This window comes from Nicotiana tabacum, chromosome 17 (genome assembly GCF_000715075.1).
Source record: "Nicotiana tabacum cultivar K326 chromosome 17, ASM71507v2, whole genome shotgun sequence".
In the NCBI taxonomy this organism is placed as follows: Eukaryota; Viridiplantae; Streptophyta; class Magnoliopsida; order Solanales; family Solanaceae; genus Nicotiana; species Nicotiana tabacum.
The window spans coordinates 80936880-81008968 of NC_134096.1; the positions used below are offsets into that span (position 1 = coordinate 80936880).

Here is a 72089-nt window from a genome sequence, read left to right on the forward strand (position 1 = left end):
CCTGGCTTCGATTGCGATTTCTTGCAGTTATGTCCTTGCTTCGTTTGCCTCACCAAAAAATCGGAGTACTCATTAGCCTCGATTTTACCTGTACAGACATGTGAATCCAACATACAGAGGAGCTGGAGTTATCGCAGGATCAGAACCCAAACCATGTCACCTAGGTAAAGTTCCATGCCCCATCACTGGTCTAAATGTCAAAATCAAATAAAAAGTTACATTATTAAGAGTTAGTTTTAAAATTATTAAATGTTTGCAGGTCTTACATTAACTTACTCAAAATGAAGTGTCTGATTTCCATCAAGATAGCTAACCACCTCTATTATTACAGTCTCCACGTCTAGAATTAGTTGGTGGGAATATAAATGAGAGAGATTCTCAAAAGGACATTTGAGAATTGAAATGTTGTATCTTTCTCTTTTCTTCACAACTACGATTGTACCCATGTAAAAAGTATTTCACCGAATTACTACTATTCAAAGGGCCACCTGTAGCCAACTTCTTAGTTAACTATTCTCATTTTCCAACTTTGTTGGCATAATCCATCTAACTTGTAACGTTATGAAATTATTTTTTGATCATTTTTCGGTGTCAGTAATTATAATAGTAGGTGATATATAGTATTTGTAAAAGGTGTAAGAAATTGTATGATTGGTGGTGTTTTTGAGCAACAAAGATTAATAACAACGTTTATTGATTGAAACAAAAACGAAATTGAATAAAAGTTGTTACTCAAAGTAAACAATTGACTCTTCCAATAGTGATACTATCATACAAGCAAAGCAGAGCCGGATTTAGAACTTTTATAATACACTAAAGAAAGGAGAAAAAAAATATTTTCTGTTCTTCTAAGTAAATAACTCAACATTCAACCAAGTGCACTATTTAATTTCTTTAGAGCATGGGTGTCAGCAGATAATATTAAATCAATTTAAAAAAAATTGTACATAAAATATATACCTAGTTTGACTGAATGAGAATAAGTTTACGTACCACATATATTGGGCTATAAAATCCGCCCCAGCATGCAAGCCAGGGGCATACCCACGGAGGTTCAAGAGGGTTCAAATGAACCCGCTTCGTCAAAAAAATTTGATATTTATATATGTTAACTTCCGTAAAATGTGTATATCTATTATAATTGAATCCGCTTGACCAAAGGTTATCTTGTCACGCGGGTTCAAAGTGTTGTGCAGGTCGGGAGTTCGAAATCTATTGCTACAAAGATTTTTTGGGATTTTAGTTTATTCTTTTTTCCTTTTTCTTTTTTCTTTAAAATTATGAAGACCTAGCCTTGCTAGCTAATTAGCTTATTCCTCTTATTTTATATTTAGTCTTTTTTACCAAACCCAACAAGAGTTATTGTACCGTCGATTTTACTTCAAAAGATCAAAAATTGCAACAAAGTGAAATCTTACATTAGTTTTGCTAAAATACAAAGGGCAGTCATTAAAATTAGGGTAAAATTATTTATAATTTGTTAGTTCCTTTTAAATTAGTTATGCTAAATTATTTATTTATGTTACATTAAAATTATTAGTTTACTCTATATGCTCTCTTCTCTATAGTCTGTATTAGTTTGTTTTAAGTTATACTTACTCTTTAATTTTGTTATCTTTTGTTTGTGAATTAACGACTTTGTTCTTTATCAATAAGAAAAAGATTTTTGATTTGTCAAATTTTATTACAGTCTAATGAATAAATTGGGAAAATAAAATTCTTATTATATTTCTTGCCCATCTTTTTGAGAAAAAAATACAAAATGAATGATGATCTCAACTTTTTAAAATTGTTCGGGTAGCATTATGATCCCCCACCAAAGAAAAAAAGAGCGACACAAATCTCGCTTGCCGGAACCACCCTTATAGCCGCATAATATCTTTTTTCACTGAACCCGCTTGCGTGAAATTGTGGGTCCGCTACTGATGCAAGCTAGAACAAGCAAATAACATTAATTTTCATGTTGTTCTTCAAGTTCATTCCTTCCTGGTTGGATAATAAAAAGAAAAACCTAAACAACTCATTAGTCTAGATATTATGGAGTAATAATCTTTGGATTTAACTTCTCTTACACAGACAGTACGAAATTGTTTTGCACTCTCAAGTCTCAAGTCACCTTGAAGGTAATTTAAAGAATAATCTGAGAAATAATACAAGTAACATTATACTACAACAAATTAAATTTGAGCTGAATGTGTAAATTTATTAAAATTGTCAGTGATATTATAAGATAAATGTATTATACTTTTGACTGATAGTAACGTGGAATTGTGCAGAACATTCTGAATTGAGGAGGAAATGAATGAGAGTGTATGAGACAATGAAAGGGTAACGACTTGGGAAAATGAGCAAACATTTGGTTCCCATACTGGGTGAAAAGCAGGCATATCCAAAAGGACCACTTCAATTTCTAGTTTACTGCCATATTCAATGTACCCACCTCCAAATAATTAAAAGCTGTAGAATTCTTCATTCCAACCAGATTCTGTATATTGCCTCCATCCACGGCCAATATATATATGTCAAAATCTTTGGTTTTTTGTGCACAACGCCATTCCTTTTGATCTTCTACCCATGTTTTGCATTTATTCCCTCTTACATAATTCATTTCCATGCATTTCTCACAAACAACTCATACATTTTTTTTTCCTTCAATAATGTTGATGGTACTTATAGAACCGTATGGGGTAAAACTGGTTTATAACAAATAGTCGAATGATAATATGACACGTGAAACCGAAGATAGGCAAAAGTCAAGTCAAGTAACGACCAATACCGGATACAACAAATGCAACCGATATTGGGTAAATCCCGAAGGGAGCATAGTCAACGGGAGAAGATTAAGTATTTGCCATCGGATAGTATTCAATGAAGGAATATTCTCTAACATTAAATGATCGACCGTTACAGAGACTATTTGCATTCATGGCCTGCCGTTACATGCTCATCAATAGCTATTTTATTATCATTTAAGAAGAGATTGATCATAGGATTTTGTTTCACTAGGTAAAGCTATAAATAGTATGTTCAACAACCATTGTAAGAGACGAAATACTTTTTGCATACAAAAGCTTTATCTTGTTACTTTTACTCTCAATTTAACAACTTTGCTTAAATTTTATCGTTATTCTCATTTTTTCTCTCGGAGCCATGCTTGTCATCTTCTTTAATTTCTATTACTAATCTTAATATTTATCTTATCTCATTATTAATTTTTGGATCAAATCAATTTGCTTGTCTATTAACTACGTAATAAATTTAATTGTATCGTTTTGCGGATAAACAGTTTGGCGCCCGCCGTGGGGCATAGACAGCTGCGTAATTGCTTTGATTCATTCGTTTATCACTACCTTGTTTGATTTTTTCCTTAGTAAGAAATCAGATGTAGCAGCTAATGATGTCAACATCACATAAAACGTTGAGGAACGTGAAGATTTGCCTCAACATGATGACTCAATCGGCGACACCCATAATGAAGGGATGAAATAACCCCGGTTTGTGAAGGGCAGTATAAACCCCCCCCCCCCCCCGGCATGTGTGGGAGCACCCTCCCGATGACGCGGAGGAGGAACGTGTTGTGGAAATAGTGAAAATCTTAAGAGAACAACATAAAGCAATCATGAGTCACCTCTCAAGGCAGGATCGGGTAATGACGGAGTTAAAACAAGCATTGTTAGGCGCTTCCAACAATACAAACGGAAAAGGGCCCGGTTCCTCCAGCGTTCCTGCAAATCAAAACATACTAAGGGGTGAAGTTTGTTTCGACGGTGCAGGAGGGACCGGTAGCGGATCTGGGAATAGTAACGGGAATGACCCCTTCAAAACCGTGCTCATGAGGTTTAAAAGGGAAATGAACGAATAAATGGATCAAAATGCGAATGATTTTCATGCCCGAATGGATCAGATTTCAGGCGCACCGCCAGTTCTGAAAGGCCAAAATTCAAAAAAATACACGCAATTGTCGTTTAAGCCGAGCGCAGTGCCAGAGTTAATTCCGAAGAGGTTCAAGATGCCGGATATACCAAAGTATGATGGGACCTCGGATCTGCAGGAACACATCATAACCTACACCATGACTGTGAAAAGGAACGATTTGGCTAAATATGAGATTTAGTCTATCTTGCTAAAGACGTTTGATGAAACCCTTACAAAAGGGGCCCTGACATGGTATTCTCTTTTACCCCAACATTCAATTGACTCTTTTGAGATGCTTGCAGACTCGTTTATTAAGGCCCACGCAGGAGCAAGGAAGGTTTAGGCCAGAAACGCGAACATATTTAGGATTGCACAAGGTAAGTCTGAACTGTTGCGAGAGTTCGTGTTCCGTTTCTAGAAGGAGAGGATGATGCTACCGGCGGTACTAGATGAGTGGGCAGCGGAGGCGTTCACAAAGGGTCTAAATTCGCGGAGCTCCGACGCCTCCTGAAAGCTGAAGGAAAGCCTGCTCGAGTTTCAAACAACCACATGGGAGGATGTCCATACCGCTATGAGTCTAAAATAAGGATAGAAGATAATCAACTTGGGTTCCTGATATCAACCAAGGGAAGGGCAATAAAAAAACTAGGATAAGTTTAAAAGTGACTTTGATGAGGATCGTCGGTCCTCTAAAGGTCGTTTCCTGCTGTATGAAAGAATCGAGGGATGCGGAGCAAAGGGTTTTAGACCTCAAATAGGTTTGCTCCTAATAGAAGAACCGACTGTGGCCGGAGCATCAGATCATTATAAGAAAAGGAGGTGCCAGGGGCTTGGTTCTACACATATCCCAGGTTATCAGATTACAACTTCAACATCAGCTTAGTAGAGTTGGTATCGGCGATGAGGAATATCAAAGAAGCATGTTTCCCAAAGCCAGTCAGATCTGATCTGGGCCAGAGGGATCTCAGCTTGTGGTATGAATACCATGGGACTCACAGCCATAGAACTGTAGACTGCCGACGTCTTCGCGAAGAGGTTGCGATATTACTGAAAAATTTCCATTTCAAGGAATTCTCGAGTGATCGAACCAAGAACAATTACGGCCGAAGCCGGGATAATGCAGAGCCTTTGAAGGCAATAAAAGACTCCCCTCGGTTGACTATTAACATGATTTTTGGTGGAAATGAAGTCAACGGTGTAAGCTTCTCAACGGCTAAGAAAACAAAGATATTAGTGACTCACAACAAGAGACGCCCGGGAGTCACGAAAGATAATATCACCTTCATGGAGGAGGATGCTGATGGACTTCTCCTGCCACACAACGATGCTTTGGTAATCTCTCTTAATGTTTTAGATTTCAAAATTAAATGTATTTTGGTTGACCCAGAAAGCTCAGAAAACATCATCCCATGGAAAGTGCTGGAGCAAGCAAAGCTGACCGGAAGTATCATTTCGAAGACAAAACTCTTAGCTGTATTCAACTTGACAAGTGTGACAACTCAAGGAGAGATTTTGCTTAAACGCCAAAGGATGGATCAAAACCTCTATGTTCGAAGTGGTAGATAGCGATATGGGTTACGATGCAATCCTCAGAAGGTCATGGATACACGAGATGAAGGCTATTCCCTTAACATATCACTAGTTGTTGAAATTCCCAACACTGGAAGAAGTTAAGCAAATAAGGGGAGACTAACTGGCGGCAAGGGAGATGAATGCGGTGACTATATCTAGCAGCAAGGAGAAAGATCCAACAAATAGCAATTACAGGATTCGATGCCTTCTCCCTTTCCAAATGAAGATGATAAAGGCAAGGAGTTGTCGGAATCCCACCAGGTGCCGAGATATTTTCAGGTACCGGAGGAGCCGGATGCAACCAAGTCAACCGCGGAAGAACTCGAGAAAGTGGCCCTATTTGATGAATTTTTGGAAAGGAAGTTTCACTTTAGAACATGACTCAATCCCGAACTCAGGTTAGAAATTATAAATTTTCTTAAAGCTAACACAGATTGCCTATCGTGATCGCACTTAAATATGACATGTATCCTATTAAAGGTGGTTGTGCACAAGCTAATCCTGGATCCAAACTTCCCACCGATAAGGTAGAAGAAACATCTGATTGCCGAGGTCATGAACAAGTTTGTTAAAGAAGAGGTAACCCGACTACTCAATATCGGTTTTATACGGGAGGTAAAATATCCAGAATGGTTAGCTGGTGTAGTGGTAGTTCCGAAGAAGAATAACAAGTTTAGAATGTGTGTGGATTATAAGGATTTAAATAAAGTGTGCCCTAAAGAATCGTTTCCATTGTCATACATTGATCAAATGATTGATGCTATATCCGGGCACGAGTTAATGCATTTCCTTCTTGCTTATTTCGAGTACAATCAAATCAGGATGAACCCGGAGGATCAGGAAAAAAACTTCTTTCATAACAAACTTCGGAACATAGTGCTATAATATGATGCCATTTGGGGTTAAGAACGCAGGAGCCACTTATCAGAGGCTCGTTAACAAAATGTTTGAATATAAAATAGGCAAAATGTTGAGTATTGAGGTTTTGATGATTAACAAAGTATGTCTAGATGCAATGATTCAAAGAACCAGATCCTCAACGTAGCTGCTTAATTGTTCTACGAACTAGCTCTTCAAGATAAAGGACCAGCTCCTCAAGTTGATGATTGTACGTCTGTACAAGACAATAACGTTATCTCAAAGTTACCCAAGTCTGAGTTTGGTGGAAGAAGGATGGTACATGAGATAAGGGTTGTTGCTCAAGAAGATACGAATAATTCAGTCCGAGACAAGAGTCCCAAAGCTTGTGGAATCCTTGAAACAATAGGAGTCCTATCAAAGGAGAATCTAACTATGTATAGGACTCCTAGAATATCTCAAGTTTATGCGTTTAAATACTATCTACTTTGGACTTCTGCTTTTATCCTTTACACATCAACTAAAGAGTCATGTTGTTCATTCTAGTCGAGTACTTGCATTGTATTCTTCTTGAGTCAGTCTAGCAAATGTGTTTTAGGAAATCGAGTTGTAATCAAGTGTAACAAATAATTACTGAGTTGGAGTGAGTTTTGCTTTACAAGTTAGAGTAACTTGTAAATCAACTAGTCGTAGTAGGAGTACTAGAGAGTATTGAATTACAGTCTTGTAATTGATACATTTTTGGCTCATTGTTCTTATGGAGTTGAAGTTTAAAATCCTACGCAGTAGGTCGTAGTTTTTGCACCTTTTGAGTCGGTTAAATTTTTCACGTAAAAATTGGTGTGTTTACTTTCCTTCAAGTTAAGGAATACGGTAAAGAACCAAGTTCTTTAGTGAATCATACGGTCACTCAAATTAACAATTGGTATTAGAGCATGTTCTCTCACACACACGGTTAACACCTAGAGAGATCCTGGAAGCAAGATGAGTGCTCCACCCGGAATTAATAAAGGATAATCAACTACCAGACTACCCATGTTTAATGAAAAATATTATAGTTGGTGGAAAGAAAGAATGGAAGACTTCCTAACAGCTGAAGACTATGAACTATGGACCATAATGATTCAAGGTCCATTAACTCCCACTAATCAAAATGCACAAAATGAAACAATTCCTAAGGACCCCTTTGAATTTGTGGCAGCATATCTCCGAATGATGGAGAAGAATGCAAAGGGTAAGAAAATCCTTATTTGTGGACTTGGTCCTGATGAGTACAATAGAATTTATACGTCCTCTAATACAAAACAGATATTGGATGCCCATGAAGGAACAAACCAAGTGAAAAGATCAAGGATAAATCTACTTATGAAAAACTATGAGCTCTTCTCCATGAAAGAGTGAGCCCATCCAGGATATGATGACTAGGTTTACTATATTAACCAATAAATTGAATTCATTTGGAAAGGTGTTCACCTCATAAGAGTTGGTCAACAAAGTTCTAAGGATTCTTCCAGCTTCATGGGAATCAAAAGTCACAGCAATCCAAGAAGCCAAGGAGTTGGACAAAATCTCACTTGATGAGTTGGTTGGAAACTTAAAACTCATAAAATAAGAAAGATAGAACTGCACAAGGAAGAATCAAAGAGGGATAACGCCTTGGTTCTTAAAGCTTCGAAGGAAGATGAATATGACAATGATGATCCTGATCTAGCTATGTTTGCCAAGTTCAAGAGGTTCATGAAGAACTCCAAAAGTGCATCCAAGAGAGAGACCAACAGTAAGCCTAAGCAGGTCGACAAAGCTAATTATGATGGGTGCTACAAGTGTAGCAAGCTAGATCACATCGTCAAGGACTACCCAATGTAGGAAATTCAGTGGAGGAAAGAACGAGCTAAAAAGGAGAAACGGGAGAAGATGGGAGAAAAAAGTTCCAACAAAGGAAAAATCCTAGGTAAAGGATTCACTGAAGCAATGAAGCAAGCTTTCTTGGCAGCATATGAGGATAGTGGAAGTGATAAAGAGAAAGAAAAGGAGAATGAGACTATAAGTCTCTATGCTGTAATTGATGAACACCGGTCTGTGGAGACAGAGCCACCAGTGCAGCTTGGAATGCATATTGGAAGACCTTCTTTGTTTGATGAACACCACTATTATGAATGAAAGCTACGCATGGAAACATTTTTTCAGGCCACTGACTTTGACCTATGGGTAATTGTCAGTCATGGACCAATTCTCTCGACCAAAATAAATAGTGAAGGTAACAAGTTCAATAAGAGAGAAGAGGAATACGATGAGGAAGACCGTCATCTAGTTCAAAAAAATGTTAAAGCAAAGGACCTGCTCTACAAAAGCTTGTCAATAAACACTCTTTTCAAAGTGTCCTCTTGCATTCTGCTCATGCTAAATGGAAGACCTTGGAAGCTGACTTTGGAGATGAAAACATCAAAGTGGCATTGATGGCGATTAAAGAATCCCAAATAGAGGAAGAAGTGATAGGAATGATGGCCATGAGTGATTCAGAAACTGAAGATGAAATAAACCAGGTAAATATCTCTAACTTGAAAGAAAACATTCATGTTATGTCTAAAAAATAACCGATGGCCATAATTGTGACCTTGATGAATGAAATGGATAAAATGAGTGCTGAAAATGATCAGCTAATAAGTAATCTTTCATGTGTCAAACTTGATCTCAAAGAGCTTGAATTTAACAGAGCTAATCTAGAGGAATAGGTCAAAGATCTTAAGAACCAGGTTCTTGAGCTTACTTCTAAGAATGAGAAGTCTCTTGATATACATGGTAAATGAAAAATGAGTGATCTGCAGAATAAGCTTGAAAAGGAATGAAAAGGGGCTAAATATAATCTTGGTGATGCTGAATGTAGGAATAAAATCCTACGGGATAATCTAGAAAAGGCTAATTATGAACTCTCTAGATTAAGCAAATGACATAGATCTTCTGATATCTTAAATTGGCTGAATGAAAACTATAGCTCTAACAAATCCGGAATTGGCAACAGAAAACCTGTCCCTAAGTTTGACCCAAAGTATGTAGAAATTTCCGATAATAACATGTGCACTCATTGAGGAAAGGTGGGACACTTTAGAGACACTTGTCCTGCCTTAATTCATGCTATGTTTAGAAGCATCTTTGGTATTGCTAAAAATATAAAGAAGGAAGAGGAGCCAAAAGTCAAGCCTCTTGTCCATACTAAGTGGATTAAGGTTAATAAGAAAATAGCTTCTAATCCTCTCCCTTTCTGGGTAAGAAGAGATCTGATTCATCCCTTTTCAAACAAAAAAGAGACCCAAGCTTGTCTGGGTTCCCAAAACTAACTTGTGAATTCTTGTGCAGGCTAAAGTGGGAGGGAACAATCAAGATTGGTATCTAGATAGTGGATGCTCAATATATATGCCTGAAGAAAAGAAGAACTTCCTCTCACTGACAACCTTCTAAGGAGGGGGTTTGTCATTTGGAAATGGGAAAAGGGCCAGATAACAGGTATTGGCAAGATTTGTAAGTCACTCTTTCATGCTATAGAAGATGTGTATTATGTGGTAGGCCTTAAACACAATCTTCTTAGCATCTCTCAAATATGCGACAAAGGAAATGAGGTAAAATTCAATTTCAAAATTTGCACAGTCACTAGATACTGATGAAATTGTGTTAAAGGGTAAGAGACATAACAATGTCTACAAGATATCGATTATTTCAATTTCCCAGAGTGAGCACACATGCTTGAGTGTAGTGGAAGATGATCCACTGCTATGACATAGAAGACTAGGATATGCTAGTCTCTACCAACTCAACAAGTTGGCAGCAAAGGACTTGGTCCTTGGTCTACCAAAAGTTGAGTTCTCCTCTGACAAGGTGTGTGATGCTTGTATTAGAGGGAAACATGTAAGGTCATCCTTTAAATCTAAAAAGATTGTCAGTACTTCTAAACCTCTTGAACTCCTTCACAGGACCTATGTGGACCAATGTGAGTAAGGGGCAGAGGAGAAAAGAGGTATGTTTTATGATTGTTGATGACTTCTCCAGGTATATATGGACTTTATTTTGGGGATCTAAAAATGAAACCTTTGATATTTTCTATGTATTTTGTTAGAATGATTCAACAAAACTGGGGAGCAATGTATTTAGTATAAGAACTGATCATGGAATTGAGTTTGAAAATTCCAAATTCCTTGAGTTCTGTAGCTCACATGGTATTGACCATAATTTCTCTGCACTTAGAACTCCACAATAAAATGGGGTTGTAGAAAGAAAGCATAGATCTCTAGAAGCCATGAGGAGGACCATGTTGATTGCTAGTGGATTACCTGAGAGTTTCTGGGCTGAGACAGTTAATACTGCCTGTTACCTGCTAAACAGATGCATGGCCAAACCCATTCTTTAGAAAACTCCCTATGAGTTACTTCGAGGAGGAAAACCCAACATCACTCTCCTGAGAGCCTTTGGGTGCAAATGTTTTGTGCGTAATAATGGAAAAGAAGCTCTAGGTAAGTTTGATGATAGAAGTGATGAGAAATTTTTTTTAGGTTACTATCCACATAGTAAGGCCTATAAAGTTTTTAATAAAAGAACTATGTGTGTAAAAGAAAAATATTCATGTTATCTTTAATGAATCTAACAATTTGGCTGAGAAAGGTTTGCAGGATGAAGATTATGACATAGGATTCACTGGTGATAGAGTTACAAAGGAATCTGAACCTCAGTATGAAGATAGATTCGAAGAACACATGGAAATTGATAGTGATCACGAGTAACAAGAAGAAGAAACTCTAACTGCTAACCAGACTGATGAAGCCACACCCACTGAACCTGTTCCTTTGGGTCACTCCTTTGGTGAATTTTCTCTAGGTATACAGATTAGACCATGGTAGCATCAAAGTTCACATCCTATTGAGAATATCATCTCTTATCCAAATGTATGAGTGCGAACCAGGTCTTCTCTAAGAAATCTATGTACACTCACAACATTTCTCTCACAAGTTGAACCTAAGACCATCAAAGAAGCCCTAAAGGATCCAGACTGGATTATGGCAATGCAAGAGTAGTTAAATCAGTTTGAGAGAAGCAAGGTCTGGCACTTGGTACAAAGACCCAAGAACAAAACTGTCATAGGTACCAGATGGATGTTTAGAAACAAGCTAGATAAACAAGGAAATATCACAAAGAACAAGGCCAGACTGGTGGTTCAGGGATAGAATCAAGAGGAGGACATTGACTATGATGAGATGTTTGCACATCTAGATAGAATGGAAGCTATAAGAATGTTGATAGCCTTTGCTGCCCACATGGAGTTCACCTTGTATCAGATGAATGTAAAGAGTGCCTTCTTGAATGTTATCTGAAGTAGGAAGTGTTTGTGAAAAAACCTCCTGGATTTGAAAGTGAAGAATTTCCTGACTATGTGTTCAAGTTGGATAAAGCTCTTTATGGACTGAAACAGGCTCCAAGAGCTTGGTATGAAAGACTCTCAAAGTTTCTCTTAGCCAACAACTTTTTAAGAGGAAAGGTGGACAACACTCTATTTCTAAGAAGGAGAGGGAAGAATATTCTGATTGTGCAAGTGTATGTGGATGACATTATCTTTGGGGCTACCAATGAAGCAATAGATAAGGAATTTGCTGAGATGATGGGAATTGAGTTTGAAATGAGCATGATGGGTGAATTGAACTTCTTTATGGGGCTGCAAATCAAGCAAACACCTACTGGAACCAAGATATATCAACATAAATACATCAAGGAATAACTAAAGAAGTTGAACATGTACTCCTCTAAGTCCATTGAGACTTCCATTACAACTGCAACAAAACTGGAACTTGATGAAGAAGGGAAAAATATTGAACAGAAACTTTATAGAGGAATGGTTGGGTCACTGTTGTACCTCACAGCAAGCATTCTGGATAATGTATTTAGTGTGGGATTGTGTGCAAATCCCAAGGAATCTCACCTGAAGGCTATCAAAAGGATACTAAGATATCTCTATGGGACCCCTGACCTCTGCCTATGGTATCCCAGAGGATATAGTTTTGATGTAGTTTGTTATGCTGATGCTAACTATGTAAGCTTTCATGTTGACGGGAAAAACACTTCAGGAACAACTCATTTTCTAGGTTCTTGTTAGGTGTCTTGGGAAATCGAGAAGCAAAACTCAGTGGCCTTATCTACAACTGAGGCTAAATATATGGCAGCATCATCTTGCTGTGCTCAGTTGCTATGGATAAGACAACAACTAAGGAACTATGGTATATTTGTTGATTGTGTTCCCATTTTCTGTGATAACGCCAGTGCCATAAACATTGCTAAAAATCCATATTAGCACAAGAGAACCAATCCTATTGACATTAGACATCACTTTCTCAGAGACAATGTTGAATAGAGAATGATCTCAATTAACTTTTATAAAAATGAAGATCAAATTACTGATATTTTTACTAAAGCTCTGAGTAGGGATCACTTTGAAAGGAATATACTAGAACTAGGTCTAATCAATTCTTCCAACGAAGTTGAACCCGGTGATTGGCTAGAAAAGTATAATTAGATGTAGATAATTAAGTACAATATGTTTGATTCAACTTCGTGCCTGTATTAAGCACACACACTTGCTTGGAAAATATGGCTGATAACTGTGTTGTATGATACTAATGTGAAGTGTTGAAGCTTAATTGTAGAAATAAGTAAGGAGCTACTAAATGCGTTGGTTATTCGACTCAGGTACGTGCCACATTGTCTTAATTCACTGGGACTTAATATCCTAAAATTATTGTTATGCTCAGATTTCTAACTCTGTTGGCATTACTTCTAGTCTTCTTCTAGTCAAAGAGTAAGGGGGAATCCTAGTGCAATTAAAGTTTAATTACTCCTGAAATCCTAACAGTCAAAGTAACAATTATATGAGTCTCGTTAGAACTTAAATTTGGTCACCTTCTCTCTTCCAGTCAAATCAAGAGTAACGTCTTTAAAAGGCCCCTATGATCAGCTTCTCAGACCTCACTGTTTCTCTCAAACTCTAAGCAAGAATAAGAACAAATATAAAGAACCAATTCTCCTATTCTCTTCATCGAGTCTCTTATCTGATTACCATGCCTAAATCCAGTCAAACCCCCTCTAAATCCAAATTATCATCCAAGGCTGAAGCAAAATCCAAAATCATGAAGCCCAAATCAAAGAAAAGTGCCAAGCTATCAAGTGAACCTATACTAACACCTGCTCCTTCTCCTTCAATATCTTCCACTGTACCTGCATCATCATCCTATGTTCCTGCTGCTCTCACCATTCCCACCTCCACTGCATCCCCACTTCCAAAACCAACCACCCATGCACCTGAGCCTACTGCGAAAAATACCTCTAAGTCAACCAAGTTCAAGGCTACTCCAAGAAAATCTGTCAAGAAAGTGCCTGATGCTGTTACTAAGGTAGACACAGTGGTCAAGGAATCTGTGGTTCAGGGGGAATCAGTGCCAGTCATTGCTAATCAGGTACAAAATCCTCATTCAAAATTAGATGTTTTGGTATCTAATATATATGTTGCACCCTTAGACTCTCTCCCATCCACGAGTGAGAAACCAAAAGTAGAAGAATTCACCGTAGAAAATGGTGTATGTGATATGGGGAAAGAGGTAGATACTACTACTGTGGGGCCTGTGGTTGAGGGGGAAAGAAGTAAAGAACCAATGCAAAAGGAGGCATCTGATAGTCTTTCATTTAGCTGGACGGAGAATGAGGATGATGATGGGGGTAAAAAAAAGAAGAAGTCGTGGACAATCATGATGAGCATGATGCTCAAGACATAGTTAATGAAGAAGAAAACTCTGAGAATAAGGGAGCATCTGGAGATGAGAAGGAGAGTGATACGGATGATAAGATAGGTAAACAAGTAAATGATTCTGCAGAAGAAGAAAATCATAGTGAAGTTGAGGACAATTCTGAGAGTGAGGGTGAGGATCAAGAAAAAGTAAGTGAGAGTGAAGGAGTGGATGAAGAGAGTGAGGAAGAGAATAAGAATTTGAGTGAAAAGTCTGAAGGCTTTATGCCCAATGGGAACACTGTCATAGCCCCTTCAGAAGAAACTGGTGAAGAGAAAAGGACTCAGAAACCTAGGTCTCTGCTAACTCCTTTCACTGGAGATGAAGAGGTTAGAAGTGCCAAGAAGCCAAGGAAGAAGGTCTCAATTGTGGAACCTATGGTTGAGCTGGATGGAGAGGATGAGTCTGAGTCTGCCTCGCTAACTAAGTCCTCTACACCAAAGAGAAAGGTTGCCAAAATTACAAAAACTGCTATGCCTTCTGCAAGGACCAGTAGGGGAAATACAAGAAAGAATGTGCCGGCTGCAGTTGATCGACTCACAAAGTTCAGGAACAGATAAGTGCTTAATGGAAAGATTCTTACAAACACTGATGAGAAGGGGATAGCTCAACTAGTAGAAAAACTTGAACTATAGGGGTGGAAGCACATGTTTGTCAAAGTTTTCCCTCTTGTATGTGTTCTTGTTGTGGTGGAGTTCTATGCAAATTTGAATTTTGATGGGTAGGTAGTAAAAATTAATATAGTGGGGTTTGAAATGGAGTTTGATGCTGAGGAGCTGGGGATGCTTCTGAATATCTCTTCTTTGGGATTTGAAAATTACTTGAAGAAAAAGTGGTCAGCCATAGACAATGATGTTGACACTGGCATTATGGTCACAAGAAAGTTTTCTCAAAAGTTTGAACTAGATATTCCCCAGAAGGTGCACAAGACTGATATGACTCCCTTTCACAAGCTGTTGTTTCATTTGTCAATTGCTGCATTCTTTAGAGGTCTGAGAGAAGGCATGAAGCTACCATGCTGGATATGGCTGTAATGGAACATCTTGACACTGGTAGACCTATCAATCTCCCTAGCATGATGACTCAGCATATGGCAAGAGTTGCATACCTTTCCAAGCCTAAGTATGCTATGCCTTATGGTTTCATATGGACTGAGCTGTTTGACAAGATCAACATTGCCTTGCCTGAGCTTAAGTATGGAAACCACAATGATGTTTTGGATGCTGTTACCCTCAAGCAGTGTGGCTATGAGGAGATCAAGGCTAGAGGACCCACATGATCTGCTATTCTACCTGGGAGCAACAAGGCTGCAGAGCTCAGTAAGAGATTTGAGTTAGCTGTTCAAGAGAATGTCAAGCTTCACGAATACAATGATGAGCTGAGAAAGGAAACCACACAACTTAGGGAAGAGCTCAGAAGAGATAAGGAAGCTCATGCCCAACAGATTGCCACTCTTGTGAAAGCATTGACCCCCCTCTACCTCTCACCATGAACCTGCTCATTCCCAATGTCCTTAATTTCCTTTTGTCTATTCCATTGACCCCCTCTACCTATTCCAGTGATGCTTTATCATTTTTTTCTTCTTTTGTCTTAGTCTGAGTAGTTTGCAGTATGCTTAGTTTATTTTGTTCAAATGGTTTAAGACGAGGCCCTGGGTTTATTTTGGCACTACTTAATGTCTCATCTTGTACTGCATTACTTCTTTGTGCAATATTGGATCTTCAGCCTAGTATGTTTGCCTTGATATTTCTTAATCTTCTGTTGTAGCCTATTTGGCCTTGAATCTTACGTTATCTATGCTTTATCTATCTAACATCTTTTTGTTTTCGATGACGCCAAAAGGGGTAGATAAGGTTGGGAGGTTGTGAACATACATGTCTGTCAATAGTGGGTTGTGAACATACACGTCTGTCAATAGTGCTTGTAGTGAATATCTGGTTCTTTGTTGTGATTGCCTGGTTCTGTACTGCTTGTTGTGTACAAAGTTTGTCATCATCAAAAAGGGGAAATTTGTTGAGTATTATTGAGGTTTTGATGATTAACAAAGTATGTCTAAATACAATGATTTAAAGAACCAAGTCCTCAAGATAGCTGCTTAATTGTTCTAAGAACTAGCTCCTCAGGATAAAGAACCAACTCCTCAAGTTGATGATTGTATGTCTATACAAGACGGTAACTTTATCTCAAAGTTACCCAAGTCTGAGTTTGGTGGAAGAAGGCTGGTACATGAGATAAGGGTTGTTGCTCAAGAAGATACATATAATTCAGTCCGAGACAAGAGTCCCAAAGCTTGTGGAATCCTTGGAACAGTAGGAGTCCTATCAAAGGAGAATCTAACTATGTATAGGACTCCTAGAAGATCTCATATTTATGCGTTTAAATACTATCTACTTTGGACTTCTGCTTTTATCATTTACACATCAACTAAAGAGTCATATGTTGTTCACTCTTGTCGAGTACTTGCATTGTATTCTTCTTGAGTCAGTATAGCAAATGTGTTTTAGGAAATCGAGTTGTTATCAAGTGTCACAAATAATTACTGAGTTGGAGTGAGTGTTTGCTTTACAAGTTAGAGTAACTTGTAAATCAACTAGTCGTAGTAGGAGTACTGGAGAGTATTGAATTACAGTCTTGTAATTAATACATTTTTGGCTCATTGTTCTAGTGGAGTTGAAGTTTAAAATCCTACGCAGTAGGTCGTGATTTTTGCACCTTTTGAGCCAAGTGATTTTCCATGTAAAAACTGCTTATTATTATTTACTTTACTTCAAGTTAAGGAACACGGTAAAGAACCAAGCTCTTTAGTGAATCATACGGACACTCAAATTAATACAAAATAATGGATGTATACATTTATGTTAGTCAAGTCTTTAAATGTAGTAGATCATTTGAAACACCTCCAAAAGACTTTCGACGTCCTAAGGAAACATATCATGAAGTTCAACCCAAAAAAATATGTGTTTGGGGTTGGTTTCGGTAAGTTCTTAGGGTTCCTGGTCTCGCAAAGAGGGATCGAGGTAAATTTCGACAAAAATCAAAGCTATCGAGGACATTCCAGACTAGTTGACAAATGTGAAAAAAGTACAGAGGTTGACCGGGAGGTTAGCGACTCTAAGCAGATTCATCTCGAGAACCTCGAAGAAGTGACATCACTTCTTTTCGCTTCTAAAAAAAAGAATGATTTCGAGTGGACTCTGGAATGCCAACAGGAATTGACGGATCAAATAAGGTACCTATCCAGTCCCTCGTTACTGTCAAGACCGGTGGAAGGCGAACAATTATTGATATATCTAGCGGTCTCGGAGGTAGCGGTAAGTGCAACTTTGGTCTGAGATGAAGAAGGTACATAATTTCCCTTTTATTATGTTAGTAAGATATTATCGAAATCAGAAACCCATTAATTACACCTCGAAAAGTTGGCCTTGTCTCTCGTAGTTTCCTCGCAAAAGCTTAGGCCCTATTTTCAGTGCCACCCGATAGCCGTTGTGAAAACCTTTCCGTTATGGAATATGCTTCACAAGCCTGAATTGTCAGGCCATTTGGCTAAATGGACAGTCGAAATTAGTGAGTTCGACATTGAGTACAAACCCACGACTGTGATCAAGCCGCAAGTTTTGGATGACTTTGTGGCCGATTTTGTTCCCGGGTTAATGCCCTCAGCTGCTAAAGAAGCAGTTCTGGTGTCGGAAACGACATTGGGAGTTTGGATCTTATCTACGGATGGATCTTCTAATGTAAAAGGGTCCGGTCTCGGGATAGTTCTAGTCACACCCTCAGGAGAAACCCCGAGGCTGGCCATTAAAATTGTTTCGTTAACTAACAATGAAGCCGAGTATGAGGCTTTGGTTGCAGGACTTGAATTATCTTGGGGACAAGGATCCGAGGTCATCGAAGTAAAATGCGACTCCCAGCTGGTAGTAAACCTAGTGTATGGGATTTTCGATGCAAAGGAAGAACGCATGCAACAATATTTGAACAAGGTTCAAGCATTTCTTGCACGTTTCAGGGAATGGTCAATCATACATATTCCAAGGGAAGAAAATGTAGAAGCGGATGGATTGGCCAATTTGGGGTCGTCGACGAAGATGAAAAGATCTAACTCCGATACAGTTATTCAACTTTTGCACTCGGTATTGGATGTGGATGGTTACTGTGAGGTCAATTCAACCAACTTAGTCTGGGACTGGAGGAATGAGTTCGTCGAGTACCTTCGGCATGGCAAGTTACCCAAAGACCTGAAGTCATCCCGGGCTTTACGAACCAAAGCAACCCGTTAATGCCTCGTAGATGGTAGTTAAACAAAAGATCATACCAAGGACAATTGGCCCGGTGTCTGGGGGCCTCCTAGGTGGACTACGTGATGAGGGAAGTTCGCGAAGGAGTCTGCGGCAATCACTCTAGTGCAGATTCATTAGCTTTAAAGTTGATTAGGGCAAGTTACTATTGGCCTCGGATGGAATAGGATGCAAAGACGTTCGTTCATAAGTGTGAGATGTGTCAACGCTATGCATATTTTGTACACCGACCGGCGGAATGACGAGCGCAAAACACGCACTTAAATTGTGCTCGCTAGTCAAAGATAGTATAGTATAACTTGATTGCTATCCAGGAGAATCAACTGTAGAGATTTATATGATTAATAATAAAATTTAACTAAGAATCTAAAATCTACAGCTATTGACTAGTGACTATCAAAACAAGGAATAAGCAATTAAGGTTATCAGTGGAAGAAGATAGGGTTTTGACGGAATAAGTGCAAGATAATTGTTCGGGATCTAACGCTAGATAATTCACTTCTAATGTTCAAGTGAGTCTCTCGAATTCACTCTATTATTAGTTCAAACGTTCAGCAAACCTCCTCTCTCGATTAAGTCTTAACCTCATGAGATGAACCAATTTAAGCACTGTGAAGATATGCAAGAATGCGTAGTGGATCGGTCTTTAGGAAAACTTCTTTCGATTATTCCCCTAACTAGATTTAATCAATGATTAAACTAGCCTCTTTCGATTACTTAGAAGAATCTATGAACTCAACCAACAATATAATGCAAAGATATCACAAGTTATGCCTCTTTCGATTACAAGAACAAGTGAATATACATGCAACAATTAAATCATCCAAACACGATTCAAATACATAAAAATAGAGTTATAATCCATAAATAATCATAAATACACCAAATTCATCAAAATCCAAAAGGATTTACTCCATAGACATGGAGAAGTTCTTCACAAATGTAATTAAAGTATAGGAAAACATAAATATAATCCAAACCCAATCTTGAGTGAGGAATGAATGATGAAATTCTTGTGCTTGTATTCTTCTAACTCCTCCTTAGCCTCTTAGGCCTCCTTAGGTCGAAAATATGTCAAAAGTCCCGAAAATGGTGTTTTCCGTGTATTTAAGCCACGCCCCAATAATACCCGAACGAAATTACCCTTTTTTATCACGCCCGAACTCGGGGAGCGCGACCGGCGCTTAACCGAGTGAACCCGGTCAAGAAAGCTTGTTAGATACTTTCTACCCAAACTCACTTATGAATAAATAGGATACATATTTTCGTTAATTAGACACTAAGGAGATCATGCATACAATACCAATTCATTACCATTAGTTACTTCATTTTAAAGTCTCAAATTACACACATTTTCATGGTTTGAAGTGGAACAAGTAATTCAAACACAACATAATTTGTTTGACTTCCCCAGCACTAATATACAACCCACACTATATCTACAGAGCCTCTAATAGATACAGAAGAGAACTATGATAATGCCGGCAATAAGACTCCGACTATACCTCAAACACAATACACAAGGAACAAAAGATACATGACCCCGAAATGAAGTGGGGCTCACCAAGTCAGCTGGGAAGAGGGTGTACCGCTATCACTGATCAATATCTCCTGTTGTGGAACCACCTGCATCTATTGAAGATGCAGTGCCCCCGGGAAAAGGGATGTTAGTACATATGAAATAGTACTAGTATGAATGACAAAACACCCTCTCAATAAAATAATAAATAACACAAGCAAGAACAATCATAATATCAGTGGAAGCCACAAACAACATCAAACCTCAAATTAGGATCAAGAGAGTGTTCAAATAAATTTTCATATCTTAAGTTGGGAGATCTTTAGTACCAATATGCCACTGTTCACAATACTAATACCACCGTACTTTTAGCACGGAGTCCGATCACTACCCGATCGACTAGGCCGTCTCATCCGAGACATCAACCACAATCATAATTTCAATTACAATTTCCAGCACAATCACCACCATGTGTGCGGCATGGCATCCGATCATGACTCAATCGGCTAGGCCGTCTCACCACAATGATGTATGGGTCGACATCATCCTTTTCTACTAGTCATCTCATTTCATACTTCTTTCACATATTTTTATTTCATTGGCACTAGGGGCCACAATTATAAAATTATTCTTGGCACGTCGGCCGTATTTAGCAATTCATGCTCACCTTTTCACTTTCAAACATCATCATCATCATTATCAACAACAAGGCATTTCAAATCAAGGTTTTTAGTACACATATGAGCAATTAAGAGTCTTAAGAACATCGAGATCTTTCACAAAATTTGGCATAATAGTCTTCGTTTGAACTTGACTTGAAGTCGAAACATTTTTAATGCACAACCCAAACTTTGAACACATTTTCATATGATAACATAACATGATAAAAGTATTTGGGATACATATTAAACATATTATCTTTTAACATAAGCTTATTTGGAATAACCAATTTTATAATGAATAATTCGATACTTACATAAATTACCTGAATACCGTGGGATTCAATTCTAAGAGAGGAGTTTAGCTAACATACCTTGATTTGAGCTTTCCTTAAATTACTACAACATTCCGAATATCCTAGCAATCCCAATATATTTTGAGATGTAAAAAAATTGAACATAAATTAGGAAGATATTCATGGTTTCAGCTCATTTGAGCATTTTATCAAACACTAAGTGTGCAAATTTGGCTACAAGGTTCTTCTACAAGATTTCCTTCATTCCACAGCCCAATCTTTACTTATTTGAGCTCAACAATCTTCCCACAAACCTTATTGGTACATGCACGTATACATAATACTCTCACACCCAAGAATCATACTCCCAATCACCCATCTTTTACCCCAAACTCGAAATTGAAGAATTGGGGGAAGAAATTCTTACCTCTTTGAAGCCCTAGCAAGATCCTTGTGAAATCTTCAAGCTTTCAGCAAGAATTTATGAACACAATGGCTAGGTCTTCTCTTTCTCTCTCTAAGATACTCTCACCTCTCTCTAAAAATATCAGATGAAACCTTTAAAAATGACCCCCAGAGCTTTTTTTTTATAAAAATAGGATTAGGTTAAAAAATTAGAAAAATGAAGTCTCGACACATATCTGCGGTCTTATATGCGACCGCATAATACTTCTGCGGTCCACAGAATGGCCCTCCGGAACTGGGCAACACTGCCCCACTCTACGAGCAGTCTGCGGTCGCATAATAGACCACAGAACCTTCTTCAAAAATTTCTCATGATGGTTCTGCGATGGGATCTGTGCCCCGCAAAACGGTTATGCGGCTGCACAATGGTCCTAAAATTTAGCTCAAGTTTCTGCTTCACTCTACGGCAGTTATGCAGCAGTTTCGAAGAGTGACTTCGAAATTATTGGCTGCAATTGGAGGTGGTCTAACACTTGACAATCCTTGATTGTAGACTGGTCTGTCATAGTCACTCAATGCTCTACCAAGCCTTGGTACCGCATTCTCGAACTGGTCTTCAATCAAGGGTCGATTTAGATTGAATCTCCGACCCCTATTATCTTCGACAGTTTCCTCAGCAGCTCTATGGGCTGCCTCAGCAGCTCTATGGGCTGCCTCAGCAGCTATCCTTGCAGCTGCCTCTACCTCATTGTCATCGTTATTAGCCATGTGTTCTTGGTTTGAAGGTTTTCCCAAGAACCTTACGGTAAACTCTTTCTCCTTCCTCAGTTGCCGCAGGCATTTTTCTAATCCCGAGTTGTAGGGTATTATTTCTTTACAAGAAGATCGTGTCATACACTACGGACTTAACCTGTTGCTCTGCACACTGAGGAGAAACCCGTGAAGAACAAAATAAAAGTAAAAAATAAAATAAATAAAATTTCTGAATTAGCACTACAAACTATTTCAAACACTATTGATTTCAATTTCCGGCAACGACGCCAAAATTTATGAGTACAAAACACACACTTAAATTGTGCTCGCTAGTCAAAGATAGTATAGTATAATATCGTGTCCACATGGATTGGATTTAAATAGTATTCTCATAGTTTATAGCTTGATTGCTATCCAGGAGAATCAACGGTTGATATTTATATGATTAATAATAAAATTTAACTAAGAATCTAAAATCTACAGCTATTGACTAGTGATTATCAAAACAAGGAATAAGCAATTAAGGTTATCAGTGGAAGAAGATAGGTTTTTGACAGAATAAGTGCAAGATAATTATTCGGGATCTAACTCTAGATAATTCACTTTCAATGTTCAAGTGAGTATCTCGAATTCACTCTATTATTAGTTCAAACGTTCAGCAAAAACTCCTCTCTCAATTAAGTCTTAACCTCACGAGATGAACAAATTTAAGCACTGTGAAGATATGCAAGAATGAGTAGTGGATCGGTCTTTAGGAAAACTTCTTTTGATTATTTTCCTAACTAGATTTAATCAATGATTAAACTATCATCTTTCGATTACTTAGTAGAATCTATGAACTCAACCAATAATATAATGCAAAGATATCACAAGTTATGCCTCTTTCGATTACAAGAACAAGTGAATATAGATGCAACAATTAAATCATCCAAAAAAAATTTAAATACATAAAAATAGAGTTATAATCCACAAACAATCATCAATACACCAAATCCATCAAAACCCAAAAGGATTTACTCCATAGACATGGAGAAGTTCTTCACAAATGTAATTAATGTATAGGAAAATAGAAATTCAATTCAAACCCGGATCTTGAGTGAGGAAGGAATGATGAAATCCTTGTGCTTGTGTTCTTCCAATTTCTCATTGGCCTCCGTAGGTCGAAAATCTGTCAAAAGTCCTGGAAATGGTATTTTCCCGTGTATTTAAGCCATCCCTCAATAATCCCAGAACGAAATTACCCTTTTTTAGCGGAACTAGGAAGTCACTCTAACATTTTTGAACTACCGCACCGCATGCCGCGCCGCGCCATGCAACGCACTTGTGAGGAATTCCAGAACGATTTGAAAATGGATTATGGGCAGATTTTTCACTGTCGCGCCGCCCCATGTGGCACGACTGTGCATTTTTCTCAGAGTAGTTCGTTTCTCCAATTTTTGACATCCGGACTTGGTCCTCGACCCCCGAATGCGATCCCGGTTTAATCTCTTGGGCTTCTACTTAGACTTTGAAGCTCCAATTAGCTAGAATTTTCTCTGCAATATTTAAATAACTCGGAATCACTCCTACACGGCATAAAACATATAATAAGTACAAAACACTACTAATTAAAGCTCAACATAAGTAAAGTACAGTGAATTAGAGTGCAATAAGTGACTAAAATACGGGTTTCTAGCCTACCATCACGGAACTCTTGTATACAGTGTTGTCCCTGTGGTCATTCATGAAATGGGGGATGGACATAGTTGGTCCTCTACCATCGTGTCCCGGCAAGGTAAGATTTCTTTTGATTTTAACTAACTACTTTACCAAATGGATTGAAGCAGGTCTTTACCAAAAGATAGCTGAACTTGAAAATGATGGACTTCATATGGGATCACCTAATCTGCCTTTTCGGAATACCGAAGGAAATTTCTTGTGACAACGAGCCGTAATTCATAGTCTCAAAAGTCACTAAATTTTTGGAAGGATTGAAAATCAAGAGAATTACATCTTCACCGCACCATCCCAATGCTAACGGGCAGGCGGAATCAACCAATAAGATAATCATTCAAAACCTGGAGAAAAAGTTAGAAGATGCTAAGTGCAAATGGCCCGATGAGCTACCAGGATATCTGTGGGCATATCGGACAACGGCAAAGTCGAGCATGGGAAAAACACCTTTCTCTCTCATATATGAAGCGGAAGCTCTGATACCGGTGGAAGTGAGGGAACCAACTTTAAGGTTTTCTTGAACAAACAAAGAAACAAATAATGAAGCATTGCTGGTGAGGCTGGACTTTCTCGATGAACATAAGGACTTAGCATACGTGAGGATGGTGGCTCAAAAGCAGAGGATGGAAAGATACTATAATCACATGGTCAATCTTAGTTACTTCAAAGTAAGAGACTTAATTTTGAGGAAAGTGACTCAGAACACTCGGGAAGTCAACGCCGACAAGCTGGGACCAACATGGGAAGGCCCTTACCGTATTTCAGCTATCACCCATAAAATGTCGTACGAGTTAAAAAAATCAAGATGGAGACAAATTGCACAATAATTGGAATGTGACACCTCAAAAGGTATTACTGCTGATGGATCCTAGCAATACTGAAAGTATGTACTGCACTCTTTTTCCCTTCCTCCAGTTTTTGTCCCAATCGAATTTTTCTAGCTAGGTTTTTAACGGGGCAACAACGAAAAGCATACTACGCATGGGAGTGTCATCGGCAAAGGAAAGATCTTTAAATATCAAGGCACAAAATTTACATCGATGATGAACGACTATGTGGATGGTTAAGTAATCTTTGGCTTGGTGGCAAGCTTTGCCTTTCATCACTAAAAAAGAATTATTTATCCATTCACAAGTTGTTTCCACCGATGAAGCAAGATTTTTAGTGTTTAAATTCGCATACTTCGTATTCAAACACTGGATGGGGAGGGGGAATAGTATAAGATATAGCAACAAGAATGCCACAAAAATCAGGGAAAATATTTAATGAATCGTGGGGCAACACATGTTCGGGGTATTAAATGCGAGAAAACGTGCGTCCTTTCAAGTTTCAGAGACTGTTCAGGAACTTTCCCGCCAATAAAGAAATCTTCACCAACTTTTCGGTAACACTAAGTTATGTCACCGAAAATCAGGGGTACTATCTGTATGGGGTAAAATTAGTTTATAACAAATAGTCAAATGGTAACATGACACGTGGAATCGAAGATAGGCAAAAGTCAAGTCAAGTCAAGTAACGACCAATACTGGATACAACAAATGCAACTGACATTGGGTAAATCCCGAAGGGAGCATAGTCAATGGGAGAAGATCAAGTATTTTCCATAAGATAGCATTCAATGAGGGAATATTCTATAACATTAAATGAGCGACCGTTACAGAGAATATTTGCATTCATGGCATACCGTTACATGCTCATCAATGGTTATTTTATTATCATTTAAGAGGAGATTAATCCTAGGATCTTGTTTCCCTCAGTAAAGCTATAAATAGTAGGCTCAACAGCCATTGTAAGAGATGAAATATTTTCTGCATACAAAAGCTTTATCTCGTTACTTTTTCTCTCAATTTAACAATTTTTCTTAAACTTTATCGTTATTCTCATTCTTTTTCTCTTGGATCCATGATTGTCATATTCTTTAATTTCTATTACTAATCTTAATATTTATCTTATTTTTTTTATCATTTTTGGATCAAATCAATTCGCTTTTCTATTAACCACATAACAAATTTTATTGTACCGTTTTATGGGTAAACAGTTTGGTGCCCACCGTGGGGCATAGACAACTACGTAATTGCTTTGATTCATTCATTTATCACTAACTTGTTTGATTTTTTCCTTAGTAAAAAATTAAATGTGGCAGCTAATGATGTCAACATCACATACAACGCAACTAATATACATACATATATTTTATTGGCTATTATTTTGAAAGTGGCTATACAATATCATTTTCCTATGAGAAATCACATAATGGTCTTGTACATGTTAGTTTTGCAAATATGCACATGACATCCATGAATTTGTTAGGATTCAACTAAATAGTATAATGGTGTAATTATGATTGTGCACATCTAAGGGTGGCATGTGGGCCGATCCCGGGGCTAAGTTAGCCAATTCCGATCCCAATTTAAACGGGACAAACGGTCCCGGTCCTGGTGGTCTTTTTGTAGGAACCGGCCCGAGACCGGGCCCACAAACTAATGGTCCCGAGCTAAATGGTCCCGGCCCGCGGGCCAAGTGGGCCTAAGTGGGCCCAACTGATACTTTTTTTTTAAAATTTTATAGAAATTAGAGAAAAAAATATGTTAATAAAAATATCTAAGGCAATTCCTTGTAAATTTTATTATAGAATTGTGACCTAAATTTTTTAATACAAATTTAAAGACAAAAATATTATAAAAAGATATTCAAAGCAATGCATTATAATTTTATTATAGCATTAAAAAAAATATGGCAATATCTTTCTTAGTCTTCCTCTCTCCTATGGAATGAGCACAACAAGGTGCTAATACCACCATTGAGAAGAAAAAGAAACTAATCAGGATGTGCCAAACTACAAGTTACATAATACATATTAATTTTTGTTCATACAAGTTACATGGTATCTCTTACAAACTTCATAAATCCATTAAGGTCCGGAGAAATTTTCGTTGGTGGTGGCGGAAAAGAAGCTTGGTCATCACCGCTTCTGGGCGAAGCAGAATCCTCCGCAAGTTCAGCTAGCATTTTTTCGTAAGTTTCGTCTACCTCTGGTTGTGATTCAGCAAGTCCAAAATTTCTTCTTTTCGAACGGATCCAATCTCTGAAAAGTACTTATTTTTCCAAGCTCTCCCTCATAGACGCTCTATAATCACCGAGTTGAAGTCTTGCTTGACTGAAAGCTCTCTCTGATGCCACTGTTGAAGCTTAAATAGTTCAAATGTCTCGGACCATCCTTGAAAGAACCGGAAAGTATTTTTCTTTGTCCTTCCACCATTCCAAAAGATTAAAGGAGCCGTCGGGATTCACTTCCTTAATTCCCTATGATAAATAAACTTCAAACTCATTTAGTTGTGAAAAATCACTACTAGTAGAACCTTGAGAGCCCCTAAACTCCGTCCAAGCACTAAGTACTCTTACTCCCGTAGGTCTTTTAGATGATTGAGAATCCCGTCCAAGCATAGTGTTAATTCCCGGTTGAAATTGATTTGACCTGGTACTAGGGTCAGCCTGACAAGAAGTATCTACACTTGTCTCCTCGGCCAAAGCTTTGGCACGAATATATTTGACTTTATCTTGAGGGTGTATCAATTGTGTCTAGCCAAAGTTCCCGTCCTCTCCCCCCTCCCGACCTCCAAAATATTTAAAAGCTAACTCCTTGCCACAAGTTTTATACTTAGCCTTATTTTGTGAAATTAGTTGAGTAAAAAATGGCCAAATAATAGATGTTTCTGTCCGTTTGGTACATTGTCTAGAAAAAGTAGGGGCAGTAACATGAGTATCAGACGGAGCATCATTTGGATTATCACTAGTTGGGTTAACTTCAGGACCAGGACTAGTGGGTGTATCGTCATTCGGTTGATTTTTATCAAAATCTATTTCCTCCACATCGTTTTCATCAATAGTTGGATTAGAATAAAGAACATTCATTAATTCATGGTCTAATTGTTCACCAGCTCCAACAATATGGCAAAATTGACTCACAGTAAATTGTAATAAACTATTATCACTATCAAGAATAACAGGTGTAGGACGGATATGGGGTTTGGGTCAGAGAGCCGGGGCAATGAAGGAGGAATAGATTGGCCACTAGATTCGCCATTCTTGGATTTTTCCTTATTTTTACCAAAAAGATTTTTTTAAGGAAGCCATCTTAATTAATCAAATAATAGAAAATAAATAAAACAAACAAAACTATAATATTAAAAATTAAGAATTGGAACGAGTTTACCGAATTGACGAATAACTTGTTGAAAATTAATTATCGTTGAAGACTTGAAGATTTCAATTCACCAACTTCACAATTTTTTCACAAATTGTAATAATAAAGTAAGCAATAGTAGCAATTATAGAAGAAAAATAGAGAGAGATTGATGATTTTGTGAGAAAAATCATACAATGAGGGGGTATTTATAGTTGAAAATAGGAAAAAAGTGTAATTATAAAAAGTTTAGGGTTAAAACAAAGTTGGAGGGTTAAATGGCTATTTTGTAAATAGCCAACGACTATTTTGGCAGACCCAACGGCTATTTTTTAAATGCCCCAACGGGCAGAATTTTTTTTAATTTTTTTTTGACTGTTTGGGACCGCCAAGACCGGTCCGGTCCCAGTCCTAAATGGTTCCGGGCCTAGCGGTCCTAAAGTGAAAAACCGGCCCAAAAGACCGGACCAGGCCCACTTAGCCGGTTTTAACCGGTTCAGGTCCGTTTGGTCCGCGGTCCCGGACATGGACCGGCCCACTTGCCACCCTTATGCACATCTAACTAAAATTAAAAGAAAAATCTTTTTGGCTATTCAGTTGCCCTTAATTTGGAAGTAAACAGCTTTCCAGTTGCCTTATAATAAGAAATTTGAACTGACAAAAGTATCAACAAAAAAATTCTTGACTACCCAACCACTGGTTACTACAATGGACTTATGGCGTTGGACCACAGTAATTGTTCTCTCTACCTGTTATAGTGGCATGGCTAGAACTGATTATTCGGTGGCTTAATAATCTATTTACATAATTGTAGTATAAATTTGCAGTTGTCCTTTGTCTGTTAACAAACAAAAGCAGAACGAGATTTAATAACAACGGTTCGACAACAATGGCAGTGTTTCAAATTTTGCAAACTGACATTTCTAAATCGTAACTTCTGGAAAAGTTTTGGGGTGGCGAAGGTTGCAATTTTATGCAAATAGGTACTTAATTTATTCGGAGAAGGGTCAAAAATGCCCCTAAACTATTGAAAAAGGTCTAATAATACTCTCTATCCACTTATTGGGCTAAAAATACCTCTCCGTCTACCTTTTTGGTTCACTTATGCCATTTGACTGTTAGGTCAATACTGAATTTAAAAAAATAATTATTTAAATTCCACGTGGCAACTTCTTATTGATCAAAATTAAAATATCTAACCTATTAGAAAGACCCACCCATATCTGCCCGTTTTTCGGACTAATTCGCCCCAAACACTAACCTGACCCGAATAAAAAGTTCAAATAAAAAAAACGTCTCACTTCCATCTAACCCATGGATTTACATGTGTTCATTTTCTTGATTAATCTCATGTATAGCATTATCATCGAATAAAGGTTCATGAACAAATTAAACAAACAAGAAAAGCCTAGCATGAATGAGCCAATGATTTTCTTGACAATAATGTGAGACGGAAAACTAGGAGTAGTCCAACGGTTTATGATATCTTCCAAACAATCACTTTGAGATCTTTCCGTTATGTGAAAATAATTAAATTAAACTCATCTTGAATATAATGTAATTTGTGTCTATGATGTAAATTGAACTGGATGCCATAACAAGAAAAAGAAAACCACGTAGTAAATTTGCGTCTATATGTTCGCTGCAACTTCCATGGAGCTTTTGTTCCATGGAGTTTGATAGAAGTGGGGCCTCTTTTTTTTAGTTGAACTTTTTGTTTGGGTCGGGTTAGTACGGAAAACTGGTAGATATGGGAGAGTCTTTCTAATGGGTTAGATGTTTTAATTTTGACCAATAAAAAATTATCACGTGAAATTTAAATAATTATTATTTCTAATTCAGCATTGACCTCACGGTCAAAGGGCATAAGTGAACCTAAAAGGTGGATGAATGGGTATGTTTAGCCCAATAGGTGCATGAAGGGTATTTTTGAACCTTTTCCAATAGTTTAAGGGCATTTTAAACCCTTTTCCGTAATATTTTCCTTACTAAATAAAACTAGATTTAGGATTTAAAATAGTCAATGCACATCTTAATACATTGACATATATCTTAATATTTTTAACTCTTCGTAGTTGCCTGGATTAGGGGTGAGCGTTCGGGCAATTCGGATTGGATATGGGAATTTCGATTTGGTTTTTCGATTTTCGGATTGAAGAAATGACAATCCAAATAAGTTCGGATTTGATCTAATACTTTAAGTTCGATTTCGGATTAATTGGTTTGGATATTATGTATTTTCGGTTTTGAGCGTATAAGTTGAAATGTTTCTACTTTTTACAAAAAAATGAATTACTCATGTTAAATTGCCTGAAATGTTCCTCATTCTTGCCGCAATCATTCAAATAAAGTATTCAAGTAATGGAGTTATTATTAAAAAAATACAACAGAGACACTAATATGGCCGATAAGAAGTAGCAATCGTAAAATCATGTCCAAATAGAAAGTATTCTGACAGTAGCTTAGTAATCAATATTGAATATATGAGAAAATATCTAATGAGTAGTGTGTAGAACTTATTACTATTGACATATGGATAATGGACTAAATATAAAATATAAAAACTTCGGATTTTCGGATATCCAAAAATTCAAAGTACCAAATCCAATATCCAATTCGAAATCCAAAAATTTTAAAAATTAAATCCAAAATTCAATCCGTAATCTGAAAATCCGAACCAAAAATCCAAAAAAATCAAATTTTGGCTTGGATTTCGGATTTGTCCAAACTATGCCCACCTCTATCCTAGACGATAATTTATTTCCTTAAGCAAATATATTCGGAAGATTATTTTTTAATTAACAAGTGTAATTGCTTTTTTCTTCAATGTTTGTTTCTTTAATACTTGACGATTTACCTTCTTTGTTAAGGAAAAAAAGAAAAAACCAAACTGGGTGACTTACCTTATAATTTACTCATTTCCTCTCTCATAATATACCTTTTTAAGTCAAAATATTCAATTCAAGTACATAGACTTAAAGTTATGACTTTTATTTGGTTTACTCATATTGATTAGTTTATTTACTTAGATATGAAGCCTTTCGAAAAAAAAAATAAATCTTCGTTATACATGATATATGTATGTATTGCTGTTAAATGCCTGTATTTATGTCGCTGCGCAACCAACAAATCATAGAGTATAAGTCACGTTCTTTTTAGAGTTGAGGGCATATCATTATATCAAGACATTAAGAAAAAGCGATCTCTTCCGAAAAATGTTTCCATTGATATTATGCCTATAAATAGACACTGACTATCTAGCTATTTTAACAAATGTCTATTATTTTCTTTCGTGATGACCGAGTTTAAATATTTTCTTTGTCGATTGAATTAACATGGATCTTTACTATATTCTGAAATGCTAAAAATTAGTAAATGCCAATTAAATAATGGTCTAGCAATAAGCATGTTAATGTGGATGTATGATGACCTTGTACTCAAATCTTGCAAAATGTATGGGTCATTTCATTTAAAATAATATTGTTTTCCTTACTAGGTCTACGTTAAAATGTTAATTTTCACTAGTATTGAGATTTACTCCTACCGACTTATGCAGAGAAATTAAATTTTGAAAATAGGTATAAGGCAAAAGGATAGGGATTTTTACCTATATGTACTACATTAGAAATTTATTTATCCTTATTGTTTAGGTTTTAGCTTAATTACAGGTTGATATACAATTTACTAATTATATACAAATTAATATTAATAAGTATCCAATTATATTAGGAATTGAATAGGGAATTCCCTCTTTGCTCTCTCTCTCTCTCTCCCCCTCCCCCCTCATTCTCTATCAGTATTCTTATATTAATATATTCATGTGGATTAACTGAAGAAATGATACTAATGTTAAGTGAAAAAAAGAGAGAGGATTAGTACCTAGCAAAGTTCTTGCTTCAGATCCTATGAAAACGAGGAAGTAAATAAGAAAGAAATTAGCTCTGACGAAGAGAATCATTTTAGTTATTATTCTTTTAGCTTTTTGGAATCAATAAACAAAATAGTATTAATTAGAAGCGAGTAGATTGAATTGGAAACTTGTTAATCCATTAAAAACTCCATTGACAGCCATTAAAAAGCTTCAAAGCTTTGAATTCAAAAATAGAATTTCATGAAATTATTTTTTATTTGGATTGGGTGTTACTGCAAATGATTGGGAATATCCGTTGGAGTTTATATCTCAAATTTGAGACAATTTGGTGAAGATTCGAGGTGGTTTTGGTTGAAATTTCAGATTGAAACTCGAAAAAGAAGACATGAACAAATTGTATATATTTTGAATATCGAATGTAGAAACGGCATACAAAATATCTACAACTTACATAACTATATATAAGTTGTATATAAATTATATGTAAATTGTAGTTTTTGACCTGATTTTGTACAAAAAATGTGTATTTATGTTATAGATAAATTATAGATTTTGACCGGATTTGTATATATTTTATAAAAAAAACTTTTGTTACTTTCTGTAAATATGAAAATTTAGACAAAACTGGGTAAATAAGTTTAAAATCTTGTATATATACAAAAAAGTCCCAAAAGGATATAGCAACATTGTACTTGGGCCTTTTGGTTTATTAATTGTCTTCAGCCTCTTATAAGATCGTTGTTTTGCTATCAACATTTTAGTATCATTCAAAGCCGGACCCAAGCCCTTTTATTGCGCTCATGGGCTTTCACCACTAGATATGATGTTTGGATTTATCTAATTTGAAAGCCCAAAAAAAGTCTACTTTGCCTTTGAGGTGGATTTATCTAATGTGAAAGGCATTGGGTGGAAAAATTCCTCTATACTTTCCCATGTTTAATTCTCCTCAACATATATTATTGGAAAATATATAAATCACGTACAAATACAATTAACACTGGGATACGTGTATGAATACGTTATCGTACACGTACTATTGAAACAATAGTACAACCCACGATAAAGAATAATAAATCAATCCAGTCACTAACAAACAATTGCAACATCACAATAGGCTACGAAAAATACAAAACATGATCCATCATATGCAAGCAAAACCACGTCGTATAGGCAAGTAACACGGAGAAATATATGGAGATGCCAAAAATTTATTTGCCGATGCTAGGCACGTATATATTGAATCAACGGCAAATGGCCAAATATACCCTTCTATTTTCGAAAATGGTCTAAGAATATCTCTCGTTATACTATTGGGTTATCTATACTTCTTCAGTCATACTTTGGGTTCAAATATACCCCTCATTTAAACGGAGAGACACGTGTCATCGTCCTATTGGTCAATTCTAAATATCTTCTAATTAATTAAAAATACTCATTAATCATACCCGAAAAATAATTTTTTAAAGCAATTTTTTTTTTTTGTAAAAACTGAAATTATTTTTACTAAAAACTAAAAAAAACGAAAATATTTTTTTTTTTAGTTTTTACAAAAAAACTGCTTTAGAAAAAACTGAAAAATATTTTCTAAAACAATATTTTTGAAAAAACTGAAAAAAATCTGAAAATCAATTTTCTAAAGCATTTTTTTTGTAAAAACTGAAATATTTTTAACTAAAAACTGGAAAAAAAATGAAAATATTTTTTTTTCAGTTTTTACAAAAACAACTGCTTTAAAAAAAGTTAAAAATATTTCTAAAACAATATTTTTGTAAAAACTGAAAAAAACTAAAAAGCAAATTTCTAAAGCAGTGTTTTTGTAAAAACTGAAAAAATAAATATTTTTTTTCCAGGTTTTAGTTAAAAATATTTCAGTTTTTTTTAGTTTTTAATTGCTTTAGAATATTGCTATTCAGTTTTTTTTTCCAGTTTTTACATAAATATTGTTTTAAAAAATATTTTTCAGTTTTTTAAAGCAGTTTTTTGTAAAAATTGGAAAAAAAATATTTTCGCTTTTTTCAGTTTTTAGTAACAATAATTTTTTAGTTTTTTCCAGTTTTTTTTTAAAAATAAATATTTTTCGGGTATAGATAATGAGTCTTTTTAATTAATTAGGAGATATTTAGAATTGACCAACAGGACGATGACACGTGTCCCTCCGTTTAAATGAGGAGTATATTTGAACCCAAAGTATGACCGCAAGATATAGATAACCCAATAGTATAACGAAGGGTATTCTTAGACCATTTTCGAAAGTAAAGGGGTATATTTGGCCATTTGTCGTTGAATCAAATGCAGACGAAGAAGCAGCAACCGATACGCATAATAAATCAATACTGAATCATGCACAAGAACAACTTAAATAAACTGGTAATAACGACCGGAGAATGATGCATATATTCGGATGGAATGGAATGGATGATGTGAGAAGAATATAAAAGGTTGAGGCAGCCGAAATGAATTATTCAGACCTACGAAAATTTTACTACCTCTTATTGCAAACATCCCAAAATCCTATTTCTCTTCGTTGTGGTTGATTGTAGGATTCAACCTGACGGCGACACTTGTCTAAGAGTATGTCGCTTTATGGTTATACAGATATTGTTATTTATGCTCGTTCTTATTGTTAACTATCATTTATATTAATTATTTTAATTAACATGGAATAATATAAAGTTCAACAACAACCTCTCTTATTTCCTCTTAAATTTCATTGATTCTTTTCCACAGCATGCACTTTTGGCTTAGTTGTGTGTTGTTTTTAAGGGAATATCAAGTTTATGCAAAATGTAATTTAGGATGCGATTTAAGAATAAAGTATAGTAGGAAAATAGAGAGAGAACTCAAATGTAACACCGTCTTTCACTGCTCTAGTTTACTGATCTCCCTTGTATCTAAATTTCATAGCTTTGGTTTTAACGTCATGAATGGTTTAAAAAAAGCCAATGCAAGAAAAGGGATTATGGTAAAGCGCTGAATTTCTGAAGACAGAAGAGGAGTTTGCTTTTTGTTTGGCCCATTTTTCTGTTTTCTTTTGCCTTTAGGTATATTCCTCTTCCTTGTGTTAGGTTATATTAAATATGCCCTAGATCCAATCTCATATTTGATGATTTAAATATATTTTTGAGAATATTATTTGATATAAAAATATATGACATTTGATATTTATTTATTATAATTATTATTAATTACTTGATTAATTTAATAAGGTCCTTGATTAAATTTTGAGACTTGTCATCATGATGAAATCATGATAATGATAGTAAAGTCTCTTACAATTTAACCTAAATTTTGTTCTTGATCGTAGAATTATTAATTTGGACATTAGTAATCCGGTTAGATCAATATTTATGTGATCGTCTTTATGGGATAAAGATTAGTTGATCTCATTAACTAAATAACATAAATCGATGATGCATATATATATATGATCATTGAACTGATTCATTGAATAATTCCTAATGGTTAGAATTATCATAAACTGTCAATAGGACATTCTCTTGAAGAATGTGATGTAAGAGTTTCCTTTGACTTGATATCATCATAGTAATTGACAAGTTATTTATTGTGCTCTGATACTGGACACCTATGGCCCTAGGGCGATAGTTGAAAGGATATTGGGTACAATTAAATACTTGTATAATTAGTGATTGATCAAGATGGAATCTGTCAACTCTTGGTAATGAGTTTAAGCTCCATGTTGTCATAAATTATAACCGACCAAATTAAGACTTTGGCCAGGGCGATTGAATGAAAGAAAAAAAAGAGTTTCTTAGGTCATTCAATGGTCGATTATTTTTTACATGAACACATAGTCGGCCGCGTATTAGGATTTGACAGTTGAATCATATCCTAGGGTGACCCATAGCTATAAGGACAGAAGGAATTAATACATTATTCTTCTACAGGTTCTTGAGAGTAAATTGTATACTTCATGCTATCCGGTTGTTAAGGAGTGTTGCTAGATGCCACCCTTGATTAGTATATTGATGTGATCAATTTACTACCGGTTTAGTATTGAACCTATGGGGTCGCACACTAACGAGTGTTCTGATCTTTGCTAAAGGATTAATTACTTTATTATTTGATAACTAAATTAAAGAATTTAATTAGTCAAATAAATTTAGTTATTAGTCCAAATAAAATATTATTATATTCTTTGCTAGCACAGAAGATATAATTAATATTGTGGACAAGTTGATATATATATATATATATATATATATATATATATATATATATATATATGTATATATATATATATATGCGTGTATATATATATATATGCGTGTGTTATAAGTACTTGGTAATTAGAATTCAATTTAAAATTGAATTCCATAAATGAGGTACATGTTTTTATTTTAAAATGTCGACTAAGTTGTAGAATTCAATTTAGAATTGAATTCCATAAATGAGTTACATATTTTTATTTTAAAAGTATGACTAAATTGTAGAATTTAATTTAGAATTGAATTCCATAAATGAGTTACATGTTTTTATTTTAAAATGTTGACTAAGTTATAGAAAATTCCATAAATGAGTTACATGTTTTTTATTTTAAAAGTATGACTAAGTTGTAGAATTCAATTTAGAATTGAATTCCATAAATGAGTTACATATTTTTTTAAATATTTACCATAAAGCATGTGATTTGTATTTTTCAATGAAAATTATGTGTGTGTGTGTGTGTGTGTGTGTGTGTGTGTGTGTGTCCTAATTAAGAATAAGGAAGATATAGATCTTATACATATTGTAAAGTCAGGTAAAAATCAAGAGAGTTATTCTTGAGAAAAAAATTGCTTTGAGAAAGTAATAGTGCAATACAAAACCAAAATAGAAAATACTAGTACAAAAAAATTATTTCTTATTCTTCTACCTTTGAGTTGAGATTTTTGAGAAAAATTTCAACACAATATTTTCATTCAATTTGTTTGCGGGATTTCATTGATCAAAGAGTTGATAGCAAGGATCAGTCCCGGTGTGGATACGCATAGAGTCTTCGTACTATCGAAGAAATTTAAAACGAGACTCTCTTCACCAGGTACGTCTTAGATCCGATCTTTGACATGAAAAATAATTTTTAAACACGAAAAGTTCTGCCTAGAATTGTTATTGTCTTGTTGCAATATAAATTTGAAGCTTTATTTATATCTTTGATTTTCTTTCTCATTTTTTTGGACTCAAAAAATGATTTCTCTATGTTTTTTTTTATTAAAATTCTGTTGGCAGCTCTAGTGTTATTATGAAAGAAGGCATTTTATATTGTATTTTTTTTCTTAACCTTTTAGCACTAGCTTTCGAATTTGTTTCCCCGTACCTTTCTTTTGTACATGGAATGGATTAAAGAAAAGTAGAAATGGAAAAAAAGATGATAAGAATAAAACAGAGACTGGGGAATAAGCGATGTTTTTGATTCTCTCGTGCTGGTACGAATCCATTCTATTGACTCATCTCTGCGCAGAGTTTGGAAAAAGAGGATGAAATAAAAAAATTAAGTAAATGTTTCCGTTTTTCTTCTCTGACTTTATTTCGTTTTTGGGCACGCCATCAGGTAATGTGTATTTGTCTTCTTGTGTATATTTGCATTAAATGAAAAGCATGTGTAAGCCTTTGAAAAGAAGAAGCAATTGCATGACTTTTGGTACTCGTTTTCAAGACATTCTGAGCAAACACACGCCTTTTTTCAAACTTTAATTAACTAAACTATACACAAAAATGGTTGATAATCTTGTTAATTCCTTTTATTGCTACAAAGCGAAAACTAAAGTTTCCATAATCCGTAAGAAGAAAAAGAAAAGCTTAAAGTAGATGACAAATAGTGAAAGCCCGATTCCAGAGCCATTATGGCAGACATGAAAGGCACCCCTTGTAAACAAACATGAACAAGAAATTTTGGATATTCTTTTTCTTTTACCTCTGGTCTATGTAGGAGAATAAAATTGAAGATATTAAAAAAGGAAGAAAAAAAAGCGTTAAATTGGAATTACCAAAACAAAGTCTCACTATAAAAGAAAAAATAAATTGCATATAAGAGATAAAGATATTTTAACAATCTGAGGCCTCCCGGGAATACGTTCGTGAGCTCGCTTCAATGCGGACAATACTATACATTTGATGCCATACCATATAAAAAGTATTTTGGGCAGACGACAACCAACAACCATGGCAGATACTAATATTTAATGCTTTCTTGAACAGAAGAAGTGTGTAACTGTTTGTATTTTGGCTGGTTGTGTTAATGGTTCGGTTTGAGTCGGTTTTTTTCTAAATAGAAATTAAATCAAGTAAGTCGGTTTTTCAAATATTGGAACCAAACCAAACTAATTAAGTCATTTTTTTATCAATTCGGTTTTTGTCGGTTTTTATCGGTTTTTCGGGTTTTTCGGTTATTTATCGATTTTTTCTTAAATATGAGACATACACTACCAAACCCATATTTCGGTGACTACATTTTCAACGTAACACTATCAAACCAACTGCTCTTTGAACAAATATATTAATGATAATTGACTCAAATAGTGATGAATAATTTAAGTACTCAATTAAAAATCGATTATTTTTAACATGAAATAAATTCTTATAATTAGCAAAAGAAAACTACCAATCAAATTAGAAGGCAAAAAATTAGATTATTATAATAGCAAAGAACTATACTAAAAATACAAATGGTTGTACCATAGAATTTTAGAAATTTTATATAAAAATATACATACATACATATACATATACATATATATATATATATATATATATATATATATATATATATAAGTGTTTAATAAATTTAAATAGCTACTTTTATAGTCGGTTTGGTTCGATTTTTTCCGGTTATTTTTTGATTAAAACCAAAACAAAACAAAATTTGATCGATTTTTAAAATTTAAAACTAAAATCAAATCAAACCTAAAAGGTATCGAGTTTTTTTGATCGATTTGGTTCGATTTTTCGGATTTTTATGAACACCCCTGCCTACCTAGAAGTCTACGAGGTGTTATTGTTAATGTCTTGAGGATGCCTTTCAACATGCTACTCTAGAGTCTAGGGGATTCCTGTTCTACTTCTGTCCTTCCATTTCTTGGAGCTTTTTCTTTTTTGTGATAGAAATTCTAGGGTCAGTGGGCCTTCTACAAGACTAATGAAACTACCCAACTCATTTAATTTGTATACTTCAATTCACTTGTGAGTATAGTGAAATGTTTTAAAAAATCAAAAATAAATTTGACTTTATTGGTAGATAAGGAAAATGCCAGCAATAGCATGCTGCATACCTACTATGGCAAAGCCTATAGGAAGAATGAATCAGAATTCAGAAGTCTATTTTTGTATTTTTGTCATCAGCAATCGTAAATCCTAAAGTAGGTTTCAAGCCAATGACTATAGTGGGTCTAGATAGAGAGAATCTTAGATGAATATGACATGACACACAGGCCTTGGACGATGACATTTCACACAAACATAAATACGTAAGCATACCGTATAAGTTTTTCTATTCACATAGTGAAATCTGTAATTTTTGTGCGTTTTGAAGGAAAGGTGAATGAGATAAAGAGAAAGAAGTTTAATTTTATATACTGATCGTGCAAACAAAATTTTTAGGTAATTATTCATAATAAATAATATTAATAATAATATAAGATATATGACACGTTAAAATAAATTAATGTAGGATGATAATATAAATATATTGTATGTTGTCCCTCAAAACCTAATGAGAGAATCTTAAATGAGAAGTGAAATTTAATGAGGAAGAAGGATAAGTCTCATTCCCTAAAAAGGGGAAGTAGGTGAAAGAGCTTTTGATATCAAGGATAGGGGCAGGGCACGGCAGCGTTATATGGTCGTTCTCAGTTAGGTTTGCCGTATGCTTTAACTTTTTCTGTTGACTCCTGTTTAGCCATTGCTGTGACCTTATTTAGATTTTGTTTGGATTTTCTGTACCCACCTGAGTTCACTGGACCAATCTTTAATATTGCCCCCGCTACCCCTTTCGGTTGTACCTTGGCTTTTTGTTTTTCGTATTCAAAACAAACACCATCCCGGTAAGAATTTACTCAATCCGTTTCAATTTAGATGAGTTAGTTTAACTCGGCATGAAGTTTAAGAAAAAAGAAGATTTTTGAAACTTATGGTCTAAAAAGCTTAAGAGGTAAAAGTTTTGTGGGGTCACGACATTTGTGTGGTTATAAAAACTTCTCATCAAGGATAAAATGGTTAAAATGAAGAGTTTAAAGTTGAATTATTTCCAATTGTAAAAATATGTCATTCTTTTTGAAACAGACTAATAAGGAAAGTGTGTCGTCTAAATTGAAACAGAGGGAATATAGAATGTTTACATTAAATTCTACTTTTTATTATGGTAAGTGAAATTTTAAGTTGAAAATATATAATAATTAATTATTGTTTAGTGATAATCATATTTATAATTTATTGATTTGATATTAATATTGGTTCAATTAAGTGGCATCCACTCACAAGGTCACTTCAGCCTCAACCTCATTTTTTATTACTCTCGACAATAACGTTATCTTTCTTTTCTTTGCATGGATATGATTTTAACTCGACTTTGAAAAGTTTTAGATGGGGCTATAATTTTTTCCATTTTTAGTCACTTTTCCTCTTCGATTATATTCTTTTTCTACTATTTTTTTTGTTTTGTTTTTGAAATAATCCAAAACAAGTAGTCCTGGTTTTTCCGTCTTGCTATGAAAATGCACGTTATTCACATTGAATATCAATTTCAATTATTTTGTACTAACCTTATATCGTTCTTATTGTCTACAAACTCAGTTGGCATTGTGAGTTTGTAACCGAAAAAACATGCGCATTACGTTTTGCCAATTAAATTGATATCTTCCATGAATTTGAAAACACTCTTAAACAAGTAATCCACTGCAAGGCCGGCCGTTCTTTAAATCTTGATGCATATGCCTTAGCATATTCTTTAAGGCTAGGTCATCCCGAGATTTCGAAATACTAAGAAATGTATTGGCGGAGAAAATTTGGAAAGGTTCATGTTCAGTACATCTTATAAAATTTGCTAGAGAAAATGAATTAAACCAACGAAATGTTATGGGTGACCAAAAGGTTGTTCTAGTCACTGGCTGCGCCAAGGGTGGCATTGGTTATGAATATTGCAAGGCTTTTGCTGAGCAAAACTGCCATGTTTTTGCATCAGACATAGCCCAAAGAATGTCTGATATGTTAGACCTACGAGCAGATAAAATTGAGACACTTGATCTTGATGTTGCATCAGATGAAAGCGTAGCATCGGCCGTGAATTCAATTATAACCAAATGTGGGAAAATAGATATCTTGATCAACAATGCTGGAATAGGCAGCACAGGCCCTCTAGCTGAGCTTCCTTTGGACGCAATCAGAAAAACTTATGAAATTAACACGTTGGGGCAACTAAGGTTGATTCAACAAGTAGTCCCTCACATGGCATCGCGACGAAGTGGAAGTATAGTGAACGTAGGGAGTGTTGTTGGGAAAGTGCCAACACCTTGGGCGGGATCATATTGTGCTAGCAAGGCTGCAATTTTTTCTATGTCGCACACTTTAAGGGTTGAGTTAAGCCCGTTTAATATAAATGTAATTATCGTGGTCCCAGGGGCTATAAGATCAAGTTTTGGGAACAATAATGTGGAAAGATTGCAAAACTATGAGTGGAAACTTTACAAGGATTTTAAAGAAGCCATAATTGAGCGTGCAAAGGCTTCTCAAGGGGGTAAAGCGACTGAAGCATTAGTTTTTGCAAGACATGTAGCAACAAAGGTCTTGAGTCCAAAACCACCTAAGGTGATTCAATTTGGTCATATGACTGGACTGTTTTCTTTGCTTTCATGGTCCCCCCTTTGGGCAAGAGATCTGTTCTTTTCGACTAGATTCAAGTTGAATAGCAAGGTTTTTAAGGTATATTAATAGTTGATATAGTAACTTTATTTCTTCCCTATTCTTCCTTGTTATGAAAGGGTTTGGGGGGTATATGTGGTTGTAATCCATGGGCCGGATTGTGCAATTATTTCTTATGAACATATAAATAAGTTTAGCGTATGACAAATATAATTGTTCCCTTCCACTTTAAACTTAGAAAGTGTAACTACTCCCTCGATTCCACACATTAGTCAAACTATGTAATTACATTCAGTTACATTCAAACCAAATTACAATGTGACCTTCTAGCTAGGCTTGTCTCGCCCTAAACTCTCCCACGCCATATATGCCACCGATATACTGGAGTAGTTTAATTCTTAAACCCTTTCATTTTAAGACCAAACTAAACCATAATTTGTCATTTGTAATATTAGAACAGCCAAAAGTAGTAATAATACACTGTTGTCTCAATTCTGGAGAGCATAAATGGTCTTAGAGTAGTAATAAAGGATATGGGAACCCTTTATATACGGGTAACCCACATTACCCAGAAAAGGGTTACTTGATAAGGCCAATTCAAAGCAGACAGAGGTAAGAATAGAGGCTCCTATCCACATTCCATTACCCATCTGTTTCAACAGCGAAATGGAGATGAAAATGAAAGAAAGCTATCTTTGCTGGGGCATAGCAAAGAAACACTTTTCTTTTGTTAGGCCATGCACTTTAGGCAAATTGCTAGTGGCCCGTTGTGTTAGGTGGAGTTACTCATCATTACTTCAATCAAAAGGGTCATCTCTCCCACATTCTTCTTTTACTAGTGTATCGGCCAAATCATTCTCACTGGAAAATCTGTCTCCGTGGAATATTACATGCAAAATTGCATGCAATATATTGAAAATTTGGAATAGTCAAGCCAGCTCGAAGTTGGTACTTAACGTTGGAACGATGAGAAAACCCACTTCTATATTATTTGCTTATCAGGAACGTATAACCCCAATTTGATTTCTCAAATAGAAAGGGAAAATATTTTTTTTTCTTATGAAAAATGATTTTAACTGGTCTATGCCTTACGGAACAAAGAAACTTAATAAGGACACGCAGAATGGTCACAATTTGCAATTTTACTAATGCCGGGCAGTATACTACTACTATTTTGTAGAAGTTTTGGCCAGTTTTAACTAAAATTCAAAATTATATATTTGAAGTAGAAGTAGAAAACGAGTATTTGAAAGTTGATATCGTATAAGGACAAAAATTTGATTTGGAAAAAAAATTGAAGACTTATAAATGATTTCACTTGGAATATTTTTCAGACAAGTTTTTCAATATTTCACAATACCAGCACTTGCAAATAGTGAATTTTTTTTTCCCGTGCTATATGCAAGCTCACAACGTGAGTAGGGCGCCCCATTCTCTTTGTACAACGTGAGTAGGGAGAAGCCAATAAGGCAGAGGTAGATGCCTAGTGCGCTATATTAGTAGCAGGGAAAATGGTCAAATGTATCCCTTTACTTTCTATATTGTTCACATCTACTCTCCGTTATACAACTTAGTCACATCTACCCTTATCGTTAACCAATCTTTTTAAAAATACCCCCCACCAAACGGAAAGCCACCAAATTTTAAAAAAAAGACTTATTCACTACTAAAAATCCGGAAAAAATCGACCAAGCCATACCGACCAACATTGGTCGGCCAACAAAAGCGACCAAAAACCGTCCAAAATGGACGAAAACTACAAAAAAAATATTTTATATTTTTTTTAAATTACATACCGACCAAAGTTGGTCGGTAAATTGGTCAAACATTTGACCGCAGTGGTCAGTTTTGCTTAGTCAAAGCACCTTTTCGGTAATGGGGACTCATATTTTTAATTTTTAATAATTATATTATTATTTAAAATATTTTATAAAATTTATAGAATTTATAGTTAAGTTTACCGACCAAGGTCGGTCGGTTATTGCAGGGGAAGATTTTACCGACTAACTTTGGTCGGTATATGTAATTTCTGAAAAAGTTATTAGCATTAAGTAAACGAGTTAATAGGTCAAACATGGTCAAACTTTTGAATCACATTAATATTTACTATCTAAATAATATAAATGTAATCCGTTAACACTTTATTTTGTAATACAAATAATGAATACACTAACATATACTATAACATCTCTCTCTCTCTCTCTCTCTCTCTCTCTCTCTATATATATATATATATATATATATATATATATATATATATATATATATATATATATATATATATATATATATATATAGAGAGAGAGAGAGAGAGAGAGAGAGAGAGAGAGAGCCGCATATATATAAGAACACGAAGCGCTAGGGCCACAGGGTCGGGTTCTTTTGGGGATGGACTTGTGAAGAAGCAATAATCTAATTAGTATATATAATTAATCATCATCAAAAATATCTATTTGTAAATTGATTCATCGACTTATAACTTACTTAGATGCATCGATGAATATTTAAAACAAAACATTTCAACCTATATCGATGAATATTAAAAACAAAACGTCTCGACCTATATCGATTAATCTACGTCATGCATTATTAGTGATGAATGAATGAAATATAGAAGAATTAATACTAAACATCTTTGACATGTATATATGGATCACAAATTAAAGAAACGAAAGAAGTTATTAGCATTAAGTAAACGAGTTAATAGGTCAAACGACTAAACATATTTAAAATAGAATAATATTGGTTTATCAATTGATAAAATTTTCGTACGTAGTAATGTATGTGATTGATCATCAATTACAATATAGTATATGTGTGTGTGAAAATACTCATATACTTAATTATATGAATAAAATAAAGCTCTATCCAAATATGTATGTGAATAAAATAAATGGTTATAGTTTATAATATTTTAAGAAATAAAAACACAAAAAAATAATTTAGTTTTTTTTAAAAAAATAACCGACCAACTAGTCAAAATATAGTCAACGCCCGTCACTTAGTGTACCGATCAACGTTGGTCGGTAATTCTATTTTTAAATCCCAAATACGGGATTTTTCCCTTATTTCTCTTACTCTCTTCTCCCTCTCACACACAACACCCTTCCCCCTCTCCTTCTCTATTTCCCACACATAAATCCCATTCCCCGCCCCACGTCGCCACTCCCCCCGCCGTCGCCGTTGCCGCTGCTACTGACTCCACTGCCGCCCCTCCTTCTCCACCTCCTAAAAATTCTAGGTTTGAATTATAACTTATATATTTTTTTGTATAAATTTAATATTTTTTTAATTAGTTATGAATTAGTTAATTAGTGTTTAAATTAATTGCTTAACTTTGCATTTTATTGAAATATAGGGTTTAGATCTTGTTTTAATTGAAATGAATTGAATACATATGGTATAAATTGAATATTTAAGTTTGTATTGACTTGAATAGTCTAGTTAGGAATTGAATTATTAACTTTGAATTGACAGTTCCGATGAACAGTCACTCACTTTCTGTGACTCCCCTATCCTTTCAATTTTTTGATTCCCAGGTCTTTTTTATTATCACTCTTGGAATATTTTTATTGACGACTTGGTCAGGGCGGTTCACAATTTCTTTGCTGAAGGCGCTGTTAAGCCCTAAGTTTGAATTCCAATTTAATTGCCCTTATTCCGAAAGTCTAAAGTCCTTCCAATTTTGTTCTTGTGAATTGAACTTTTAAGGTATGAACAAAATTTTTAGGGGTAAGTGTTGAACTTTTTGGATAGAGCTTATGTTTTGTGAGGTTAATTGAATTGTTTAGGGCATGAGTTGAACTTTTATGATATGAGTTGAACTTTTAGAGGCAATGGTTGAACGTTTTGGATATGAATTAAATTTTTAGGATATAAATTGAACTTTTAGGGGTAATGGTTGAACTTTTAGGATACAAATTGAACTTATAGTTTATGTTTAAATTGAATGAATTATCATTAATTATATTTACTATAATTTAATTTTGGTGTAATTAGTAAAAATTAATTATCTTAATTAACTAAAAATGATTTAATTAATTTATAATTGTAGAATAAATTAAGTAATTCTAATACTTATGGAAATATCTCCATTTATTTTTATTTTATTTGTATAGATGGAACATCGTACTTGGATGTACAATAGGAATTATCCTAATCGGCGGAGATTGCGGGAGGATTTTGTAGAAGGGGTTGATGGCTTTATTAGACATGCAATGTCACTTACATCATACCAAATTGATGGAGTAATTAGGTTCCCTTGTGTCAAGTGCGATTGTGTGAAGTTTAAAAAATATGAGGAAATTAAGCTTCATCTTTATAGGAAGGGGTTTATAGAGAATTACTTTGTGTGGACTAATCATAGAGAGATCGATGACAGATCGACGATTTCTTACAGTGGAGCGAAAAAGGAAAGAAAAGCTCGCTCATCTGAGAAGGGAGGCTCCTTGCACGCTGGGGGTGCTATCAACATCGGGACAATAAAAAGAAGATTGGTAATTGCTTAAATTATTTTACTTTTCTAAGTATATCAATTCTATTTATTAACTAAATTAATTTATTTTCAGGAAAAGAAGTATAGGCGTTCAATGAGCCATGATGAGCTATTCAAGGAGGCGCATATTTTAAAGAAGAAGAAAGAGGGGATGGAGATAGGTGGGTCGAGGACCGGGCAGAGATTGCATATGTAAGCTTTCAATTTTCTTTTCGTGTTATAATTTACTTTTATAAGAATTTTTAAATACTAATTTAATTTAAAATAATGTAGGGTCTCTACCAAAGTAATGTGGTAGAATTCATTTGTAGTCAGCCAGCTGGTGAATCGGGCGATCCAACCCAACCTTCGGACGAGGATGCTGAAAGAATATAGTTGGAGGCTGTTGGCGGTCCAAAATGATGGAAGGTATACGGGCTTTCTACGAAAAATTTCCATCGCTATTGGTGTGGAATGCAAGAAATAGGGACTTCCTCACAGGGCGAGGAACTTAATAGGGAGAGCCTCTCAGCTATGCGGGTGACAGTGACAAAACTTACATCCGAGCTAGAAGCGGCCAGCCAAGGAAAGAGAAAGACTTAGAGATGCTTAATGTCACACCCCTTTTTTCCTCACTAACCCTCTTTAAAAAAGATAAAAGATTTGTAAGCTCAAAAGGGTTTTTCAATTTGAAAAGTGACAAAAGATTATGTTTCAAATGATTTTTCAGAGTCGCTACCTGATATTTGGTTTCGGTGTGCCAGGTCACCATTTTTTAAAGTAACAATTTTCCTTCACAACCCAATTGACTCTAAAACTAACTGCGCCAGAAATTCAAAGTAAGGGGGTTCATTTGACTCGGGGAGAAGGTGTTAGGCATTCTCCAAGTCACGTGAAGGTCACGGTTGCATACATAATCTAGTTGGCTTTAAAGGATTCTCAAACTGAAGCAAAAACACATAAAAGAAAATAAACACACAAGAGGCTCGAGGTTGTCCCCACCTAAATAAAAGAAAAATAAAATAAGAGGAAAATACTAAAAATATATACTATGTTCACTCACGATGTCCGTCACGGCCTCCGATTACATTCAATACGGGGCATACCCCAAATAAAATATATACAAAATCTACGGGGCATTTCCCTGAATATAAACTAAAGGGAATGACCTCTTGCCTCGAATAAAATAAAATAGAAGATCTAAACTTTGCCCACCGAAGTGTGGTCGGCCTAAGCATGCTTCTAACGGACAAAACAATAAACAAGATAAGATTGGGTTTCTTTCTATTTTTTAATATTCAATCCCGCTACGGCTCACACGATGAGCAAAATGGCATTCAGAACGAGCAAATGGACAAATTCCCAACTGAAATCTTTCTCTTAATCACCTATTGGCCCACTTTATTAAAATTCCCAATTCAATTCATCATTAATCTACTAGGCACTTTTGCTTGTTTAAGAAATAAGACATCAATAAATATTTAATATACTAATGCGAGATAAAAATGTCATATGCACACAACTGGGTAAACTAAAATCAAGCAGAATTTCATTCTATATCAAAACACACACAAGGAAGAACACTGAAAATTAATTAAGAACAAGGCTTAGAAATAGACCTCAGAAACAGAATCTCACCGTGACTGTTTGAAAGCTTTGAAACGCGAAAGCAACAAGATCGTGTACAAGTACTTGACCGAAACTGTGGAACAGGGCCTGGACCGAAAAATCGAACGGAGACCTCGAACGCGATTCGAATCGACCTCGACTTCAACAAATTTTGAAAACGAAAACTGGACGGAGGAATTTAAAGTGCATATGTTCGGATTTTTCTTTCGAAACTCAAACATAAACTAGCTTAACAACATAATCCTCATCTTTCTTTTCCATCCATTTTTTCTTATATAATCTCAAAGAAACAGAGGAAACAAATTGAGGAAGAAAACTTCAGATCCGAGAAGAAATTTATTTTTGCCCTTAAATCTAGCTTTTCACTCACTTTTCTATCCTCCCAAATTTTCTATCTCAATTGTCCATTTCCTCGATCAAGATGCATAAGGAAATGCTAATGTGAGCTCAAATGGAATGTCCCTCTCCTGTTTTTCTTTGTTACTCCCTCTGTTTTTCGACCCTCTCTCGTGCCTCTCTCCCTCTATCTATGTCTGTGTGCAGCTGTCTCCGGTCCTTAGCTCTAGGTTGGAGGGATTTTGTAAGGTTTTCATAATTGGGTATTTTATATGAAAGTGGGAAGGGATGATGGCCATTGGATTAGAGGGGAATAAATGGCTAAGATTAAATCTTGTATTTTAAGTGGAGAGTGGGCTAATGGGTTGGGAAGAATGAGCCTTTGTCTTATTAGGCCATTAAAATCCGAAAATGAGCTCCCAATTGGCCCAAATTCAATTCTTTCTCAATGAACAAAAATAAAAATAAAACTACTACCAAAATATACTAATTAATCTTAGTTATTAAGAATAAACTATTAAAGTGAACTATATATACAAATGAAAATATTTTTTATATTTTTTAAATGTTATAAAAAGGTAAAGAAAACTATGTTAAAGTAATGGTAAAAATTATAATATTATCACTATAAAATACTAATAAGCTTAAATAAAAAAAGGATAAAATAAAAAGATATATAATAAGAGAAGAAATACTATAAAACTATTTTTTTATGTTTTAAACTTATGTTTTAAAATTAAAATTAAAAGTTGACTGAAATCCTATTAAAATAAAAAATAAGTTAATATTTTTAAAATGTTGCTTTTAAAAATTGCACGGGTCAAAAATTAAGTGCTTACAGCTGTCCCTCTTTGCTTGAAAATACAAAGAGTTTTCGACGCAAAGAACAATAAGCAACGTAATTGATTTATGACCTGACGCTTATTCAAAAGAAAATAAAAATGGCTAAAACGATTGTGATCGAGCCTTGGTATTGAGCTGCCTACATATCCTTGGCCATAAAGGAATCAGGCCACGTGTAGTTCAGAAGTGAGAAGAGTGATGGAGTATACCGAGGTGGAGAGCCGATTGAGGTGCCGTCGAGGTTCCGGTCCGTGGTTCCTGCCATTACATCAAAAATAAAAGAAAAATACAGCAAAAATAACCTGCTGCTTGCACTTAAAATAAACTTGGACTCGGAGTAGACTTGAGCTTGCAAACCTTGTCTTTCAGCGGCTCGTGCTACTTCTGATTTGATTTGAAAAAACATCTGGAGGTTAACCCTAATCTTCCGGAGGGATCCTGCTGCCTCTGACTTGAACTTGAAAACCGAAAATTGACCCTGTTCTTCAGGTGGGCTCCTGACGCTTCTTGAAAATTAAAAGTTGACCTTGTTCTTCAGGCGGGCTCCTGATGCTTCTTGAACTTGAAAATTGAAAGTTGACCCTGTTCTTTAGGCAGGCTCCTGATGCTTCTTGAACTTGAAAATTAAAAGTTGACCCTGTTCTTCAAGCGGGCTCCTGATGCCTCTCTGACTTGAAATTGTAATCTGAAAATTGACCATATTCTTCAGGCAGGCTCCTAATGCTTCTTGAACTTGAAAATTAAAAGTTGACCTTGTTCTTCAGGCGGGCTCTTGATGCCTCTCTGACTTGAAATTATAAACTGAAAATTGACCATGTTCTTCAGGCAGGCTCCTGATGCTTCTTGAACTTTGAAAATTGAAAGTTGACTATGTTCTTCAGGCGGGCTCCTGATGCCTCTCTGACTTGAAATTGTAAACTAAAAATTGACCCTGTTCTTCAGGCAGGCTCCTGATGCTTCTTGAACTTTGAAAATTGAAAGTTGACCCTGTTCTTCAGGCGGGCTCCTGATGCCCCTCTGACTTGAAATTGTAAACTGAAAATTGACCATGTTCTTCAAGCAGGCTCCTGATGCCGCTTGAACTTGAAAATTAAAAGTTGACCCTGTTCTTCAGGCGGGCTCCTGATGCCTCTCCAATTTGAACTTAAAATCGATTTCTGAAATATTGACCCTCGTTCTCCAGGTGGATGCCTGCAATCAAAACAACACAACAAACAAAACTTTCTGCCCCAGTTTGCACTAGCAAGATTTGTGAGTTGTTAGCAAAACTATAAATCACCTATGCTATTGATGCAATGATGAGAGTAAAACTAAAGACTTGACTAGGATGTGCATCTCCTGTGAGTAAAACCAAGAAAATTTAACTAGCAAATGTGTCTGCTAAAAATAAAACCTGAATGACCCAAACTAGGAAGTGCGTCTCCTAAAAGAATAACCTGAAAGATCCAGATTAGGAAGTGCGTCTCCTACGGGTGAAATTTGAATGAACCAAACTAGGAAGTACGTCTCCTAGGGGTGAAATCTCACATAAAATTAGGAAGTGCACCTCCTAAAGAAATAGAATCTGAAAAACCCAAAGTAGAAAGTGCATCTCCTAGATTTGAGGTTGAAGCTTGAGGAAAACTATAAACTGAGCTTGACTAAACTTAAAATTAACCCTACTCTCCAGGCGGGACCCCCGAACTCAAGAAAAACTAAAGATTAACAACTTAATAAAACTAAAAACTGACCTTATTCTCGAGGAGGGACCCCTGAACTCAAGGAAAACTAACGACTAACAACTTAAGGAAACTAAAAACTGACCTTATTCTCCAGGCGGAACCCCTGAACTTAAAGAAAGCCAAAGATTAATAACTTAAGGAAACTAAAATTGACCCTATTTTACAGGCGGGACCCCTAAACTAAAGAAAAACTAAGATTAACAACTTAAGAAAACTAAAAGCTAACCCTATTCTCCAGGCGGGACCCCTGAGCTCAAGAAAAGCTAAAGACTAACAACTTAAGGAAACTTAAAACTGCTCTTATTCTCCAAGCAGGACACCTGAACTTAAGGAATGCTAAAGATTAACAACTTAAGGAAACTAAAAACTGACCCTATTCTCTAGGTGGGACCCCTGAACTTAAGAAAAACTAGAGATTTAAAACTTAAGGAAACTAACAACTGACCCTATTCTCCAGGCGAGACTCCTGAACTTAAAGAAAAAACAAAAAACTCTCCCGACTGGGGAGAATGCCTAGGAGGTATGATCTTCTCAACTAGGGGAATGTCTAGCAGGTAAAACCTTCTCAAACAACCTTTGTGCTGACAAAATTTGGGCACGACACCTGAAAAATTCAAGCTTCCAAGCTTTGATTTGGACATAGTCTTCGTCCCTATTTCAAACAAAGAAAACTTGTGAGTTTAAAACATGGTGGTTGGTTTGTGGCCTTGATGTTAAGGGCGATTGCTCCTACACTTGCCATGATAACTTTGATTTCAACTTGGAAGACCCTGCTTGTTATTGGCTAACCACTTTTCTGTCAAACCTTACCACAGAAAACACCTCTGATCTATTCGAGCCCTATACCCTTTGCATGTTGCATTGTGTTCATGAATTGATATTTACCGAACCTTTGCACTTCATATGAATCCCAAAGCACGCCAATTGTCACCAACTCAATGTGCATACTACTCTTTCCTAACTTATGTCACTTTGGTGTGCTAGCCAGACTCCGCTTTGTGCAATTGGAAAGTTGGTAGCAAATTTTGAAGTCATTTCTCACTTGTTCAGACAGAGCAGACTCAAAAAGAGGACTTAAACCAAGCAAGAAGAACAAAGTAAGGGGACAGTAGAAAGAGATGACATCTAACAAAAGAATTACCATGTAGAAAGTTATCTGATGTGACACCAACTCTATTGACCATGACGTGCATCTTGGATTAAGTGGCCTGATCTGTCAAGCAAGTCTAATCTTCCATTCTTGTCATACCTCTAAGCTGTGAAACTAGGCTTCAATGCTCCAATTGTCCTATCTAATTCACGATCCTCAGTCGACTTGTAGTGCCCTAAAGGGTTTTCACTATCAAGCCTCTCTCATTTTGTTCTTTCTATCAACTCACCGTCGTCTTATGGTGCCCGTGAGGGTTTTCACCGATAAGACTCTCTCATTTTGTTCTTTTATTCTTATTTCCTTTGATTCTGCAGATGACAAAGCATTAACCATGGTAAAAATATCATATGCTCCTGGAATGTCTAACTCGGCACTCTCAAAGATCATCTGGGAGGTCTTTTTTGGACTGTAATGTGGCTTTTGGACAAGGTTAGAAAGAAAGAAAGGCATGAAGGCTTAAATTCAAACTAAGACAAAATGGTTAATTTATTTACAACTTTTGGAATCTATTTTAAAACTTTGCCCCGGTTTATAAAACAAGAGAATTTGAACCTCTTTTTTTTTTAGATGGAATTTCTAAGAAAATTGCCCCACTCTTGACTTCGTGGGATTATGAAATATTTTATTTGGTACGAACGAACCGTAAGGCTGCCTACGTATCTTGTGGGGACAAGAATCAGGTCGAACGTAGTTCAAAAGACTACTTTTTTGTTGTTGCTATTTTTCTTTTTCTTTTTTTTCCTCATTTTTATTTTTTCTTTTTCTCATTTTTTTTTGAATTTTTCTCTTGGACTGAATTTTCTAAAACAAACCTATGGGGACACTAACTTATTCTTCTCTTTTTTTTTTATGACTCTAACTTGATTCCAAAAGAGGGGAGGTCAAAGAGATCAGCACAGTCTCAAAAAGGTACCGAAGGGTATAAAGTGTTTGGGTAGCTGAAAGAGGGCCTCCCAATCTCTGAAAATGCCAAGTACAACGCATGAAACTTGAGGATGATAAATGAAGATCATGCATAACATTTCTTTTGTAGCATCAGCATTGATATCCCAGATATGCCTTCCATCTTTCTTTAGTGCCGTGTCAAGTATCGAACTCTCATTAGGTGTTTTCTTTTTCACAATGAATACCCTCCGTCAGTTTGGGACAAATTCCCTTGGCTTTATCTTGTAACTTGAGATACACTTGAACTCAAAATTGCTTGCTTCAAATTGTCTAGGACGCACTCTCTTATACCAAATCCTTGTCGTCCTATTAACTTCCCAAACTATCTGTCCAGTTTCATACAATTCGGGCTTTAAATGATCTCAAAATGTCCAAATCTTTATTTATTTCCCTCAAATGTCCCTATCATCTTCAAAACTTGTTTCATTGCTTCCTGAGTAGACTAACTTTCAAGACCAGGCTGAGAATTCCGCGTGCAAATCATGTCACTACAGTCAGCATGAAAAGAACTATAAAAGAAAAAGAGAACTAAACAAAAACTGAATAGAAATAACAGAAAACATGAGATTGCATTAGACAGACGTTGAAAGGGTTTGAAAAACAAAACGAGCAAAATAGACATGGGTTACAACCTTGGAACGATCCTAGATGACACTTAGACGAGTTACTACAACTACACGAACTAGGCAAAATATGAGGAAGAAGGGTTTGAGCCACAAGACAATATCCGGATTACGACCCTGAAATAATCCGGACAACAGAAACGACAACAAAATAAACCACCAAAACTCCTCCCTGGCTAACCAAGAAAGGAGTGTCTTTCCAATTACCAAGCTCGACATCTTAGCCACTGAGTCGCACATCGACATTACCAGAACCTTCACAAGTCTCGATCACGTTGACCTTAGCAAATAGCTTTTGGGCCTCTTTTGCCAACTCGTTCTTAAGATCAACTTCTAGAACCGAGACTGATAGCACTGAAAACTTTGCGATAAGTGGCCCTCCAAGTTATTCAGGAGAGTTCTCATATTCATTTTCAACACAAATCATACCCAACATATGCGTCTCATTATGAACAGGCAATGGACTTTGGCTAGTATCTGTTGCATTTGGATTTTGCACGGTAATGTCACCTACATCAACAGGCTTCTGGACTGCTCTTTTCAGATGCCAACAGTTTTCTATGCTGTGCCTCGGGGCATTAAAGCAATATGCGCACCTTTGAGAAAAATCAAAATTCTTTGGAAGGGGGTTCAACATTTTTATCTGAATCGGCTTCAACATGTCCAATTGCCTCAACCTTTGGAACAAACTAGCATATGATTCTCCAATAGGGGTGAAAAACTTTTCTCTTTGTTGCTGCCTTTTTATTTTGTACTCCGGCCTCGGTTGGAACCTCTTGCGGGTAGGTGGTTGACATACATGAGGAGGCGGGTTAAACATTTGTGGAAGTGGTGAAGGCCAATGCGAGTCGTGTGGATGTGGAGCATATGGCGGTGCATTATGGATAGAGTAGTGGGAAGGTGAGGTATGACTTTGGGGATTTTGTGGAGAGAAGTAGCATTGGGGAGGATTATTTGGAGTACGAGGATATTCCTGGGGTCGATGTTGAGGCTGAAAGCGTTGAGCAGGAATGCCCACTGGGACATGTCGTTGGCGGGGCTCAACAACATCAGGAGGGCTATTTTTTGGAAAGGTAGTTGGAGGACGAACGACGGAGCTACTAAGGAGGTTAGGAAAGCTGTGATAAGCGGGAAAATCTGGAGAATATGGTGGATCATTTGGCACTATGACCGGAGCTTGGGTAAGGGTAGCATCTAGGAAGCTAGGCAGTGGCGGGGGTAGTGCCTTCCTAGTCATCCAAGCCTGATACATGTCCGCCATGTGTTGTCTCAACATCCTTACCTCTTCAACCAACCCAATGTCTTGTTCAACCAACTGCTTTCGGGTACCAATATCACCTAACTCAACTCTGTTGTCGTCTGCCATTGCCTTTCGACTTTATGTTATAGGAAAGAGTTACCAGTTTAAGAACCACAAACCAACCACCCTTCTGCTATAATAAAGATAACAAAGAGGAACAAAATGAAGTCATCAGGTTAGCGTTAGGGCATTTAACATAAGATAATCTCACATTATGTGCAATGCACCTAGTCACAATTATCGGTTCTAAAATGACTTCGAGGGTACGAAGGTCACATTGGCATCATCCCAAGTTCACTCTTCTTGCCACTTTTCCTCTTCACTTTCATTTCCTTGCGCTCCTTGGTTTTTCAATGTATTCCCTCTCTTTCTTTTTTGATTATCGCTCTTTTCTTACATCCCACAGTTTCTCTCAATTTTCACATCCCACAACTTCATCTTTTTTTTTAAAATTTTTTTCTTTCAAAAATAATTCGATCGAACCCTATGTAGGTTGCCTACGTATCATGTTCCACATGAATCAGACCAAGCATAGTTCTGAAAAAATAATGGACAAAATATACTAAAAATAAAAATCTTTTTAGATTTTTTATTTATAACTTTTTTTTTGGTTTTCACATACAAAATAGGAAGTACGATAACAAAAGACTCGACGAACTCAACTAGACTATGACAAACTGTGACACCACCTAAAAGAATCAATACTACTGGACAAGACATGTAAAATAAAAGACAAAATAGATTCAAAATATAAAAAGTCTCCTCAAACAGATGTTGAAAGCAACGGTCCTGACTAAGATGGTCATGGGGTATATGTCATGCTCAAGCTCCAGTAAGTGGATCCATACCTGAATGAGAAAAATAAGACCAAATAGAGTTAGTGGCTCAGGACACTATGTGAAACAATAACACTTCCTATTGGACACATGCAAGACATGATTGTGCAAAATAGCCTACGTGGCCAAAGGTGGCTAGAAGTGCAAACTCAACAAGGATGACCTCTAAGACATGGAAAAATGTCTCAAAAGGCCCATATGACCCCTAAACTCTCAAGAATCGTTGTCTCTAAGGTTACTTTGCACAAATGACCCTACTTTGCAAAAATAGCCGATGTGGTCAAAAATGGCTAAGCGTGCAAGATTTGGCTAAGACCCCGCGAAGTCAAGAACTTAAGACTCACTAGGAAGACCGGACCCTATGTGGGCCGCCTACGTATCCCGCCCCGAAAGACGAGAATCAGGTATACATAGTTCGAGAAGATCGGATACGGGAGAGAATTTAAAAATGCAACTAACTTGGAAAAACTATTTTTTATCTTTTTTCTTTTTTAAAAAATGATGAGAAAGTGTAAAATCTTTTTGTTATTTTTCTTTTAGAAAACGGGGCAAGAGACTAAAAGTGACAAAACACTCAATATTCTCTCTTGCTTCATTTTCACCCTTCTTTCCAAACATTAGTCCACCCATTGACCTTTCTACCCTCAAAAATGCAACATTTAGCACGTAGGATGATTGAATATCCTTTTGGGCCGCGCAGGCCCATTTGACACAATTTGGACAGGCTTCCTACAAAGGATACGGTATCTAGGACTGGGCCACGCTAGGTCATAATGATATGATGCAAATAAAAATGACCTAAAGGCTGACCTACGTTTGGGGTTCACTAACAAGACAATTCAAGGGAGCGTATGGTCGATGATGGCTGCTCAAGCTTTCCACCCACTCCATATGTCCGACGGCCCTTCCCCCTTCCTAGAATAAGGGTGACTCAATGAAGAGTTCGTGTATGCGACGCGTACTACGAGACTTGTTGCAGAAAGAACTGACCGGATAATGCATATGATGACAGTTATAAAGCAGTAAGACATAAAGAAAAAAACTGTAAACACATAAACAACTAGCAAGTAATAAAAACTATATAAATAAAATAAAAATCAAATAAAAACCTCAACCGACTATTCTAAAAAGCCAACAAGGTCAAGTACTAGCTCGAACCTGCAACACCCCAGCAGAGTCGCCAGAGCTGTCACACCCCTTTTTTCCCTCACTAACCCTCTCTAAAAAAGATAAAAGATTTGTAATCTCAAAAGGGTTTTTCAATTTGAAAAGTGACAAAAGATTGTGTTTCAAAGGATTTTTCAGAGTCGCCACCTGACATTTGGTTTCAGTGTGCCAGGTCACCATTTTTTAAAGTAATAATTTTCCTTCAAAACACAATTAATTCTAAAACTGACTGCACCAGAAATTCCAAGTAAGGGGGTTCATTTGACTCGGGGAGAAGGTGTTAGGCATTTCCCAAGTCCCGTGAAGGTCACGGTTGCATACATGATCTAGTTGGCTTTAAAGAATACTCAAACTGAAGCAAAAACACACAAAAGAAAATAAACACACAAGAGGCTCGAGGTTGTCCCCACCTAAATAAAAGAAAAATAAAATAAGAGGAAAATACTAAAAATCTATACTATGTTCACTCACGATGTCTGTCACGGCCTCCGATTACATTCAATACGGGGCATACCCCAAATAAAATATATACAAAATCTACGGGGCATTCCCCTGAATATAAACTAAAGGGAATGACCTCTTGCCTCGAATAAAATAAAATAGAAGATCTAAACTTTGCCCACCGAAGTGTGGTCGGCCTAAGCATGCTTCTAACGGACAAAACAATAAACAAGATAAGATTGAGTTTCTTTCTATTTTTTAATATTCAATCCCGCTACATCTCACACGATGAGCTAAATGGCATTCAGAACGAGCAAATGGACAAATTTTCATCTGAAAACTTTCTCTTAATCACCTACTGGCCCACTTTATTAAAATCCCTAATTCTATTCATCATTAATCTACTAGGCACTTTTGTTTGTTTAAGAAATAAGACATCAATAAATATTTAATATACTAATGCGAGATAAAAATATCATATGCACACAACTGGGTAAACTAAAATCAAGCAGAATTTCATTCTATATCAAAACATACAAGGAAGAACACTGAAAATTAATTAAGAATAAGGCTTAGAAATGGACCTCAGAAACAGAATCTCACCGTGACTGTTTGAAAGCATTGAAACGCGAAAGCAACAAGATCGTGTACAAGTACTTGACTGAAACTGTGGAACAGGGCCTGGACCGAAAAATCGAACGAAGACCTCGAACGCGATTCGAATCGACCTCGACTTCAACAAATTTTGAAAACGAAAACTGGACGGAGGAATTTAAAGTGCATATGTTCGGATTTTTCTTTCGAAACTCAAACATAAACTAGCTTAACAACATAATCCTCATCTTTCTTTTCCATCCATTTTTTCTTATATAATCTCAATGAAACAGAGGAAACAAATTGAGGAAGAAAACTTCAGATCCGAGAAGAAATTTGTTTTTGCCCTTAGCTTTTCGCTCACTTTTCTCTCCTCCCAAATTTTCTGTCTCAATTGTCCGTTTCCTCGATCACGATGCATAAGGCAATGCCAATGTGAACTCAAATGGAATGTCCCTCTCCTGTTTTTCTCTGTTACTCCCTCTGTTTTTTCGACCCTCTCGTGCCTCTCTCCCTCTATCTATGTCTGTGTGCAGCTGTCTCCGGTCCTTAGCTCTAGGTTGGAGGGATTTTGTAAGGTTTCCATAATTGGGTATTTTATATGGAAGTGGGAAGGGATGATGGCCATTAGATTAGAGGGGAATAAATGGCTAAGATTAAATCTTGCATTTTAAGTGGAGAGTGGGCTAATGGGTTGGGAAGAATGAGCCTTTATCTTATTAGGCCATTAAAATTCAAAAACGAGCTCTCAATTGGCCCAAATTCAATTCTTTCTCAATGAACAAAAATAAAAATAAAAATACTACCAAAATATACTAATTAATCTTAGTTAATAAGAATAAACTATTAAAGTGAACTATATATACAAATAAAAATATTTTTGGTATTTTTTAAATGTTATAAAAAGGTAAAGAAAACTATGTTAAAGTAATGGTAAAAATTAAAATATTATCACTATAAAATACTAATAAGCTTAAATAAAAAAGGATAAAATAAAAAGATATATAATAAGAGAAGAAATACTGTAAAACTATTTTTTTGTGTTTTTAAACTTATATTTTAAAATTAAAATTAAAAATTGATTGAAATCCTATTAAAATAAAAAAATAAGTTAATATTTTTAAAATACTGCTTTTAAAAGTTGCGCGGGTCAAAAATTACGTGCTTACACTTAATTCCTTGGTATGCAAGCTTAGATCAGAACTCTCCTTTCTACTGGAGCTTTTCCGTTGCCCTGGTCTCGTGAGTCATCGCCAGAGGCTCGACCTCCACGTGATCGTTCCTCCCGTCCTCCTTGTGATTGTTCCTCCCGTCCTCCCCGTGATCGTTCTTCCCGTCCTCCACAGGACTGTTCTTTATACCGTCTTGTAGATGAAAGTTCATCAGATGGTGATGATGTTATAGAAAATACCCATTGACCAATACTTTGATATATTTTAAACTAGACTAATAAAACTAGTTTTGAATTAGATTGAACAATTTTGAACTTGTTGTAATTAAATTTTGCTTGATTTTGGATTGTGATATTCAATTGAACTTTAATTTGTTAGTTTTAAAGTATTAATTGGATGTTTGGTTGTTGTTGGATATTTGGTTGGATTTGTGGTGAATTAGGAGTTGTATGTGATGAATTGGTGGTTATTAGATATGAAATGGGGGTATTGGTATGCTGTTTTTATTTGGCAGGTAGTGTAGCTACCAAAACAGGCATTTTCTATCAAAATTAAACCTAGAAAACCGACCAACCCTGGTCGGTAACTAATAAAAAAATTAAATTGCATATTACCGACCAATGCTGGTCGGTTAATGTACAATTAATTCCCAGAAATTCAACATTACCGACCAAATTTGGTCGGTTTGCTGCTTGCCCTGTCCAGTTTACCGACCAATTTTGGTCGGTATTTTTAAATTTTAATTATTTATAAAAAAATATATTTTTTACCGACCAAAGTTGGTTGGTATTTTTAAATTTTAATTATTTATAAAAAATAATATATTTTTCAATACTGAACAAAATTGATCGGTAGGCAAAATTAATAAATTTAATACACCGACCAAGTTTGGTCGGTAAAATTAAATTAATAAAATAATATTCCGACCAATTTTGGTCGGTAAGTCAATTAAATTGTTAGATGGTCGTGTAGAGCATACCGACCAATGTTGGTCGGTATGCCCTTCCGACCGTCAAAATACAGTCCACACTTGAATGGTCGCATTTTGGACGGTTATTGGCCATTACCGACCTACTTTGGTCGGTTTTTTTGGACGGTTATTCCCGGATTTCTAGTAGTAATTTTTTTAAAACTCATTAATAACCTGTTAAACCCCTTTTATTTACTGCACTTTTTCTCAAAGATTAGTCATCTCTTTCGTAGTCACTTGTTAAACTAAAGGAGCGAAAGATAAAAAAATACCAACAACCATATATTCATTTTTATATTTAGTCACAATTATTTTAATATCCTTATTGTATGTTCATTATATTCTAACTTTTTCAATTTCGTTTTTCTTCTTCTAACTTTTCTCTTTGTTTTTTTTCGTCATGTCAAACTGTACCGAGTATTCACCATAATTTTCTTTCCACCGTGACTTGAATGTTTATAGTATCTTATTTGGTTGACATTTCTAAAGTCTCAAGGCAGCTACCGAGGTATTTCTTCCTCCAATTGTGAGCCTTTGTTGATGAGTATTTACGCACTATGATTTTCTTATTCTACTTTAAGCATTTGAGCTACGAGTACTATCGCCAAATCACGCCTTAAGAACCAAAGTTAGTGTCCAAGCTATGGGGTATGATACTCATAATTCTTAATAACACTGAACTTATAATGAACAAAAATTATAAAATAATTAGAGGAGATTCAATTTAATATCAAGCTACAGTCTAAGTAATTCATCAAGAATAAAAGAAAGTACACCACTAAGTTGGAAAGTAACTTAACAACATAAGCACACTAACTTCATGTATTAACCAAACACAAGTATTCTTAAAGTATATATCAGTTGTTACCAACATACAAACCAACTATCAAGTGTGCATTACATTAGACAAAGGGATGCCATATTATAACCACATCAAAATACAACTGAAAGTGATAACATGACATCCTAATGCTACTGGGAATAACTAAGAACCAAAATATAAGTTTTTACTATCCTACCGCCACCATCATTCTCTATCTCTCTGAATGAATAAAATGTGTTAAGACGTCTCAGAAATCTAGGTTCCTTATTTTTATACGATGGGTTTAACGGGTTGTGGGTTAATGTTATTTTTTTTTAAAATGATTTTTTTTTTAATTTAATGGTTTTCCGTTAGGTGGAAGGTATTTTTAAAAAGTTTGGCTAATGATAAAGGTATATGTGGTCTAATAATATAACGGGATAAATGTAAACAATATACTAAAGTAGAGGGGTATATTTGACCCTTTTCGCTTAATAGTACTATTCTGATTTCTGTGAAGTGACCAGATGTTTCTGCATTCTGCCTCTTGTGAAGATCTAAGGCTTAGCTTCCCTGATGCAGTTGGAAGACTGTAAAAGGCAATATAGGCACAGCTAATTGATTGTTGTATCATGTCTTATTAATATTTCTAGCTTTTTGGCCGCACTCACTCCACTCTTTTTCCTCTGCCACATTTACTAAAATGACCATTGCTTTCTCTTGTTACTCATTAAATTTCAACAGATAGATGATGGAATTTGACTTTAGTTTTAGATCAATTAAATTAACCACTGCGCTGGTACTTACTTGTACAGTTTTCTTCCGCAACGCCTGCTCTTCTTTTCTTTCTTTTAAGTGGCAGAGGTAAGTTTTGTTTAGCAACAAGAGACTTTTGTTGGTTCACATTTTTATATAATAGTCATTATCCACAGAAAAGAAATACTAATCCACAAGGTTGGATTCGAATCAATGTCTCCTTACGTAGTACATGTATAGTCGTACACAAAGCAAAAGGGAGAAAAGCAAAAGCAAAGAAGGAAGCAGGGGGTCGAGCATAAGAAAAGCAAAAGAAGATGTCTTTCTCAAACACAGATCCCAATGGAACTCAGGAACGATGCCCGGCATTTCTTGCTGGAACTCATTCTTTTTGTTTACTAGTAGTTTAAAGGGGCTCCCTTTGTTCTCCTTGCTAATCTTTTCAGTGTGATATATATGCATATATATACTCACACACACAGCCCAACCATTCAGTTGTGTCTAAGACTTTGTTTTTAGATTTATGGCTAGATTTTGTTCTACGTTGTAAGTCTGCATCTAGAAAACAAAGTAGTAAACAAGTTTCAAATGGAGGGAACAAAAGAAAGGGTGGAGTATGATTAGTTTATTTGTCTCCCAATGATTGACTTGCTTAGCCCTAAGAGAAACTTGCTCTGAATCTCTTTATATAAGTGTCAGGATTTTTTCAATTCTATAGCAACAAAGATGAAGTCTTTGAGTAATGATGACAATAGCAGCAACACTAACAGCAACAACCACTGGCTTGGTTTTTCACTTTCCCCTCACATAAACAACTTAGAGGGTCCTCCTCCTGATCACCATCACACTCAACCTGGCTCAAGTAATGTTCCCAATTCAGTCCCAATTAGATTTTCTCCAACTCATTTTAACTATCCAGGCATGTACTATAATACTGAAGGTGATAATGCAGCCTTTTTCTCTTCATATTCTGTGATGCCTCTCAAGTCTGATGGTTCATTATGTATTATGAAAGCATTCAACAGGTCACAACAAGCACAAGGTTATTTTCAGCACAAAACTTGTCCTGCTTTTAAATGGGGTCCTTTTTTTTGTTTTGTACTTTGGGATTCTTGCTTATTTATGGAATATCCTTTTGACTTTATTTTGAAGGTATGGTATGTTCAACACCTAAACTGGAGGACTTCTTTGGTGATGCAACAATAGGGACCCATCACTATGAAGATTGTAACAGAGGAGGTATGGCTCACAGCTTAGACAACAACATTTACTATAACCAACACCAAGAAAATGAGACCACCAACAGCCAAGATTTCTTGAACCATTTTCAAGACAACTCTAAGCAGCAGCAGCAACAACAACAACAATACTACCCTGATTTCTCAGCATTTCGAGGGCATGAACTATATCCCTCTAATGAGCAGGGGAAAACAGAGTGCAATCCTCAGGTTCCAACAATGCCAGTTGATGAAATGTCTGTAATGAATAACTGGGTATCAAGAAACTATCAGAATCCAAATGGGCATGCATTGGAGCAGAATATGATAGGCTGCATGGCTGATAATAGTGGAGAATCTGGATCAAGTGGTGCAATGACATATGGAGATTTTAAGTCACTTAGCTTATCAATGTCCCCTGGCTCTCAATCCAGTTGTGTCACTGGAACACAACAAATCTCACCAACTGTCGCAGATTGTATTGCCATGGAAACAAAGAAAAGAGGGCCTGAGAAGGTGGAAAATAATCAAAAGCAAATTGTTCATAGGAAATCCATTGATACATTTGGCCAAAGAACCTCACAGTATCGAGGTGTCACTAGGTTAGGTCTTCTCTTTAATCCTTCTGATGACCTTTATTCTGTTGTACTTAACTGCTTACATATTTTTTCTATTAAAAAAGTAGACACCATGATTTTATTTGTTATATTTCCTTTGAATTAGGCATAGATGGACTGGTAGATACGAAGCTCATCTATGGGACAACAGTTGTAAGAAAGAAGGGCAGAGCAGAAAAGGAAGGCAAGGTTAGTTTCAAACACAATATTTTAGTTTTACAGCTTCTGAAGAGTTGTTTCTATGTACTGATACAAAAATGCTTGTTTCCCCCTTTCTTCATGATTATTGCTGGGGATGCATGTTGGTTCTTTCAGTCTATCTAGGTAAATCTTGATTTAAATTTATGTATACAGTTATATATTCTGTGAAATGATTGAGCCATGAGTGTATGTGTCAATCTTTTAGTTGACCAAATGATCATAAATATATAAAAATTTAGGTGGGTATGACATGGAAGAAAAAGCTGCAAGATCATATGATTTGGCAGCGCTGAAGTACTGGGGACCCTCCACACACATAAATTTCCCGGTATGCACTAGTATATTGATAGTATTTATCAACTGTATTTTGTTCGTTTATGCTGTGTCATTTAATTTTTTTAAACCTCTAACGCAGTTGGAAAATTATCAACAAGAGCTTGAAGAAATGAAAAACATGACACGACAAGAATATGTAGCTAACTTAAGAAGGTAGGTATTGTTGCTGCTTCATTTATGAGTTAAAATCCATTTTTATCTTTTCCTATACTTAATAATAAGTATTCATTTGATTTGTCCAAATTTTTGCAGAAAGAGTAGTGGTTTTTCAAGAGGAGCTTCAATGTATAGAGGGGTGACAAGGTTTGATACTCACTACAATTAAAGTAGACAAGTTTAGTATTGAAAATGAAGTTCGGTTGTTACTGTAATTGAAAATCGCCCTTTTTCGTTTTCGTTTTAGCAGACACCATCAGCACGGAAGATGGCAAGCTCGTATCGGCCGAGTGGCTGGGAATAAGGACCTTTATCTGGGGACATTTAGTGAGTAAATTTTACCATTAACTTCCTCTTTGATTCCAATTTTCATCTCAGATAATGTATTTTGTTTTGTAAAGTGAGCACATAGATTCAACTTAACCTCTTAATAAGGAGTGTTCTGTATTATAAAGGCAAAGTTTCTTTTATCTTTATCCGTTAGTAAAAAAATGGCAAGTCTAAGTTTGTAGTAAGGCTGATCACGAGCCAACTAGAGCATGTAAAGAACTTTATGTCAGCAAGGCTGGATTTTACTCATAAGGCTGTCTTTTTTAATGGGAATCTTTCACTTTTTACTGCCTAATCTAAAGTCTAAATATGGTTCTCTTTCTTTCTGCTGTTTTTCCTCCCTTATCTTTGTCTTGTTATACACTTTTCCTGTATGAGAACTGCTCCTACTTATACTTGGCTGACTTTTCAGCAGAGCTGTTCTGATTCAATCTCATTGCATCAAATATTTAATTAATATACGATGACAACATAAATTTCTTTATACTATCATGTACTTTGAACTATTGTAAAATGTTATTTGCCTTATATTTCAAGTTACTAATCTCAATTTTTAAGAGCGGTTAAGTGTCATTTAGGTGACGTGGTAGTCTTTTTACACTATCAGATTATAAAAGCTACTAGTATTAAACTCTTGGATCAATTCTGCAGGTACCCAAGAAGAAGCTGCAGAGGCCTATGACATTGCTGCAATTAAATTTCGAGGTGTAAATGCTGTGACCAATTTTGACATATCAAGGTATGACGTGGAGCGTATAATGGAAAGTAACACCCTTCTTGCTGGGGAATTGGCTAGGAGGAAAAAAGACACAGAAACAAGCAAAGTAATCTCTAATCAAATCCTTGCAAATCAAAACCACATCCAGAATAAAGAGGAAAATGGAAATGTAGTAGATTGGACAATGACACTTCATCAGTCTTCCTCTGCTGGAGTTGATACAAATACAATGAGCTCTACACTACAAGAGGTGGATGAATCTACGCCAATCAGTACTCACTTGTCAAATGCTTCATCTCTAGTAACTAGCCTGGGCAGCTCTCGAGAAGGCAGCCCTGCTAAAAACAATAGCCATTCGATGCATTTTGCGATGCCTCAATCTCAATCAGCACCAAAGCTAATCACTAGTCCAGCAACTAATATCACCTCTTGGATTTCATCAGCCCAATTGAGGCCTAATGTCCCAGTTTTCGCCGCATGGACAGATGCTTAGTTGTTGACTACATTATCCAAAATTCTGGAAGTAGGAGAAAAGGAATCTAATTTAATGTATCTTTTTTTTTTCTTTCTTTTATTTGTTTCTAAATGCAAGTTGATGATAGTCTTGGTGGGAATAGAAAATAGTTTCAAAAAAGCGCAATTTGCCAACTTCTAGCTCTGAATGGATGAATCAATGGAGAGATACTTTAGTGAAATTAATGATGAGTTGAAATTGTGCGCAATGGTTGACTACTTAGAAAGGTTCAATTGATAATTAGAGTTTATTCTGTTTGCGGTCCTATCAAGTACAAAAACAGCTCAATATGTTGCCAATAATGCAAAACATGATCTCTAGCTTTAACTTTTGAGGCCTTGACCACAATAGGGATGCTGTCATTTCTCCATATAGTTCCATTTTTTCCTCCCAAAACATGATTACATGATTTCTTTCTTTCATGAGCTTTCTCTAAAGGTGATGAACTGTGCCAGCCTATTTTTCAAAAAGACAGGAAGGAGGAAAGTAGATTACCAATCAGGAATAATATTATTATAACATATATTTGGGGACATATTGCTTATGAATTTTCGGGAGACCCTTACAATTGTAACTAATATTAACTAACTGAATTGATTTTATGAGCAAGAAGCCACAAGACTAGCCACAATATTTGCTCTGCTGTGTCCATCTTCTTCTCTTTGTTTAATTGTGAATCGTTTCAATTAAAAAGTTTAATCTGTTCTTAGACCATACACTTTAAAACACAATAAAGACATAGCCCACTTATATATCTTTTGAATTGTTTCAACTGTTTTATTTAAAAAATTTAAACTGTTAAAGATAGCATAATTTATATATCTATTTATTTTATGTCTGGAAGATTACTTTCTAACGCTGTAACCACCTGCGTTTGAGATCGCCTTACCGACAAGGAAGCTTAATCTAGTTTAGGAGCTAGCTTTAGCTTCCACATAATTCTTATGATTTTGATAGTTTATGCTATTATAAGAATTTTATCTATTTACACAAATACCTCGACGATTTTCTCTTGTTAATACATAGAGTCCAATAAGCATATCTCGCTTTGGTACGGAAATGGTATCCATAGGTAGAAGACAAAAGATTCATATGAGAAAACACAACTAAACGGGCCTCTACTCGAGCTTCCAAAGATAAAGGTATATGAACAACCATTTGATCTCCATCAAAATTGGTATTGAATCCCTTGCAAACTAATTAATGGATGTAAACAAATAGAGCGCCCCTCCCCTAAAACAGACTGGGGTGAAGTGCAGTAATAACCGCTTTTAAGTCCGTTATTTAAAATATATCCATAATTAATAATGTATTTAAAGATTAATCAATTTACCCAAACTTCAGGACTAAGTGTCTTGAATTTGGTATTCAGGACTTAATGTCTTGAATTTGGAAATTCAGGACTTAGTGTCTTGAATATTTGAGCTACTAATTTGAAATTCAGGACACTTGGTCCTGAATTTCTGAAGTGCTAATTTAAAATTCAGGACATAAGATTCAAACTTCTGGACACAATTTTCGAACTTTAGCACACGATGTCCTGAAGTTTGAACTTTGAGACTTAAACTCTAGGACGCCGTGTCCTGAAGTTTGAGCAAAATTGATTTATCTTTAAATATATTACAAACCGTGAATATATTTTAAACAACGTACTTAAAAGTGGCTACCTAATGTCATTTCCACAACATACTAGAATGCCTGTATGCCTAATCTATGCGTGGGTGCTGTATTCGGCAATACAGAATGTCCCCGCATAACTTCTTGAAAGATTTTTTATACAATCTGCTTTTTTTCTCTATTTTACTCTACGCAACTCAGATAAAGAGAAAAATAGAGCGGAAGAGCTGCTGTGCTAGGTCTGCGTGTTATTTTCTGGTCATCACTTTAATTTGTTTGTGTTTTTTCTACTTGGTCTAATATGCTTTTAAGCAGAAAATCAAGGTGGCTAAAAGTCCAAATATAATCTTTTGAAAATTTCTTATCTAAATAAAGCATATAACCAAAAAGTAAGGGATTTGGAAGAAAGCGTTCCGTCCAATTATCAAGGGAATACTTAGCACGATGAAAAATGGTAACGATCGTAAAAGAAGACATCACTTAACAGCTGGTGCTAAAGAAGAGATACGAATAAAAGGAAGGAATTTTAAGGTCAAAGAAAATATTTGATTGTGGAAAAACTTCCAAAGCTGGATACGTGAGGCTGAGGCATTGAATTTGCATTGTCATGTCAAAAAAAGACCCAATTTCTAATATCATGCAATTGTAGATCCCTGAACACTAAGCTGATGCACCAGACTTACATTTTTTTTCCAGCTTCATCTTCTCTGTTAATTATGGATGTAAATAGTTACTAATCTGAGAATCTCAGTTAATTTACCCTCCACTAAGAATTGAATTAGTTTAAAAGTTCCAAAAAAAAAAAAAAATACGTTGAAAAGTATACTTAATGTTTTTATTAGAGTATATCAGCCTGTTAAGTGAATTGCTCCTAATTATTAGTAGGAATGCAAATGGTTATAGTCAATACCTAGTTAGAATATTTATGTCTCTTTAACATTATGCACAGCTTTTGGGGGAAAAAGAAAATATGTCTGTCGTTTGATTTTACCAGCAGAAGCACACCGTTTGTTTTTCCTTCTCTGTAATACACGGTAATGTATTCGGCGAGGAATTAGTCTGTCACACATCTTGGAAATTTTTAATTTGTACGGTTGATTTCACTTCCGTGGACGTTGTTTATCTCTATTCAATGATGTTCCATTAAAGATAGTACTTTGTAAAACGTCATTTCAATGAATTGTTTATCCCTGTAGTATAGTAGTAGTACTCCTCAATTCTCAAATCTCAACAGCCAAATATCAACGCAATGCTTGGTTTTAAGCATCATCAAAAGTATTCTCCTTACAGCTACGATGTGGTTGGATATGATGAAACGACCTGGCTTAATTAAGTTAATTGATTTGTCTTGAAAACAAAGTCACATTGCTGTAACAACGTAGTCTATAATTTCATGGAACTGTAACTGTTAGAGAAGCCCGTGTGCATTATTGATTATCTTCCCTTTTCCTGAAAGTTATTATGATGTCCTGTCGGCATGCAAAAGCCGAATATTTTCATCTCGTTCAGGTTAAGTAATCATCATGTTTAATCTGATGTTGATCTCACAAACACTGTTTCTCCACTATTATATAGTATGTTGTACTATTGTCAATCAAGCTTAATGGAAATTTGTAACGGCAAATGTCACACATATATTCATGTAATTTCGAAAATGATTTAACAATACCCTTCGTTATACTATTGAGTTATCTATACTTCTGCAGTCATACTTTGGGTTCAAATATACCCCTCATTTAAACGGAGGGACACATGTCATCCTCCTGTTCGCCAATTCTAAATATCTCCTAATTAATTAAAAAGACCCATTAACCATACCTGAAAAATAATTTTTTTTTTGTAAAAATTGGAAAAAACTGAAATTGTTTTTACTAAAAACTATAGTTTTTACACAAAAATTGCTTTAAAAAAACTGAAAAATATTTTCTAAAATAATAATTTTGTAAAAAGTGAAAAAAAAACCGAAAAGCAATTTTCTAAAGCAATATTTTTATAAAAACTGGAAAAAGCTGAATGTTTTTTTTACTAAAAACTGAAAAAATCAAAAATATTTTTTTTCAGTTTTTAGAAAAATATCGCTTTATAACAAACTGAAAAATAATTTCTAAAGCAATTTTTTTTGTAAAAACTAAAAAAAAACTGAAAAATAATTTTCTAAAGCAATGTTTTTGTAAAAACTGAAAAAACAAATTTTTTATTTTTTTCAGTTTTTAGTTAAAAATTTTTTCAGCTTTTTCTAGTTTTTAATTGCTTTAGAAAATTACTTTTCTGTTTTTTTTTCACTTTTTACAAAAAAATTGTTTTAGAAAATATTTTTCATTTTTTTATTAAAGCAGTTTTTTGGTAAAAACTGAAAAACAAAATATTTTCATTTTTTTTTTCCAGTTTTTAGTAAAAAAACAATTCAATTTTTTCTAGTTTTTATAAAAAAATAATTGCTTTAGAAAATTACTTTTCGGGTATGGGTAATGGGTCTTTTAAATTAATTAGAAAAAATTTAGAATTGGCTAATAGGACGATGACACGTATCCCTCCGTTTAAATGAGGGGTATATTTGAACCCAAAATATGACTGCAGGGGTACATATAACCCAATAGTATAACGAGAGATATTCTTAGATCATTTTTGAAAGTAGAGGGGTATATTTAGACCTTTGCCGAATTTGTAATGTGCTTCATCTCTTCGAAAATTTATAGTACTAATTGTTAGGGATATAATAGATATGCTCTAGATCCAATCTCATATTTGATGATTTGAACATATTTTTGTGAATGTTATTTGATATAAAAATATATGGCATCTGATATTCTTTTATCATAGTTATTATTAATTGTTTGATTAACTTGATAAGGTCCTTGATTAAATTTTGAGACTTGACATTGTGATGGAGATCATGATAATGAGAGTGAAATTTTTTATAATTTAATCTAAATTTGTTCTTGATCATAGGATTATTAATTTGGACATTTGTAATCCGGTTAAATCAATATTTATGTGATCGTCTTTATTGGATAAAGATTAGTTGATCTCATTAATTAAATCACATAGATAGATGATACATATAGAGATATGATCATTGAACTGACTCATTGGATAATTCCTAATGGTTAGAATTATCATAAACTATCAATAGGATATTCTCTTGAAGAATGTGATGTAAGAGTTTCCTTTGACTTGAGATCGTCATAGTAATTGACAAGTCCTATGGCCCTAGGGCGATAGTTGAAAAGACATTGGGTATGATTAAATGCTTGTAGAATTAATGATTGATCAAGATGGAATATGTCAACTCTTGGTAATGAGTTTAAGCTTCATGTTGTCATGAATTATAAACGACCAAACTAAGACCTTGGCCAGGGCAATTGAATGAAAGAAGAAAAGAGTTTCTTAGGTCATTCAATGGTCGATTATATTCGACATGAACACATAGTTGGTCGCCTATTAGGATTTGACAGTTGAACCATATCCTAGGGTGACCCAGAGCTATAAGAAAAAAAGGAATTATTATATTATTCTTTTATAGGTTCTTGAGAGTAAATTGTATACTTTATGCTATCCGGTCGTTAAGGAGTGTTGCTAGACTCCACCCTTTATTAGTATATTGATGTGATTAGTTTATTACCGGTTTAGTATTGAACCTATGAAGTTGCACACTAACGAGTATTCTGATCTTTGCCAAAATATTAATTACTTTATTATTTGATTGTTAAATTATAGAATTTACTTAGTCAAATAAATAAATTAAATTATTAGTCCAAATAAAATATTATTATATTCTTTGCTAGCACAAGGAATATAATTAATATTGTGAACAAATTGAAACTTTCTAGTTAGAATAGAAAATTGAATTTTATCTCTTGATTAAAATATATATGTGATATATATTAGCTAGCACAAGGAATATAATTAATATTGTTAACAAATTGAAACTTTCTAGTTAGAATAGAAAATTGAATTTTATCTCTTGATTAAAATATATATGTGATATATATTAATATTGATTTATATGAAAGTTATATACTAATATAATATCAATTTATTATTGTAATCCAATTTTGAATTGGATAAAGTAATTCACGTGAAAGTCCAATTGGACTAACGTGAATTGGACGTGTCAACTAGCTGGTAAAAATTACATGGGGCGCCCTATTTGATCGCTTTTTTTAAATCTGTACCCGCTTTATTTTTCTGTTTGCATCCGTACCCGTTTTTTGTTAAAAGTCTTTTAAAAAGACGATTTTGCCATTCTTTATTAAAAGACTACTTTCTCTCCAAATATACGCCATTCTACTGTCTCTGCCTCTCTTCTCCCGTTCTTCGCATTTTTTGATTTGTTTCTCTCTGAAATCAATCGGTTTTCGATTCTTCTTGAATTTTCAACTGTTTATTCCCCAATAACATTACGTTTAATCACACGTACATTGCATTAACTTTCTGGGTTTTATTTTAGTATTATTTTTACGATTTAATTTTTGGTTTTTTGTTTATAGTCATCTTAGTTGAATCGTTTCTCTTTTTTTTTAAATTTTATTTATGATAAAATAGTTTCCTAGGTTTTACTTTGATTAGTGCATTAGTTTTCTAGGTTTTACTTTTACGATTGTGTTTTTGGATTTTTTGAACGTGTGTTTGTATTTTTTGATGAAAATTCTATAAATTCTTTAGTGATTTTTGGATACTTTGATATTTTTAACAATTTTGAGAGTAAAATAGATGATGCTATTAAAGTGTGGAGTTTATAATACTTCAATGATAACTTAATTCTCGGAGTTGAAGTTTTGTTTTGTGTTTTGTATTTTTGTTATATTATTTTATGAACTTCAGCATTATTTGGAGTTGAATTTGTGTTCTGTATTTGTAACTTCAGCATTTATAGGAGCTGAAGTTTTGTTTTGTGTTTGTTAAACTTCGAGTTTTTGCTG

The 72089-nt window shown here is 35.3% G+C and overlaps 4 protein-coding genes across 6 annotated transcripts; all 4 read left to right on the plus strand.

The window, feature by feature from the left end:
- The first annotated feature begins 4815 nt into the window (after positions 1 to 4815).
- LOC107801415 (uncharacterized) lies at positions 4816 to 5481 on the plus strand. The gene has a single exon (XM_016624742.1). The coding sequence runs from the start codon at positions 4816 to 4818 to the stop codon at positions 5479 to 5481; it is 666 nt and encodes a 221-aa protein (XP_016480228.1).
- A 12187-nt stretch (positions 5482 to 17668) lies between these two features.
- On the plus strand, positions 17669 to 18436 carry LOC142171951 (uncharacterized). The gene has a single exon (XM_075235681.1). The coding sequence runs from the start codon at positions 17669 to 17671 to the stop codon at positions 18434 to 18436; it is 768 nt and encodes a 255-aa protein (XP_075091782.1).
- A 22310-nt stretch (positions 18437 to 40746) lies between these two features.
- Positions 40747 to 41854, plus strand: LOC107801418 (short-chain dehydrogenase virD-like). Its single transcript, XM_016624745.2, has one exon. The coding sequence runs from the start codon at positions 40920 to 40922 to the stop codon at positions 41769 to 41771; it is 852 nt and encodes a 283-aa protein (XP_016480231.2). The 5' UTR covers positions 40747 to 40919; the 3' UTR covers positions 41772 to 41854.
- A 19440-nt stretch (positions 41855 to 61294) lies between these two features.
- LOC107790283 (AP2-like ethylene-responsive transcription factor ANT) lies at positions 61295 to 65772 on the plus strand. Of its 3 annotated transcripts, XM_075234542.1 has the most exons (10): positions 61295 to 62323; positions 62414 to 62503; positions 62614 to 63280; positions 63402 to 63484; positions 63611 to 63619; positions 63736 to 63824; positions 63912 to 63985; positions 64085 to 64135; positions 64239 to 64315; positions 64970 to 65772. In XM_075234542.1, exons 1-10 carry the CDS (start codon positions 62188 to 62190, stop codon positions 65527 to 65529), a joined length of 1836 nt encoding a protein of 611 aa, XP_075090643.1. In that variant the 5' UTR covers positions 61295 to 62187; the 3' UTR covers positions 65530 to 65772. The 3 variants fall into 3 exon arrangements, with proteins under 3 accessions (XP_075090643.1, XP_016467674.1, XP_075090642.1); XM_016612188.2 differs by having other exon boundaries at positions 61303 to 62503; positions 64970 to 65770; XM_075234541.1 differs by lacking the exon at positions 63611 to 63619 and having other exon boundaries at positions 61305 to 62503; positions 64970 to 65770.
- The last annotated feature ends 6317 nt before the right edge of the window (positions 65773 to 72089 follow it).

What these genes read in the sequence shown, in the direction of transcription:
- LOC142171951 (XM_075235681.1), top strand. Translation starts at nt 17,669, where the DNA reads ATGCTTCACAAGCCTGAATTGTCAGGCCATTTGGCTAAATGGACAGTC.
- LOC107801418 (XM_016624745.2), top strand. Translation starts at nt 40,920, where the DNA reads ATGGGTGACCAAAAGGTTGTTCTAGTCACTGGCTGCGCCAAGGGTGGC.
- LOC107790283 (XM_016612188.2), top strand. Translation starts at nt 62,188, where the DNA reads ATGAAGTCTTTGAGTAATGATGACAATAGCAGCAACACTAACAGCAAC. An exon ending in ATGTATAGAGGGGTGACAAG is followed by an intron (nt 64,136 to 64,238) that starts GTTTGATACTCA and finishes TCGTTTTAGCAG; the next exon opens with ACACCATCAGCACGGAAGAT. An exon ending in CCTTTATCTGGGGACATTTA is followed by an intron (nt 64,316 to 64,969) that starts GTGAGTAAATTT and finishes TCAATTCTGCAG; the next exon opens with GTACCCAAGAAGAAGCTGCA.
- LOC107801415 (XM_016624742.1), top strand. Translation starts at nt 4,816, where the DNA reads ATGAGGAATATCAAAGAAGCATGTTTCCCAAAGCCAGTCAGATCTGAT.